Source organism: Salmo salar, chromosome 17, assembly GCF_965601325.2.
Source record: "Salmo salar chromosome 17, fSalSal1, whole genome shotgun sequence".
Lineage (NCBI taxonomy): Eukaryota > Metazoa > Chordata > Actinopteri > Salmoniformes > Salmonidae > Salmo > Salmo salar.
This window is the reverse complement of record NC_138307.1, coordinates 19,406,749-19,467,696: the sequence shown is the minus strand read 5'-3', so window position 1 is coordinate 19,467,696 and position 60,948 is coordinate 19,406,749. Positions and strand designations below refer to the sequence as shown.

The following is a 60,948-nucleotide window of genomic DNA, read 5'->3' as shown; positions in this document are numbered from 1 at the left end:
AGCTCTATGTATTAGTATACTGTATATACCGTTAGGTGTAAATGTTTGAAAAGGACATACATTCATAGGAATCTTGTGTTGGATACAGGAGCATCTGGGGTTGTGTATTGAGAAGTAAGGAATGTGTGCGTTGGGGGCCGGGTGGAAAAGGAACATACCGAAGAGGATAGTTGTAGACATGTAGTTCATCACATGATCTTCATTCATAATGGCCAATCATTTCTTCATTTAAGATGGCCAATAAGGCATCATTTCATATACACATCCGCAGTCCACCCATTTCTCAAATGGATAATGTGAATACTCCCTTTATCTCTGTTGTGGCACCTGACTCTGACAGCAACTCACTGCTTACAGGCACTGCTCCCACTTCCCCTCTCTGAGTGTACTTCCCCTTTAAGACCCAGCATCTGTTAGGAAGCCCCTGCACTCAGCTCCTCTCTGCCTCACCACAAGGTCTTTCTGAGGGGCAGCAGGACAGTTCTCTGTAGCGTTGGCTAGATTCACCACAGGGAGTGTGTGTAGTGTGGCAAGTCATTTAGAGAGTGTGGAAGGTCACAGAGGAGAAAGGTTGTTATTTGGGATCTGAAGGCTGTTGATATAAGCTGTCTGTGGCATACACCTGTTCTCTGATCAAATGATAAGGCGTTTCTCCTTCACAGGGAACCGACGACTGAATCTCTTGTCCTACAAAGGTGAGCTTTGTCTTCAACACCCTTTTCTTGTAATGGACATATGAATCAAGACATATGAATCATATGAGCATTTAGGGTTCTTCAACCTCTGAGGAGTTGGAGCTCAGTTAAAAGTAGACTTGACTAAACCTTAATTATAATTATCAAATTACTGTAAAATGAAAATTTACATTTGGCTTTTACTGTAAAATGATCAAAAGTAAATGAGTATTTTGTTATAGGAGGATTTTCTAATAGGAGAAACACAGTTACATCCTGCTGTAACCCAGTGTTTCGTAATCCTGGTCCTGTTTTAGCACTACACACCTGATTCAAACGATCAACTCATCATGGTGATTTTAATCAGGTGTGTTAGTGCTAAGGCATAAACTAAAATGTGCACTCCTTTGGATCCCCAGGACCAGGATTAAGAAACACTCCTCTCTAACCTTCCATTTCTCTGAGCAATGCATCTTATTCAGGGATGGGCAACTCCAGTCCTCGGAGGTCGGATTAGTGTCACACTTTATCCACATCCCTAGCAAACACAGCTGATTTAAACTAATTCCATTCTAAACTGAAGATTATGATTAGGTGATTATTGGAGTCAGGTGTGTTAGCTGGGGCTGGGGAGAAAGTGTGACACCAATCAGGCCCCCGAGGACTGGAGTTGCCCATCCCTGATCTAAATGAACACTCCATTTTGAAAGAATGGAAGCCATTCATTTAACCCCTTTGTAAAGGGGTGACAGGATGTAACGTGTTGACAAGAGAGCACAGGTTATGCGTTAGTCCATGGGAGAATTCTGTATGTTACAGTTCAGCCATAAAAGGACATTAACCCACCTGTGTCTCTAACAAGGACATCTGTTACCATGCCACTGTCAAACTGCAAGGAGTCTTTTCTCTGTCTGTGTTATAAAGCAGTTTTTTACTGGTTCCTTTAAGACAAGGAGTCAAAAGGTTGGCTTTGTACAAATCAAATCAAATTGTATTGGTCACATACACATGGTTAGCAGATGTTATTGCGAGTGTAGCGAAATGCTTCTACATCCAACAGTGCAGCAGTATCTAACAGGTAATATCTATCATTTCCACAACAAAACCTAATACACACAATCTAGTGAAGGAATGGGATGACAACATAGAAGTATAAAATATATGGATGAGCAGTGACAGAGCGGCTAAGATGTAATAGATAGTAAAGAATAGATAGTGAAGGATACAGTATATACATATGAGATGAGTAATGCGAGATAAGTAAACATTCTTAAAGGGGCATTATTAAAGTGACTAGTAGTAATGATAATAGTATATGACATTTAAGCAGATGCTTTTATCCAAAGCGACTTAGAGTCATGCATGTATACATATTACTCACGGGTGGTCCCGAGAATCAACATGTATTCTGGCATGTTGGTTTATTACCTTTAGGCACATTACAACACATCATTAAGAACAGCTTCAACTTATAAAATAGGGCTACAGATGTAGGATCTTAATCTGACACAATTTTCTACAGCAGGAGGATAATCCTGCAGCAACAGGAAATGTGAATTATGTGGACTATAATTTAATGAAAAAATAAAATAATTGTAGAGGTTAGTACGTTTTTTGTTAGTATTTTATTAGGGTCCATGTTAAAGCTGCAGCTGCTCTTTCTGGGGTCCACACAAAACATAAAACATAACATAATACAGAACACCAACAGACAATTACAGCTGAAGGACAGAGCTACATAAAATGACAATACATAGCATTAATAGACAGGTACAGAGCTACATGTTTAAAATAAGAATACACACTCATATTATTATGCCTTAGCAATCCATGTACACACAATAGCGGCTACGCGGCAGTCATCCATTTTGTTACAGTTGCTTAATGTTACAACTGCAGCTCCTGATCCTAATCTCTCAGAACCAGTTGTTCTGTAAACACTAGCGAGAATCTCACAACATTAGAAACCATCCGTGTATAATATGATTCATAGATGCTACTGAATGCAAGTGCAACGAAAAAACAACAATGGAAAAGCAACGGTTCTCCCAGCTAAGGCTTCAACCACTGTTTTCACCATAGCAGCCGGGCCATTCAGCTCATAAATGAGCTACAAATTAAGTTTTCTCCCCGCTAAAGTTTCAATTTAGTCCTTCACTTTAGCTACATATGTGGTCTTTTTAGAGAGGCATCTGTTCAAATCTGTTCAAATCAAGTCTGGCATTGTCATTTCCACTTAAAATACTTTAGAAGCTGTTATAAACCTTGAATACACTACAGATTTGCATTTCCTGCTTTTCAAGAAAATTCTCAGCAAACAAAGCGTGATCAAATTAAGATTCTACATCTGTGCATGAGGGTGTTACTGTATGTGAGATAATGTATCTCACATAGAAATGTGTCTCGGAACGCTTAGCTTTTTCCAGTGTGGTGTCACTTTCTACAACCCTGCATTAGTTGTGCTAGTCTAGATACTGAACCCTCAGCCAGCTGGGTCCACAAATTACAGAAGCATAAAAGAAGGTGTATAGTAACTAACTACAGAGTCTGACCTGATGGGGTCTGTTCAGTACACTCTTGGAAAAAAGGGTTCCAAAAGGGTTCTTTGGTTGTCCTCATAGGAGAACCCTTTTTGGTTCCACGTAGAACCCTTTTGGGTTCCACGTAGAACCCTCTGTGGAAAGGGTACTACATGGAACTCAAAAGCGAACCAAAAAAGGTTCTTCAAAGGGTTCTCCTATGGGGACAGTCCAATAACCCTTTTAGGTTCTAGATGGCACATTTCTTTCTAAGAGTGAAGTGCCCAAGCTTACAAAACAAATACATTTAGATAGATTATATGCAATTGCTTGTCATATAGAATATATCCATTATATTTCTATCAAAACAATCCGATAGAAATGTATAGCATATACAGTAATATAGGGCTTTCATTGTGTCAACTCCACCCCCCCCCCCCCCCCCCCCCCAAATATGATTGCCTGTCATATACAGTAACATAGGGCTTTCATTTTGTCAACTCTACCCCCCCCCAAATATGATTGCCTGTCATATACAGTAATATAGGGCTTTCATTTTGTCAACTCTACCCCCCCCCCCCCCAAATATGATTGCCTGTCATATACAGTAATATAGGGCTTTCATTTTGTCAACTCTACCCCACCCCAAATATGATTGCCTGTCATATACAGTAATATAGGGCTTTCATTTTGTCAACTCTACCCCCCCAAATATGATTGCCTGTCATATACAGTAATATAGGGCTTTCATTTTGTCAACTCTTCCCCCCAGTCGTTGTCCTTCTCTCTTCCTGCCAATTCAGACCAATGGCTTGATATTACATTTCCTTTGGGATCAATCTACGTGAACCGCAGCAGTCTGCAGGAAGAAAACAAAGACACTCGTCTTTTAAACATTCCTCTCTCTTACGCTGGGGCAATGGAGAGGAAACAGCAATCCTGCTGCCATGATGACTGTTGTAATTGTGTTTAAAGAGATAACATCTACGTGCATCTATCTACAAGTGGAGAGACAGAACACGAAGACACTGTGTTTTACCTAAATAGGCCATTTAACCAATAAACTAGGGTTATTCAGTTACAGACCCTCAAGCCCTGATGTACTGCTGGGAATCTTTTCTGCCTGATTTGTTGATCAATTAATACCATTGATACGTGATGCTAGAGATAAAGGCTATTTCAGGGATCCAATCCTGTCTTGCTTGACACACTGGGTTTACAGCATCATATGGTCTCTAGACTAGAGAGTAGTTTGCGTATACATTTACATGTCGGTCATTTAGCCAACATTCTTATCCAGAGCGACTAACAGGCAGTTTGTTTTTGAGCTCTGAATATATCATGCTCCATGACCTCTGGTCTCACTGTATTCTGTCTGTCTGTCTTCACCCAGGCTTCCTGCAGTTTAATGGGAGCTGTGGAAGTCTCCGTAGCAGTGGGGGCGCAGGTCTGGCACACTAAGGACAACTGTGGAGGAACACAACCACCGCAGCCATGGATGACCTGGCCAATGACTCTGCTGTGCGGCCGCTGCTGTCGGAGGCACGTCTCATCTACGCCATCACCGTGCCCCTGTCCACCGCCATCATCCTGGCCAACCTGGTCATCATCCTGAGCATCTCCTGTAACCGTCAGCTCTACAACACCCCAAACTACTTCTTCCTGAGCCTGCTAGTGGCTGACCTGTGTACGGGCGTGGCCCTGCCGTTCATCCCCTGGATGGGACTCAACCGCCCGCTGAGTTTTAGCTCCTGTCTCCTGGTTCATATTTTTCCGAATTTCTTGTTTCTGGCGTTCCTGTTTAACCTGGTGATAGTTCATTATGAGAGGTACATGTTCATCGTGAGTCCGTTACATTATAGTAGCTTCTGGGTTCACCGCCGCTTCCCGCTGGCGCTGCTCGCCGTGTGGGCGCCGCCACTGCTCTACGCCTCCCTGCCCGCCTTCGGCTGGAACAACCGGGCCGGCCCAGGGTGGAACGGCTGCTGCTCGTTTAACGACACGGGCGCGCCGGGTGCGCCGGTGAACTGTTCGACCGTGGTGACAGCGGGAGCGGCGCCGGTCGGCTCAGAGTGCTGCTCTTACAGACGGGTTTTCCCCAACGCCTTCATCTACCTCGAGGTGTACGGGCTGCTGGCGCCTGCCATCCTGTCCATCGCGGGCATGACGGGACGTGTGCTGTGGATCACCCGGGGCCAGATGAAGGACATCTGCCGGCTGCACCGCTCCGTGGCGACCAGGGGTGGTGGTCAGACCTCGGAACGGGAGCAGAGGCTCAACCTCCGCTACACGCGCTGCGTTGCTGCTGTGTCGCTGACCTTCCTGGCCTGCTGGGTGCCCTACATCATCTACACACACGTCTGTGTGACGTTTCTGCTCAGCAAGGAGACGCGCGGGAACTCCACCACACACATCGTGCTGTCGTGCACGGGGATCGGGAGCATGGCAGTGATGCCGCTGGTCCTGGGGTTGGCCAACAGGCAGTATACGGACCCGGTGAGGAAACTTCTCCATAAACTCCGAGACAGATGGAGGAGGAGACAGGACTCTGAGGATATGGCTCTCTGAGTAGCCAGGACAGGACTGCTCTCACTTTGGGGATGGACGTGTGGGATTATAAATGGGGATTATAGCATATGGATGATGAAGCATCCTCTACTCCTCGATGATGTTTGATTGCAGTGGCGCCCCGAGTCTGTGGACCCTGGCTGTAAGGGAGAAGTTGCAGAAAGACCCCATTCGATGTGCAGGACTGGTAGGGTTGCCCCACCTCTCCCATGTCTGTCAATTTATAGTCACAGCATTGAAAGCATGTGTGACTCTTGCCATTGGGGCCATTGAACGCGTTATGTTTAAAGCCATCAGTATACACGTGTACACTATTTGGGTAGTCATAATAAATTCAAAACAATCACTGTAAAAGTCACCAATCTTTTTATTTTGATTCAATCCATTAGAGATAAACATAATGTTATGATTTATCAACAGAGACCTCTATTATGATGACCTGGGCTCATTTCTATATGAAAGAGCAGATGGGCCGAATTAAGATGGATCTAATTGACTACTCCATCAATCACTACAGCATCTCATCTCCTCCCCCTCCCCCTCTCTCTCTTTCTCTCTCTCTCTCTCTCTTTCTCTCTCTTTCTCTCTCTCTCTCTTTCTCTCTCTCTCTCTCTCTTTCTCTCCCTCTTCCTATCTTTCTCTCTCTCTCTCTCTCTCTCTCTCTCTCTCTCTCTCTCTCTCTCTCTCCCATCTCTGTCTCCTTTCTCTCTTTCCCATCTCTGTCTCCTTTCTCTCTCTCTCTCACACACACTTTCTCTCCCTCCCTAGCCTTTATCTGGTGCTGGTATGTGCTCTGAACAGGGGAGAGAGGGCTGTGCTCTGTGCTCCTCCGCAGTCCAAAATACATCTGGAACACAGGGGAGTGATTAGAACTCTGAGATTCTAACATTTAGATCACATTTGAAAAGAGCCAGACAGGAACTGAAGTTCTTTAGGTTACACCATATCCGGGAAGATAATCATCTTTCCAAAATGTAAATTATCTTTCCAAAATTGAAGTGAAAACAAGAATGGTTCTTTCATTGTCTGCCTATTTGTAAGTCTGTATCAGTGTGCTAAGAATCCTTGAAGCAAGACTGTTTTATCTACTGATTTCTAATCGCCCTCAAACAGGGTTGGTCATATTCACAGTTTAATGTGCAAAGTTTATAACGTTACTTTATTGCCTACTCGGCAAATCAAGTATACATTTTCTATGTCTTTGTTGAAACTATAACTCGTGCATATGGGGAAAACAAGAGAACTTTAGTGTGACTATTCACACTAACTATTTGACATGTAAACATATTCTCAAATAGACTAGAGAGAGAGAGTTAAGTCCGGGTAAGAGCCAGCCATGTGTAACTATAAAAGGTCTGAATTTTTACATGACGTTAAGAGAGACAGATTATTAACATGGGGTCAGAATTTTTTATGTCCTATACTGTGTGTGTAAGCCTTTTTGTTAGTGTGTGTGTTGCCTTTGTCTGAGTGTGTGTGCGAGAGAGAGAGAGGGAGGAGTGTCTCTCTGTGTCTGTCTCTCTGTGTCTGTCTCTCTGTGTCAACATTACCGTTGTCAAATTAGACAGTTGTGTTTAACATTACTGTTGTCAAATTAGACAGTTGTGTTTAACATTACCGTTGTCAAATTAGACAGGTATGTTTAACATTACCGTTGTCAAATCAGACAGTTGTGTTTAACATTACCGTTGTCAAATCAGACAGTTGTGTTTAACATTACCGTTGTCAAATTAGACAGTTGTGTTTAACATTACCGTTGTCAAATTAGACAGTTGTGTTTAACATTACCGTTGTCAAATCAGACAGGTATGTTTAACATTACCGTTGTCAAATCAGACAGTTGTGTTTAACATTACCGTTGTCAAATCAGACAGTTGTGTTTAACATTACCGTTGTCAAATCAGACAGTTGTGTTTAACATTACCGTTGTCAAATCAGACAGTTGTGTTTAACATTACCGTTGTCAAATTAGACAGTTGTGTTTAACATTACCGTTGTCAAATAAGACAGTTGTGTTTAACATTACCGTTGTCAAATTAGACAGTTGTGTTTAACATTACCGTTGTCAAATTAGACAGTTGTGTTTAACATTACCGTTGTCAAATTAGACAGTTGTTTTCATCAAAAGGAGATACTGAATGTAAGTAGTTATATGACGACACTGGTGGCCCCGGGTTCTAGGAAGTATATCTCTGTCTGTGTGGTGACAATAGGCCCATGTATACCTTGAGTTCAGGGCTGAGTTGTATAGGGTGACAGACATACTCCTTAAACAAACCATACACATATTTGGTACCTTAATACTTTCTCTTTTTATTTTGGACCTGGTTCAGTGACATTCAAGCTTTGGAGGACATGGTCTTCCCAGTCACACGAGAACACGGATAAATTCTCCCACCACAAACGTAATGAAAAAGAGCACAGGACACATTTTGTAAGAGCTCCTGTCACACATGGTCTTCCAAACTGCAGGTGAAAACAAAGTTTAACACCTTCGCTTATTAAACAATGACCTTAACATAAAACAAAAGACTCCGCAATGTTTTCAGATGGAAAAGAGAGAGAAAGAGGTACAACACAGTGTTACTATAGCGACAGCAGAGTGACGGTGGGCTTGGTTAATTGTCGGAGTAGTGTAAGCTCTTGGACATGACCCTGCCCGCCTCCACCTCAATTCTGATCAGCAGACGCTTCCTGGGGCTGGTTGGGGGGGCAACGGCATCTAATGAGGGGCTTCAGAGTCAGGAGGGGCTTCCTGGGGCTGGTTGGGGGGGCAACGGCATCTAATGAGGGGCTTCAGAGTCAGGAGGGGCTTCCTGGGGCTGGTTGGGGGGCAACGGCATCTAATGAGGGGCTTCAGAGTCAGGAGGGGCTTCCTGGGGCTGGTTGGGGGGCAACGGCATCTAATGGGAGGGACTTCAGAGTCAGGAGGGGCTTCGACGGCAAATCAATGTCTGCGTGCAAGCAAGGACTGGGATTGGTTGGTTTGTTTTAGTAATCTGAGCAAAAGAGAGATGATTTGATTTTAGTAGGACACACAGATCATGACACAACACAGGTCACAGTTCCTTCCTATCGGATCTTTCTCTTCTTACTCACCTTCTACACATTTACTGAGGATGGGAAAGAACTACTCGGCAGTGGTGTAAAGTACTTAAGTAAAAATACTTTTAAGTACAACTTAAGTAGTTGTTTGGGGGTATCTGTACTTTACTATTTATATTTTTTTACAACTTTTACATTTACCTATCTACATTCCTAAAGAAAATAATGTATTTTTTACTCCTTACATTTTCCCTGACAGCCAAAAGTACTTGTTACGTGTTTAATGCTTAGCAGGACAGGAACATTGTCTAATTCACACACTTATCAAGAGAACATCCCTGGGCATCCCTACTGCCTCTGATCTGGTAGACTCACTAAACAGAGAACATCCCTGGGCATCCCTACTGCCTCTGATCTGGTAGACTCACTAAACAGAGAACATCCCTGGTCATCCCTACTGCCTCTGATCTGGTGGACTCACTAAACAGAGAACATCCCTGGTCATCCCTACTGCCTCTGATATGGCAGACTCACTAAACAGAGAACATCTCTGGTCATCCCTACTGTCTCTGATCTGGTGGACTCACTAAACAGAGAACATCCCTGGTCATCCCTACTGCCTCTGATCTGGAGGACTCACTAAACAGAGAACATCCCTGGCCATCCCTACTGTCTCTGATATGGCAGACTCACTAAACAGAGAACATCCCTGGGCATCCCTACTGCCTCTGATCTGGTGGACTCACTAAACAGAGAACATCCCTGGTCATCCCTACTGCCTCTGATATGGCAGACTCACTAAACAGAGAACATCCCTGGTCATCCCTACTGCCTCTGATCTGGTGGACTCACTAAACAGAGAACATCCCTGGTCATCCCTACTGCCTCTGATATGGCAGACTCACTAAACAGAGAACATCTCTGGTCATCCCTACTGTCTCTGATCTGGTGGACTCACTAAACAGAGAACATCCCTGGTCATCCCTACTGCCTCTGATCTGGAGGACTCACTAAACAGAGAACATCCCTGGCCATCCCTACTGTCTCTGATATGGCAGACTCACTAAACAGAGAACATCCCTGGTCATCCCTACTGCCTCTGATCTAGTGGACTCACTAAACAGAGAACATCCCTGGTCATCCCTACTGCCTCTGATCTGGTGGACTCACTAAACAGAAAACATCCCTGGTCATCCCTACTGCCTCTGATCTGGTAGACTCACTAAACAGAGAACATCCCTGGTCATCCCTACTGACTCTGATCTGGTAGACTCACTAAACAGAGAACATCCCTGGTCATCCCTACTGCCTCTGATCTGGTGGACTCACTAAACAGAGAACATCCCTGGTCATCCCTACTGCCTCTGATCTGGTAGACTCACTAAACAGAGAACATCCCTGGTCATCCTTACTGCCTCTGATCTGGTAGACTCACTAAACAGAGAACATCCCTGGTCATCCCTACTGTCTCTGATCTGGTGGACTCACTAAACAGAGAACATCCCTGGTCATCCCTACTGCCTCTGATCTGGTGGACTCACTAAACAGAGAACATCCCTGGTCATCCCTACTGCCTCTGATCTGGTAGACTCACTAAACAGAGAACATCCCTGGTCATCCCTACTGCCTCTGATCTGGTGGACTCACTAAACAGAGAACATCCCTGGTCATCCCTACTGCCTCTGATCTGGTGGACTCACTAAACACAAATGTTTTGTTTGTAAATGATGTCTGAGTGTTGGAGTGTGTGTCTGGCTATCTGTACATTTTAAAAACAAGAAAATCGTGTTGTCTGGTTTGCTTAATATAAGGAATTTGAAATGATTTATACTTTTACTATTGATACTTAAGTACATTTAAAACCAAATACTTTTAGACTTTTACTCAAGTAGTATTTTACTGGGTGTCTTTTACTTTAGTTATCTTCTTTTAAGGTATCTTTACTTTTACTCAAATATGAAAATTGGGTACTTTTTCCTCCACTGCTACTCTGAAGTGGAAAGTATCATGTAGATGCCACCTAGAGGTTCTAAGGTTAAATAAACTAATGAAGAAGAGAGTGAATCACTGGAGGGAATAAGAAGAGCTCTTACCTTGCTGACGTATATGGTCATTCATTCTGAAATGACAGAGAGAATACGGGCTAAGTATAGGCAGAATACTACAGTATTTCTCCATTTCAATCTCTCTCTCTCCCTCTCTCTCACGCAGACACAAACACAATCCTGACCCCACCCATTCACACATAACCCTCCTACATCCCCCGTCACCACACACACTTCTCTCCCCCGGTCCCCCCCACTCCACTGTGCCACTCACCTCATCTCCTCTCCCTCCAGTAGCTTCCTGTAGGTGGCGATCTCGATGTCCAGGGCCAGTTTGAGGTTCATCAGTTCCTGGTACTCCCTGACCTGACGGGCCATGTCCTGCTTGGCCCTGCGGAGAGCATCTTCCAGCGCAACAATGTTATCCTTGGCCTGCTCCAACGCATTCTGCCCGTCCACCTCCACATCCTCAATGTCCTTCTCAAGAACTATTTTCTGAACTCGGGAAGAAAGGGAGGGAGGGTCGGAGGGAGAGGGAGAGAGGGTCAGAGAGAGAGGGGGAGAGGGGGAGAGAGAGAGGTAAAGGGAGGTGGGGAAGAGGGTCAAAGGGAGAGTGTCAGAGGGGGAGGGAGAGTGTCAGAGGGAGAGAGGGGGGAGGGAGAGGGTCAGAGGGAGGGGAGAGGGAGAGAGGGTCAGAGAGAGAGGGGGAGGGATAGGGTCAGAGGGAGAGAGGGGGGAGGGAGTGGGTCAGAGAAAAGGGGGAGGGAGAGGGTCAAAGGGAGGGAGGAGGTAGAGGGTCAAAAGGAGGCAGGGAGAGGGTCAGAGGGAGAGAGGGTCAGAGGGATAACGGAAGTGGAGAAGGATATAGAAATATAGGAAACAGTGTGTGTGCGTGCAAGAGCGTTTCACCTGCTTCTTGAGGGTCTCCAGCTCTGCCTTCAGTCTCTGTGTTAGACGGAGCATGTCAGCAATCTCCTTCTTCACATCACGTACATCCTGCTCATACTGTCCTGCTGTCAGCACTATGTCATCCATCTGAGAGAGGGAGGGAGGGAGGGAGAAAAAGAGAGGGGGAGAAAGGATAGAGGGGAATCAGTGAATATATTTAGGATAGTCATCACTCTTGTTGCATCGTCAACATCATTTACTGTGATACATAATGTTGGTGTGTGTGGCTCTGATGTGTAACTGTGATTAAGTTGCTAAACAAAAGTTATTCTTGACGGACAATAGATACCACTCACCCTCACCACCACTCACCACCACCACTCACCCAACCACCACCACTCACCACCACCACTCACCCCAACAACACCACTCACCCCAACCACCACTCACCACTCACCCCAACCACCACTCACCACCACTCACCACCACCACTCACCCCACCACCACCACTCACCCCAACAACACCACTCACCCCAACCACCACTCACCACTCACTCCAACCACCACTCACCACTCACCACTCACCCCAACCACCACCACTCACCCCAACCACCACTCACCACTCACCCCAACCACCACCACTCACCCCAATCACCACTCACCACTCACCACTTACCCCAAACACCACCACTCACCCCCGCCACCACTCACCACCACTCACCCCAACACCACCACTCAACACTCACTCCAACCACCACTCACCACTCACCCCAACCACCACCACCACCACCACTCACCCCAACCACCACTCACCACTCACCCCAACCACCACCACCACCCCACCACCACTCACCACTCACCACTCACCCCCACCACCACCACCACACCACTCATCTCCACTCATCCCCACCACCCCTCACCCCTCACCACTCACCACCACCCCCACCACTCACACCCACTCACCCCCACCACTCCTCACCACTCACCACCCACTCCTCACCACCACACCACTCATCCCCACCACCACTCCCACCACCACCCACTCCTCACCACCACACCACTCATCCCCACCACCACTCACCACTCACCACTCCCACCCCTCACCACCACCTCCCCTCACCCCCACCACTCCTCACCACCACCGCTCACCCCACCACCACCACCCCTCACCACTTACCACTCCCACCACCACAACCACTAGTCACCCCACCACTCCTCACCACCACTCACCACTCCCACCACCACTCACCCCCACCACCACTCACCACCCCCATCACCCCTCACCACTCACCCCCACCACCCCTCACCACTACCACCACAGCGGTTGAGAGCATTAGGCCAGTTACCGAAAGGTCACTGGTTCAAATCCCAGAGCCGACCAGGTGAAAAATCTGTCAATGTGCCCTTGAGCAAGGCATTTAACCTTAATTGCTCCTGTAAGTCTCTCTGAATTAGAGTGTCTGCTAAATTACCTAAAAAAAAAAATCCTCACCTTTTTCTGGTTCCACAGCTCTACCTCCGCTCTGGCACGGGAGGCCATGTCCGCGTACTGTTTCTTGACGCTGTCGATGATCTCGTCCATGTCTAGAGATCTCTTGTTGCTCTCCTTCACGACCACCGTCTCATTCTGGATATGAGACTCCAGCTCCTTCAGCTCCTGTCACGCCACAGCCAGGACAACAATACTACATTAGAGAAGGAGATCTGGGCCTCCCGAGTGGCGCACTGGTCTAAGGCACTGCATTGCTAGCTGTGGCTCTAGAGATCCTGGCTCGAGTCCAGGCTCTGTCGCAGCCGGCCGGGATCGGTAGAGCCATGGGGTGGCGCACAATTAGGGGAGGGTTTGGCTGGCAGGGATGTTCTTGTCCCATCGCGCACTAGCAAGTCTTGTGGCGGGCTGGGCACAATGCACGCTGACACTGTCGCCAGGTGTACGGTGTTTCCTCTGACACATTGGTGTGGCTGGCTTCCGGGTTAAGTGGGCATTGTGTCAAGAAGCAGTGCGGCTTGGCAGGGTCGTATTCGGAGGACGCACGGCTCTCGACCGTCGCCTCTCCCGAGTCCGTACGGGAGTTGCAGCGATGGGACAAGACTGTAACTACCAATTGGAAACCACGAAATTGGGGAGAAAAAGGGGTAAAGAGAAGGAGATCTGGGCTGTGTCTCATTCCAGATAACTGCCTCCTTCGCTCTGCCCTAGTTGGCAGATTTGAGGTGGTTTGTGCACTGGGTAGGTGTAGGTTGCAATAGTTCCACTCAGCGCCATGCAGTAAAGAGAGTTTGGCAAACTTTTACACTGGACGCCATGTTAGCTATATATGGTTCTGGTTCCACCTAGCCTCTGATTGGCCGATGGGTGTGTCAGTCAGCCTACCTCATCATAGCCCCGCCTCAGGAAGTCCAGTTCTCCCATCAGGTCCTCCAGTTCCAGAGCCAGATCCACGGCTGCCAGGTGGCCCTCATCCACATCCTTCTTGTTGATCACAAAGTCATTCTCCAGATCTGACTTCTTCTGGATCTCATCCTGGTACCTGGAGGACCACAGAGTGGATAATGAAGAGGACGTTGTTGTTTTGATATTTTACATTTTAGTCATTTAGCAGACGCTCTTATCCAGAGCGACTTACAGGAGAAATTAGGGTTAAGTGCCTTGCTCAATGGCACAGACAGATTCTTCACCTAATTGGCTTGGAGATTCAAACCAGCAACCTTTTGGTTACAGGACCAATGCTCCTAACCTCTAGGCTACCTGCCGCCCAGGTATGATATGACTGAGATGGGAGCTCAGGTAAGCGCACACACCTGCAAGCACGACACACCACACCACGACACGACACGACACACCACACCACGACACACCACGACACACCACACACCACAGCACGACACACCACAGCATGACACACCACGACACATCCCAAACCCCTTTCAATTTATCATCCTACTGTCAGACCATCTGCAGCTTTGTTCCCCTCTCACCCCCCCCAAGTCAGACAGACACTCTAGCATAGCGTGCCTGTGTTGAGCTGATCCAGACTGGGTAAGAGCCCAGGATGGATGGGATGAATGGGCCCAGGTCCCTAAGGGTTCCACATTTTCTCCACTCTCAGAGCCATGTCTGTGGGTACTGTGCAACACAGAGGTCCATGGTTAGGGGGTAGAGTGGAGTAGAGGGGCTGGGGAGTCTACACTGACCTCTCCCCACAGACATAGTGCAGGGCACACCAGAGCCTCCCTGTACATACTTAACTCAACCCAGTGGACAGAGGCTTATGTAAGGATAAAGAATTAGCACCTCCGACTCTTGAGGCCTGGGGACCCAGGTGGAAAAATGCTCCGTAGCTTAGCGTGAGAAAACGCTGTTTGTCACTTTACACTGATGAGGTTCCTGTTGTGGACTGTGGCATTTCCTGGAAGCCTGGTGACTTGTACAATATCTAAACTATGATTTATATTATACCATTGACTGTCCTAGTTTTGTCCCTAGGCCTGCTTCACAGGAATCAGGTGTTGGGTGGTTTGTTAGGGCTTTCTGAAATGGTAAATACATTCATAATTTAGATCTATCTTCTGCAGTCCATGTTGTCCAATTCAATGCCATTCTATTGTATTGCACTGTATTATTTTGTATTGTATTCTATTCTGTTCTATTCGATTCTATTAACTGTTAACTAGAAAAGGCTCTGTGAAGGCTCTGTGAAGTCACTGACTTGTTGCGTGTCTGGTCCACTTCGTCCTGGCAGTGGGCCAGCTCCTGCTTCAGTTTCTGTTTGTCCCGGGCCAGCTTCTCGATCTGCCGCTGCAACTCGTTGGCCTGCTGTTGGACCACAGCGTCCACGTTGCCTTTGTAGTCCTCGTGCTCCTTCAGGATCTTCAGACGCGTGTCCAGGACCTTGTTCTGCTGCTCCAGGTTTTGTACCTAAAGGGAGAAGGAGAGGGAGAGAGAGAGAAACTCAATCACGGTTGTTGCATCTGAAACCAGTCAGAGTAAACAACAATGAGTTAAAGAAGGAAAAAACTCCTATCCATTTTTATTCATGTCACTGGGGGATTGCGGGTTAATATTTGTAAGCCTCCACTTCTCTGCTAGCAGGAATTGAACAGATATTGAAAAAGTGACTCTACAACCTGTTAGTCTTGTGGGATGCCATTGTGTGTGTGTTGGTGCGTGTGTGTGCACACATGTGGAGTCTCAGTGAGGAAGGGTCTCATTACACTAACTGGGCAACACCAGATCTGCCCACGGCTATAATTCCACTGTGTGGGTGTGTGTGTGTGTGGCAAGCACACTGTCTGGCTGTTTGGTGGCAGCAACATGCATTAGGTTTACACCCAGACTCTCATGGCCGTTAAATATAGAACTAATGTGTGATTCACTACAACATACTCACATTATGGTCTGTTAACAACAAATAGGCCCCCACACTCACAAATGTAACCCAACAAAAATATTATATAATACTGACTAAATCCAAGTCCAAAAATCTATATAAGAAAATAGATTTGGAAAATTTGCAAGAGATTAAAAATAATTCCATTTTTAAATGGTATTCTGTTATTGGCCACAAGGTGGCACCTTAGCAGTTGAAAACGCCCTATGATCGACAGAGAGAGAGAGAATGAAAGTGAGAGAGAATGAAAGAGAGAGAGAATGAAAGAGAGAGAGAGAGGCTCAGAATGCGGAGCAGAGAGCAGGAGACTATGTCTGACAGGTTTTCTTTACAGGTGTGAGTGATGGTGATGAGACTGGTAGAACACCTCTCTCTGGGTAGAATGTTTTGGCTACATGAACCCCGCTGCTGGGATGATTACAGAGCCTCTTATTTTAGTGAAGGTAGACTTCTAATTATGTAAAGGTGGTCATGAAGTATAATGACAGTTAAGTAGAATGTATAAAAACATAGGCCTATAGATAATTAGAAATATACATTTGTTTTATCTCAAGATGTGTTTTGGGTCTATCTAATGGAATTATTACACAATGAATTGGAAGAAAATGGATAAATGAAGTGTCACGCCCTGACCTTAGATTGCCGTTTATTTTCTTTATTTTGGTTAGGTCAGGATGTGATTTGGGTGGGCATTCTAGATTTTGTATTTCTATGTTCATTTCTATTTTTTCTATTTCTTTGTGTTGAGCCGAGTATGGTTCCTAATCAGAGGCAGCTGTTTATCTTTGTCTCTGATTAGGAATCATACTTAGGCAGCCCTTTTTTTTCTTCACTTTCAGTTGTGGGATCTTGTTTTTGCACAGCTCTGTAAAGCCTGCAGAAAGTGACGTTCATTTTCCGTTTGTTATTTTGCTTTAGTGTTCTGAGTTTAAATAAATATTTATCATGAGCACTCAACACGCTGCACCTTGGTCTACTCCTTACGACGAGCGTCACATTAAGCATTAAATCAAATATCATATGGCTGAAATAATTATGTAGGAGTGCCATACAGGTGTTTCTCTATTACCAGCAGACTTCAGACAGACCTATTGCATCAATGTATTGATTGTGTAAAATTATCAATCCAATCAATAATAATAATAGAATAATAAAATAACACACCTTGTCAATGAACGCTATAAACTTGTCGTTGAGTCCAACCATTTGGTCCTTCTCCTGGCTCTTGGCTGACTGGTCCTTCGGGTCCACCTTCGGGTTGTTGGGCTCTAGAAGGTCCTTGTTAGTGGCGACGTTCGGGTAGCTTTTGGGCTTGTTACCGGAGGGAGTGTCGGACTGGCTGCTGAATCCGCCTGGTTTGGACATCTTGTCTTTGTGTTCTTGTCAGAATGACAGAGAGAGAAGGGTTCTCAAGTATCAGAGTTTAGGGAAAGGCACATCTTCTCAGGTTATCACCCGATTTTAAGGTGGGCAAGGACCAACCCTCACCACTCAGGTGTCCGCCTCTGTCCAATCAGCTGAGGTGGCACTCTAAATTTCATAGTAAAAACAACAAAGTCACAAAGGAAAACTTGAATGTTTACTCTCAACCTGTTTGCCCGGGGGTGTGCTGGATGTACTACAGCCAATCGTATCTTTGGGGCCGGTTTCAGGTGTTGAGCAGCGGTATAAAAATAGTCCCTCGCATCTCTCAATCACTACCTGTACAGGTGACTATCGGTTCTACACTGCCTCTCTATTTTCTTTCTCAACTCACCCATTCAACCAACTACTGCCATGTCTAGGAACAGAGCCTTTAGCATGTTCGGTGGGGCCGGGGAAGAGGCTCCAGGGTGTCCGTGGCTAGTCTGGAGGGGCTACGGAACGCGATGCGTTCTGACCCGGAGAATTCAAAGGAGGTCTCCCCTGCCCCCGGGCCCGCCCCGGATGATAAGAAGACCATGAAGGGTCTCAACGACCGTCTGTCTGGCTACCTGGGCAGGGTGAGGAACCTGGAGGAAGCCAACAAAGATCTGGACGACTAGATCAGGACATCTTGAACAAGAGAGGAGACCCCAACGGCCGCGACTGGGATGTGGTTGAGAAACCGTTGAATGACCTCAGGAAGAAGGTGATTTTTCACTCAGTTAATTATTTAATATGATTAATTAGACTGATTTATTCTGCATTTTTGCCCTTTAAATGATCAATGTACAGTACTGTATGTCTATGTCAGCTGAGCTTATTCACCTGATAGTCACTTGATCTCTGTCTGTGAATCATTTGGTGTGTTTATTGAATTCTCAGTAACTGGCCCATGTTCTCTCGGTTTCAGCTCCATAATATGACCATGGATAATGCACGTTTGTTACTGCAAATTGATAACACCAAACTGGCCAATGATGACTTAAAAAAAACAAGTGAGACATGACATGCTATCAATTTATTATAGAAGAAAACCTGGAGATTTATTTAACGTACTTAGTAGTACCCTCAATTAATACAAAAAATTGTTCAAAAATACACAAAATAAAATAAATATTATTGGATTATTATTATTATTATGTGATTATAATAACAATTTTTATGAAAATGGTGCTCATTTACATATAGCAGTCTTTGCTAAAACCCAATGGGGCTTTTTACATTGTATGGGGCTAAGAGAGACTGATACATGCTCCTGTCCTCTCCTCTGCAGGCTGGACAACGAGAAGCAGGCCAGGAAGACTGTGGAGCGGGACTTGATTGGTCTGAAGAAGATGATTGACGACACCAACCTGAACCGCATGTAGCTGGAGAGCCAGATCGAGTCTGTGAAGGAAGAGCTCGCCTTCCTCAAGAAGGACCATAAGGATGTAAGGGCACACACTCATTCACCCGCTGTTCCCGGAACAGTTTTGAGATTTACCTCATAATGGTTAGGTTTATAGCTGGGAATGGGAGAGATGATCCTAGCGCAGCTTTTACTTGAAATAGCCCATAATAACTACTGTATTCTCCCCTGCTGCATGCAGGATGTTGATGAGCTGCGTAAGAAGATCAAGGACTCCAACGTCCTCGTGGAGTTTGACTCCCAGGACAATAACCTGAGTGATACACTCAACAAGATCCGCTCCCAGTATGAGAAACTGGCCAAGAAGAACCTCAAGGATACCGACGACTGGTACCAGAGCAAGGTATGAAGATTTACTTCCTTATCAATGAACCACACTATATTACTTTGTTTGTTCATTAATTATCTAATTCCTTTGCTTCTTTGTTTGTTCATTCCTTAATGAATTAATCTCGCTTGCTCTCTCTCTCTCTCTCTGTCTCTCTCTCAATTTAATTCAATTTCCTTTATTGGCATGATGTAACAATGTACATATTGCCAAAGATTTACAATATTAACATAATTCAAATAATAATAATCAATACTGTCAATGGGACAGCAGTAACTACAATAATCAAGGGTCAAAATAATCATACATTGAACAATTACAATAACAATAAGCATAGAGGTTATGTGCAGGGCGGTTGGTATGTCAGAAACTGACTCATCTTATGTCAGGCAGCAATGTACCGTAGTGCGCTGCCAACCCATAGTTCTCTGCGTCTTCCCCCAACAGGATGGGTAGCCTATTCTCAGCAGAGAGGTCTTTGAAACCTTGAATAAGGGTTTCAAATTTTGGGAAATAACACTCTCTAATTGTTTTATATTTTTTGACATTTTGTCAGGAAACGCAGCTCTGTCTCAGGTTCTGCTGTGGTGCAGTGGTTGCACAGCCTTTACTCTACAGGGAGCCAGGTTTTCCTGGGTCTACCCTTCTCAATAGCAAGGCTGTGCTCACTGAGCCTGTACTTTGTCAAGGTTTTTCTAAGGTTTTGATCAGTAACCATGGTCAAATAGTTTGCCATGGTCTACTGTAGATTTAGGGCCCAGTAGCACTGCATTTTGCTTTGTGCTTGTGTTGTGTTTCCCCAATAAGTAATGTAGTTTTGTGTTGACTGTGTTGTAATTTGGTTTATTCTGATTGATTGGATGTTTTGGTCCTGAGGCTTCAGTGTGTTAGTAGAACAGGTTTGTGAACTCAGCCCCAGGACTAGCTGGATGAGGGGACTCTTTTCTTTGCTCAGCTCTTGGCATTACAGGACCTGGTAATGATATGAGACGGGGTCACTGTATTTTAGATAATTCCAAAACTGAATTTCTCTTTTTTGAGTTTTTATTATTAGTGGATATTGGTCTAATTCTGCCCTGCATGCATTGTTTGTAGTTTTCCTCTAGACATGTAGGAGAATTTTACAGAACTCTGCATGCAGTGTTTCAATGGGGTGTTTGTCCCATTGGGTGAAATCTTGTTTTGCAAGTGGACCCCACACCTCACTGCCATAAAGTGCAATTGGTTCAATGACACAATCAATTAGTTTTAGCCTAATTTTATATTTGGTATTTGAATTTGTTTTTTAATGGCGTAGAATGCCCTGCGTGCTTTCTCTCTCAGTTCATTCACTGCCTTATTAAGGTCTCCAGTTTAGTTTATTTTAAAACCTAAGTAATTGTAGTGTGTGCAGTACTCTATACATTTTGCACCAATTGAGAACGTTGGTCTAATTCCCTGAGATCTGGATCTTCCCTGGAAAATCATTATTTTTGTATTTTTGGGGTTTACTGCCAGGGCCCAGGTCTGTGCCTGCTGTTGGTGACAGCAGGCACAGGTAATCTGCGAAGAGCAGGCATTTAACCTCTGAATTGTGGAGACTAACACCAGGGGCTGAGGATTTTTATAGAATAGTGGCCAATTCCTCTATTTAAATATTGAAGAGCGCAGGGCTCGGATTGCAACCCTGGTGAAGGCCCCACCCCTGTTTAAAGAATTAAGTTATTTTCTTGCCAATTTTGAATCTCAATGTATTGCCAGTATACATTGAACTAATTATGTAATATGTTTAACCCATTACACCACTTTCAATAACTTCATAGAACAGTCCTGTATGCCAAATAGAATCAAATGCTTTTTGGAAGTCGATAAAGCAAGCGTACATTTTGGAATTATTTTGGTAGACATGTTCATCTATCAGGGTGTGTAGGGTGTAAATATGATCGGTCGTGCGATGTTTTGGTATAAATCCAATTTGGCTTCTACTCAAGACATTGTGCTTCTTAAGGAAGTTTAGAACTCTTACATTTATAATACTACAGAAAACCTTCCCCAGGTTACTGTTACACACAAATGCCTCTGTAATTGTTAGGGTCAAATGTCTTAAAGATTGGGGTCATGAGTCCTTGATTCCAAATGTCAGGGAAATAACCTATACTCAGGATCAAATTAAACAGTTTTAATATAGCCAGTTGACATTTTGCACTAGTGAGTTTGAGCATCTCATTTCGGATGCCATCAGGTCCGCATGCTTTTTACATTTGAGGGCCTGAAGTTTCTTATACAGCTCCTGGTCAGTAATTGGGGAGTCCAATGGATTTTGATTGTCCTTTATAGCTTTTTCTAATCCATTCAACTTCTCTTGAATTTGGTGTTGTTCTGCATTTGCATGAATTTGAACGATGTAGTAGAGTGTTTTAAAATGGGTTGTCCATATGTCACCATTTTGTTTAGCTAATTCCTGTCTTTTTTGTTGTTGTTGGGTTTTTCAATTTTGCCAGAAGTTGTTTGTGTTTATGGACTCCTCAAATAGTGTCAGCATCTTGCTGTTGTACTGTGCTTTTTTGGTTCTGAGTTTGGTTCTCTCTCTCTCTCTCTCTAACAGTTTGACAGCATCAAGGTAGAGGTGGTTCAGAATACTGAGGCTCTGCATTCAGGCAAGAATGAGCTCAAAGACCTGCACAGACAGAGACACCTCCTGGAGATAGACATACAGTCTATAATGAGCATGGTAATACTTACCTACCTGCAACATCTCTCACTCACTCACTCACTCACTCACTCACTCACTCACTCACTCACTCACTCACTCACTCACTCACTCACTCACTCACTCACTCACTCACTCACTCACTCACTCACTCACTCACTCACTCACTCACTCACTCACGAATTCCCAGCTGAAAAGACTCCATTCTGTCCCCCTGTGTTGGTTTTGGTATGTCATCATATTGTAGCCCATGTAAATGATGTTATAGTACCAGTGACATCACACACACCGGACCATACCCAACATAGGTAACCCCCATAGACCACCTGTACTGTCCTACACGCGTAGAAAAAGAGTTCAGCTATCCCCATAGGAGAACCATTATTGGTTCCAGGTAGAACCATTTTGTGATCAATGTAGAACCCTCTTTAGAAAGGGTTCTACATGGAACCAAAAGGGTTCTACCTGCAACCGAAAAGGTTCATCAAAGGGTTCACCTATGGGGACCGCCGAATAACCCTAAATAGCACCTTTTTATCTAAGAGTGTAGGTCAACTGTAAACTGGGTCAAGGTAAAGCTGACCATGCTAAACAGGGGTCAACTATGCACACACATATCCCCTGACCTACAGAGAATGCAACACCTCTATATAGACCAGCCGACCTGGTTATTACATTGAACTCTGTCATTAAGAACCAGACTGAACTTCATGACCTGTCATCAACATGGTCGCCACCTGGAACATATGTGAACTTGATTTATCAACAACTAATACAACAGTCCAACATCCGATAGCATTTCACAATGCCTTGCTGGCTGTCTTTATAGTCAAGAAATACAAATAAAAATAGTGAGTTCAAATGGATTTGATTGGTCCCTGTGCCTGTCCGTCACATCTGCTCACAAATTGATTGGTCTCTTTCCTTGTCCGTCACAGGTCTACTCCCACGAGGAATCTCTGAAGGACACGGATGGGCGGTACAACTGTGAGATGACCTGCCTCAATAAGATCCTGCTGCAGTTGGAGGGAGAGCTGGTGCAGGTGAGGACGCAGGTGGAGAGGCATGTGGATGACTACCAGGAGCTGCTCCACGTCAAGATGAAGCTGGAGGCCGAGATCGAGAACTTCCGCAGCCTAATGCACGACATCGCCCCCGACGACAGGTGAGCTAACGATGCATAAACCCAGAGGGAATGGGGGCTCAGTAATCATGACTTGATGAGGGTTGTTATAGCCGGTATTCCCAGGTAGCTCATGGCTTATAATGAGGTACCTATACATAGGATCAAACAACATTCAGTTTCTATAGGATCTGTAGCTGCAACACATTTGCAGTAAACCTGGTATTACATTTCAAGTTGCCGGTTAAGTGGTGTAATTTATCCTCTTCCCCAACAGCGTGGACTTTTCTTTGGAGCAGGCAGTGAATTGTGGTAAGTACTGGACATCGGCTCTACTGAACCATCTGATCTGATGTATGGGGAGAAGACACCAGGGAATCCAACATACCATTATATCACTGTCCATCTAAGATGTCTCTGTCTCACGTACCAATCAATCACAGTGCTCTCTAACACCACTCCAGATTGCTGTTCATTCTCAGTTATGGCTAATATCTCTCTGTCTGCACTACCTACCTATGTCACTGTATAACTGCATGATGTCAAAGACAATGTTATTAACATGTTGTAGACAGATCCAGTGGTGTTGTGAGTTGTTCCTTGTACGATTGTAAGACATTGATTCATTTGATCCCAATGTTATGTGGATGTGTTGCAGAGGGGGTGTCTATTCCCATTCAATTCATGCAAACATCTGATTCAAGTAGAATGTGCAATTTGATTTGAACATGGCCAATATACTATACATTTCCAATTCAAATTGTATGTCTTCTTCTATTATAGTCTGGTGGAACCATCCTGATCATGCAATAGCTCACATTCAGATTTAAACAGAAACAGAATGGGGAGCGTAGCAATCAGGATGGTTCGACAAGGTTACTTCAATTCCTCAACTGAAAAACATCCTACAAAACCTTCAGACTGAGATCTTCTTCCTCTATCCTGACTCCACATCAGAGCCGCCCCAGCCACCTAAGAAAGCCTTGATGAAGGATGAAGTTGATGGAAAGGAGGTCCCCAAAAAGACAGAAGCCCCGGCAACTCAGAAATGTCCCCCTCGAATCCAAGAGGCCCCCACAAAGAAGACAGAAGCCCCTGCAACTCAAGAGAGCCTCCCTACAAAGACAGAGGCCCCTACAAAGGCAGCTAAGGCTGAGACACCAACAACCGAAGCAGTTACCAGCTGAGGAGGATAAACCAAAGATTCCTCCTCTTGTTTCTTCTTCCTCCTCCGATGCAGACAATAATGACCATAAAGAGAAACCCATAAAGAAGTCTGCCACCCTGAAACCCCCTCCTCACCTCAACCCCCATCCCTCTAGTCTTTTCTCTTCGTGTTTTGAAGCCCAGCATCATAACTAATGATGTTGTGTACGGTTTGAAGTAGATTTGGTGTTGTTATTCCACTGCATTCCTTCTCAGGGATGTTTCTCTACAAAATAAATATGTTCAAGACATTGCTCTTGACTCTGTATCATCAATGCCTTCCAGTTCTCTTTTTCAAGACATTGAATATTGTTTTTATTACCAATGAGTTGTGCAATATTCCCCGGGTAGTAAGTGTAGTGTTGTAGTGGTGGGCCTAAAACTGTTGGACTGAAAACAGTGGCTGTGTGTTTACTGTTCACCCACAGAAAAATTGACACTGATCTGAGGAAGTGAGGACTGGAGTTCTGAGGAATTGGATCTAAATCAAACAGAGCTGTTTTCACAGAGAAGCTAAAGTGAAACCAAAGACAATGCAACAGTAAACATGTCGTCTCCCATGAATGACAACTATGGTTGATGACATGTAAGATTAGATTCTGTGAAACAAGGACTGGAGTTGTAAGGAAATGTGACTATGGCATGAGGAGAAGGTATCAGCAAAAAGCCTAGTCAAGCCAGACGTGTATAGCCATAACAGACATGTTGGTGACCTTATTCAGTGGTGTAAAGTACTTAAGTAAAAAATACTTTTAAGTACTACTTAAGTCGTTTTTTTGGCTATCTATACTTTACTATTTCAATTTTTGACAACTTTTACTTTACTACATTCCTAAAGAAAATAAGGTAATTTTTACTCAAAACATTTTCCCTCACACCCAAAATGACTCGTTACATTTTGAATGCTTAGCAGGACAGGAAAATGGTCCAACTTATGCATTTATCAAGAAAACATCCCTGGTCTTCCCAAATGCTTCTGGCGGACTCACTTAACACAAATGCTTTGTTTGTTAATTATGTCTGAGTGTTAGAAAACATGAAAATAGTGCCATCTGGTTTGCTTAATCTAAGCCATTTGAAATGATTTATACTTTTACTTTTGATACTTAAGTATATTTAAAACCAAATACTTTTTTACTTTTACTCAAGTAGTATTTTACTGGGTGACTTTTACTTGAGTCATTTTCTATTACAGTTTTTGCCGATTGCTTCCACACTGAAAGTGAATACTTAGACAAAAACATCAAAACCTTCACTTTTGTAACCATGCCGTAAACAAAGGCACCAAAAGTACAAACCCATTTTCTGCTTTGCACTTTCTTTGAAATTCTGCAACACACTTTGCACTTTCAAAACACTACAGACTGTTTCTTACATTAGACACTTCGTTCAAGAATGAAATCTCTTGCAATCATTAGGAAAACACTTCTATTGAAAATGCAAAACATACCTGTAATTGGCAACTCCCACACACACATGAAAACACTTCTACAGTAATTGAACACCAATTAGTTTGAGCCTTAGCACTACAAATAGACCTGAGGTAAGCTCACCTCTTTTGTGAGAACTTTACAAACATGTAGGCAGTGAGAGCGAGAGAACAAAGAAGGGGACCAGGCACTAGACGGAGACATACTTCCGAGGACATTAGGGCCACTTTGGCGGACCACGTCATAAATCATGGCCTGACGATGAGGGAGGCTGGGCAGAAAGTCCAGCCCAACCTGAGTTGCTACACAGTAGCATCCATAATATAGACATTTAGACTGGCGAACAGGTATGTCTTCAACTTTCTACACTAGACTGTACCTGTAATTGTTGCACATCATTCTGCATCACAATAGAATACAATGTAGTCCTACAATATTAGGTCTATGCTCAGTGAACAAAAACAAATAGGTATAGTGCTGTGAAGTACATGTAATACAGTTTTGATGTTACTGTGTACAGGATGTAAAAAAGAACCTAACCAATGACATCACATTCTTGGATTTTCTACAGAACTACCAGATGACTGTCACATCTACTCCTGCTCCTCCCCTCTGATGCGTGACGTCGCCAGAATACTAACCACCGGTCCTGGAAATCAGCTTCTCGCACACCTGGCACCCGTCATTATGGGCACATGTTAATCATTATGATTCACACCTGGACTCCATTACCTTCATTTCATTTCCTCCCCAATCTCCCATGTTCACTCACCAGTTGGTGTTGTGTATCGGCGTTCTGCCTTGTTAGTGTCATGTTCTTGGTTTTGTTTTATTTAAATGTTTCACCTGCTTCCGACTCACCGCCCCATCACAACGACTTGAAGGTGGAAGGCAATGTCTGTTCACCCATGAACAGGAACTGGCCATTGTCAATCTAGTGTTGGCCAACACCATCCGCCTACATTAGTGTTTCCCAATTGTTTACACAAATTGGAACTTGAAACTCAATCCCTCAAACTCATGTACCAAATCCCTAAACCAAGTCTGCAAAATTGCAAGAACAATTCCTGCTTTACACTCAGTTTTCAATTCTATATCACAATTTTTGCAAAACACTACACGCAGTTCTCTACATTAGGCATAACACTCAAAATTAAAATTTCTTTAGTCCCTTTGGAAAGAAATGGCAACGCCCAGTCCTCACAGGTGTAAACACTAGTTGCTGAATTTTTCACTTAGAAATTAGAGCTTTAGCACTGTAAAAGGCCGCAGGTGAGCTCTCCTGTTTGGGAAGTCAATGGTGGAGCTAGAGTGGGAGGAAGAGGAAAGACAGTTATCGCAGACGAGATCAGGGCCACATTGGTTGACCATGTGCTCAACCATGGTTTGAGTATGAGGGAGGCTGGACAGAGTTCAGCCCAACCTGAGCCGCTACACGGTTGCATCTCTCATCCGTACATTCAGAAATGACAACCGGTAAGTTACCTACCATCTACACTATGCTCTTTATGTATGTATATTGTAGTATAATGCAGTCCGACATATCAGTAGGCCTATGTTACTCAGTGATTGTTGGTCAATGTTACTGTAACGTCATTTCATATTGAAAGATTATTTTAGCTTACTGTAACCAATCATATATTTGTGAATCTTCTGCAGAACAGAGCTGGACAGGCCATGGTGGAAGACGACAGCTGTTCACACTAGAACTGTCACGCACGTGATGAGACGGACCAAGACGCAGCGTGATTAGAGTTCTACATCTTTTAATAAACAGTGAAACTTCTACAAAACAATAAACCAACAAGGAAATGTGAAAGTAGTGGTGCTACATGCACATACACAAAACAATATCCCACAAAGCAGGTGGGAACAATGAACAACTTAAGTATGATCCCCAATTAGAGCCAATGATAAACAGCTGCCTCTAATTGGGAACCATACTAATACACAAACATAGAAAATACAGACTAGAACGCCCCCCTAGTCACGCCCTGACCTACAACACCATAGAGAACCAAGGGCTCTCTATGGTCAGGGCGTGACAGTACCCCCCCCCCCCCCAAAGGTGCAGGACGCAAAACCTGAAACCAAATGGGGGGGGGGGGGTGACTAGTGTCGGTGGCGGCTCAGGTGCAGGTGCAGGTCGTCGCCCCCGCCCAGACCCAGGATCCGGCCATGGCGCCGGGCTGAACGCCGTGCCTGGACTGGGCATCGGTGCAGAGGAAGGCTCCGGCCATGGAGCGGGACTGGACACCATGCCTGGACTGGGCACCGGCGCAGAGGAAGGCTCCGGCCTTGGAGCGGGACTGGATGCCATGCCTGGACTGGGCATCGGCGCAGGTTGCACCGGACTGATGACACGCTCCTCAGGTCGACTGCGTGGAGCGGGCACAGGACGCTCCGGGCTGGAGCGGCACACTAGAGGCCTAGTGCGTGGAGCCGGTACAGGTGGCACTGGACTGTTGACACGCACTTCAGGGCGAGGAGCTGGCACAGGACGTACCGGACTGGGGAGGCGCACTAGAGACCAGATGCGTGGAGCCGGCACAGGTGGCACCGGATTGGTGACACGCACTTCAGGGCGAGTGCAGGGAGCTGGCACAGGACGTACCAGACTGGGGAGGCGCACTGGAGGCCTGGTGCGTGGAGTCGGCACAGGTGGCACCGGACTGGTGACACGCACTTCAGGGCGAGTGCAAGGAGCCGGCACAGGACGTACCAGACTGGGGAGGCGCACTGGAGGCCTGGTGCGTGGAGTCGGCACAGGTGGCACCGGACTGGTGACACGCACTTCAGGGCGAGTGCGGGGAGCTGGCACAGGACGTACAAAACTGGGAAGTCGCACTGGAGGCCAGATGCGTGAAACCGGCACAGACTTCACCAGACTGCTGACAGGCTCTTCAGGTTGAATGTTGAGCAGAACACACTTGACCAACATCTCTCTCCTCTCTCTCTCCCCCCCAACTTCTCCATCGCCTCCCTGACGGTCTCTGGCTTTTCAGGGCGAGTGCGGGGAGCTGGCACAAGATGGCCCCGGGCTGGTGTCTTCAGCACGCCTGCGCTGTAGCATACTCCTCGCCAAAGTCATTCTCCGATATCCCTCGTCACACTGCTCCATCGACTCCCAGGCGGGCTTTGGCTTTCTCCTTGGCTCGGCCGACCACCCCTCGTGCCCCCCCCAAAAACATCTTGGGGTTTCTGTGGCCGCAGCCCCCGGCGTCGTCGCTGTCCTTCCTGATTTCCTGGCAACTCCCGCCAAGGAAGGGTCTCGCATCCTCCCATGATCTCTTCCCAGGTCCAACTCACTTTTCCCTCCATTGCACACTGCTTGGTCCTTGTTTGGTGGGATATTCTGTCATGCACATGATGAGAGACGTTCCACATCTTTTAATAAACAGTGAAACTTCTACAAAACAATAAACCAACAAGGAAATGTGAAAGTAGTGGTGCTACATGCACATACACAAAACAATATCCCACAAAGCAGGTGGGAACAATGAACAACTTAAGTATGATCCCCAATTAGAGACAACGATAAACAGCTACCTCTAATTGGGAACCATACTAATACACCAACATAGAAAATACAGACTAGAACACCCCCCTAGTCACGCCCTGACCTACAACACCATAGAGAACTAAGGGCTCTCTATGGTGAGGGCGTGACAGGAACAGTAGACCGCTATTGTGAACATGATGGTGGCAAACAACAACATTACACTACAGGAAATCCAGAACCACATAATTGCAGACAACACAATATTCAATAACATTCACCAGGTGGGCTTGTCTACATTGGACTGTGTATTACAGCGAAACCGAATCCGGATGAAACAGGTCTACGGGGTGCCATTTGAGTGAAACTCAGAGAGGGTTAAAGAACAGCGTTATGAATATGTGCAAGTAAGTACTATACTGTGAATTTACTACCATATCAGCACTGTATAGACACATTACAGTACTGTAATCCAATGTATTGTGCCTCACCATATTGACTGCTCTAGGTCTATGTCACATATTGTCTTGTCTGTTTCAGAGAGTCTTGTAGCTGGATGCCGCTGCAATTCAGTATGTTTATATTTACATTGATGAGGCTGGCTTCAACCTAGCCAAAAGAAGGGGATGGAACATTATTGGTCACCGGCCACTGTGAATGTCCCTGGACAGCGTGGAGGGAATATTACCATGTGCGTAGCTGTTAGCCAGCAAGGCGTCCTCCATCACCATGCCAACCTTGGTCCCTACAACACCGCCCTTCTCATCACATTCCTGGACACACTACATGGCTTCCTCATTCCAGCCGGGCAGAGGTTGGACCAGAGCAGCCCAGGTATGTTGTCATCTGGGACAACGTGAGTTTCCACCGGCTGCTCTGGTCCACAACTGGTTCATTGACCACCCACAATTTAGTGTTCTATACCTCCCACCATATTCCCCATTCCTAAACCCAATTGAATAGTTTTTTTTCGGCATGGCGGTGGAAGGTGTATGATCGCCATCCCCTCTTCTCCATGCAATGAAGGATGCATGTGGTAAAGTTGATGTAGGGGCTTTCGAGTGACTGGATCCCTCACTCCAGAAGATTCTTTCCCCGCTGTTTAGCCAGGGAGAACATCGCTTGTGATGTAGATGAGGTGCTGTGGCCAGACCAAAATAGGAGGCAGGATGCAGTCTAATGTCTTTTTTCTTACATTTTGCGTGTGTTTTTGTCTTTTTGTGTTTAGAGTTTTGAAAGAATGAGCCTCTTTCATTTTTTGTACAGAAAACCCTTTATCTCACTGAATGTTTGTCCGGGTTTTCTCCTGTTGGCTATGGAAAGAGTTACATACAAACACAAGTGTTCAAAATACTGCATTTTGGAAATAAATGACATCGTTACTGTATTGCATTTGTGTGTGTTTATGTATATTTGAGAAGTTATACATTACTGTAATAATCTTTTACAACCAGCTACAGTGTAACACTGAAAATGCAAAAGGCATAAACCCACTGATGGGATATTCATAGTAGTGTTTTGTGTTGAGCACATCAGTGTGTTGTTGGTTGGTAGTCAGATCTATTCATATGACGTGTGTCATTTTGATGCAAAAAAAACATTTAGGAAAGAAAACAGTTTTGAATGCAGTGTTTGCTTTTGCTAGAGATTTGTAGAGTTTAGCATTTTGTGTCTGTGGTTTTGTGTTCAGAGTTTGGGGAAAATGGGCCAAAGATTCAGCAAATGTGTATAAACAATTGTGGAAATCTGTAACTATGAGAGCAAATCATTGCAGATCACACAGCATTCCATAATATCAATCGTGTCAGTATGTCAACACTGCCGCATCTTGCATCAACACCAACTTACAATGAAGCAGCTGTACAGGGTTCCATTTGATATGAACAGCGTTAGAGTCAAAGACCTTCACTATGACTACGTGCAAGTAAGTGTCACTGCACTATACTGTAATGTAGTACAGTAATGGCAGTAGATTGTGTCCTATTGGCACTGTATAGATACATTCAGACAAAGCAGTATGTGACCTAGGCAGGTGCCCCCATTCTGGGTGTGGGGGGGGGGGGGGGGGGGGTCTGTGGGGCCACCTGCCTTGCTTGTAGTTTTGACTGAATGTGTCTGACCCAACCCACCCCATCCTTGTGTGAAAATGTAGACATTGTAGTCCTGTGTTTTGAGTTACACCATATTCACAGTACAGTGTATGCATGTTCTGTTACAGAGAGTCCTGGACTTTGATGCAGCTGCACAGCCTCATGAGTTCTTTTTCATTGATGAAGCTGGATTCAATCTATCTAAAACCAGGCGTCGGGGCCGAAATGTTACAGGACAAAGAGCCGTTGTGAATGTCCCTGGGCAGCGAGGGGGAAATATCACCTTGTGTGCCGCCATTAGTCTGCAAGGAGTTCTCCATCACCATGCCACCCTAGGTCCCTACAATACTGCACACATAATGATATTTCTGGATGCACTACATAATGCAGTTGTACAGGACGGATCAGAGCAGCCCAGGTTAGTTGTCATCTGGGATAATGTTAGTTTCCACAGGGCTGCTCTGGTCAGTGACTGGTTCACCAACCACAATAACTTCACAGTTGTATACTTGCCCCCTTACTCCCCATTTCTCAATCCGATTGAGGAATTCTTTTTGGCTTGGCGTTGGAAAGTGTATGGCCACTAACCACATGCCCGCCTGCCTCTTCTGCAAGCAATGGAAGAAGCATTTGGAGACATTGAGGTGGGGTCAGTCCATGGTTGGATACGGCACGCAAGGTGATTATTTTCCCTGTTGCCTAGCCAGGGATGACATTGCTTGTGATGTGGATGAGGTGATGTGGCCAGACCCTAACAGAAGGTGGGATCCATAAACCATCCACCCTAACAATCCTTTACAATACTATTTTTTGTTTACCATTGCACTGTAATTTTACTGTAATCATTTTTTGTTTCCGTGAGTTTACAGTAACATATTGTATTAATTACTGTACTGTAATTCTACTTTGTGTTTTTTGTTGTTGTTGTAAAAACCTGCAATGGCAAAAAATAAGCTGTATATATATTTTTCTGAAGCCTTTATATTTTTGTGTTCATTGAAATGTGAGTAGATGTACTGTACTGGAACAATCTTTCACAGAAGCCTGTAGGAGAAAATGAAAAAGGTACACAAAGTACTAAAGACAGCAGTGTTTTGTATAAAGTACATCAATGTGTTGTTGCTAGAGTAATTCAAAATGGTGCATGTGCGTACCATTTTGTTGCAAATGCCAGTTTGAAAAAGGAATGTTAGGTTTTGATTGCAGTTTCATTTTACATTTACATTTACATTTACGTCATTTAGCAGACGCTCTTATCCAGAGCTACTTACAAATTGGTACATTCACCTTATGATATCCAGTGGAACAACCACTTTACAATAGTACATCTATATCTTTTTGGGGGGGAGGGTGGGGGGGGATTACTTAATCCTATCCCAGGTATTCCTTAAAGAGGTGGGGTTTCAGGTGTCTCCGGAAGGTGGTGATTGACTCCGCTGTCCTGGCGTCGTGAGGGAGCTTGTTCCACCATTGGGGTGCCAGAGCAGCGAATAGTTTTGACTGGGCTGAGTGGGAACTGTGCTTCCGCAGAGGTAGGGAGGTGAGCAGGCCAGAGGTGGATGAACGCAGTGCCCTTGTTTGGGTGTAGGGCCTGATCAGAGCCTGAAGGTACGGAGGTGCCGTTCCCCTCACAGCTCCGTAGGCAAGCACCATGGTCTTGTAGCAGATGCGAGCTACAACTGGAAGCCAGTGGAGTGTGCGGAGGAGCGGGGTGACGTGAGAGAACTTGGGAAGGTTGAACACCAGACGAGCTGCAGTGTTCTGGATGAGTTGTAGGGGTTTAATGGCACAGGCAGGGAGCCCCGCCAACAGGGAGTTGCAGTAATCCAGACGGGAGATGACAAGTGCCTGGATTAGGACCTGCGCCGCTTCCTGTGTGAGGCAGGGTCGTACTCTGCGAATGTTGTAGAGCATGAACCTACAGGATCGGGTCACCGCCTTGATGTTAGCGAAGAATGACAGGGTGTTGTCCAGGGTCACGCCAAGGCTCTTAGCACTCTGGGAGGAGGACACAATGGAGTTGTCAACCGTGATGGGGAGGTCATGGAACGGGCAGTCCTTCCCCGGGAGGAAAAGCAGCTCCGTCTTGCCGAGGTTCAGCTTGAGGTGGTGATCCGTCATCCACACTGATATGTCTGCCAGACATGCAGAGATGCGATTCGCCACCTGGTTATCAGAAGGGGGAAAGGAGAAGATTAATTGTGTGTCGTCTGCGTAGCAATGATAGGAGAGACCATGTGAGGATATGACAGAGCCAAGTGACTTGGTGTATAGCGAGAATAGGAGAGGGCCTAAAACTGAGCCCTGGGGGACACCAGTGGTGAGAGCACGTGGTGCGGAGACGGATTCTCGCCATGCCACCTGGTAGGAGCGACCTGTCAGGTAGGACGCAATCCAAGAGTGAGCCGCGCCGGAGATGCCCAACTCGGAGAGGGTGGAGAGGAGGATCTGATGGTTCACAGTATCAAAGGCAGCAGATAGGTCTAGAAGGATGAGAGCAGAGGAGAGAGAGTTAGCTTTAGCAGTGCGGAGAGCCTCCGTGACACAGAGAAGAGCAGTCTCAGTTGAATGACCAGTAGAAGTGAGATGTTTATCTCCAAGTGTTGTGTCTTATTTGGCTTGTGTGTAGAGTTTTGACACAAAGAGCCAAATTCTGCAACAAGTATGTAAGCAATCGCAAAAAACTGTAAGGCACCTTTACTTTTACTCAAGTATGACAATACAGTACTTTTTCCACCATGACCTTATTTGACCTTTTCTGCTGCTTTTGAGACACGGTTCGATCCCTCCTTGGGGCTCTACTTATGTACTAAATAAAACTCTAAACAATCACAACACAGTCACTATTGGTCACTCTATTACGGACCTAGATACTTGGCCGGACCTAGCTGTCTCTCTGGCCGGCAGGCAGGACCTAGCTGTCTCTCTGGCCGGCAGGCAGGACCTAGCTGTCTCTCTGGCCGGCAGGCAGGACCTAGCTGTCTCTCTGGCCGGCAGGCAGGACCTAGCAATATGGCTGGCTGGCCAGACAAAGCTGTCATGTTTTCTATTCATCATAACTAATGATGTTGTGTACGGTTTGAAGTAGATTTGGTGTTGTTATTCCACTGCATTCCTTCTCAGAGATGTTTCTCTACAAAATAAATATGTTCAAGACATTGTTCTTGACTCTGTATCATCAATGCCTTCCAGTTCTCTTTTTCAAGACATTGAATATTGTTTTTATTACCAATGAGTTGTGCAATATTCTCCAGGTAGTAAGTGTAGTGTTGTAGTGGTGGGCCTAAAACTGTTGGACTGAAAACAGTGGCTGTGTGTTTACTGTTCACCCACAGAAACATTGTCACTGATCTGAGGAAGTCAGGACTGGAGTTCTGAGGAATTGGATCTAAATCAAACAGAGCTGTTTTCACAGAGAAGCTAAAGTGAAGCCAAAGACAATGCAACAGTAAACATGTCGTCTCCCATGAATGACAACTATGGTTGATGACATGTAAGATTAGATTCTGTGAAACAAGGACTGGAGTTGTAAGGAATTGTGACTATAGCATGAGGCCAGGTATCAGCAGGTAGCCTAGTCAAGCCAGACGTGTATAGACATAACAGACATGTTGGTGACCTTTTCTGCTGCTTTTGAGACACGGTTGGGTCCCACCCTGAAGCACTACTTGTGTACTAAATAAAACTCTAAACAATCCCTATTGGTCACTCTATTATGGATTATTATTCTAATATGTATTCATTATAGAATGTTGTTAGTTATTAAAGAGTATATTTGTTAACTGCACTGAAGAGAGTTGTAGAACTAGATTTCTCCAATCCTAAAAGCATACATAAAATAAACAATTACAATTTATTTATATACATGTTTACATAGTGTGTGTGTGAGAGAGATAGGAGAGTATGTGTGCATTTTGTGTTTAATGTTTCCTTGTCAGCCACCCATCTCTGCTTTTCTGCCTTATAAAAAGCTGAGGTCTGGAACTCCCTCCAGGTCACCTCTCTCTCTCCATTCCTTGGCCTTGGGTGCCTGACGACTCACCCTGAATGTAATTCCTCTGCTCTATCGATCACTACATAAATTAATTGTGGAGAAGAAATGTCAGTTTGGCCAGGAACAATGTTGATGGGTAGCCAGGGAATGGCCTTGGTACATATAAAATATTTCTGCAAGACAATAAACATATCAGCCTGCCACTCCTGGAAACCCTGTTCATACACTTGAAGTCAGAAGTTTACATACACTTAGGTTGGAGTCATTAAAACTCATTTTTCAACCACTCCTCAAATTTCTTGTTAACAAACTATATTTTTGGCAAGTCGGTTAGGACATCTACTTTGTGTATGACACAAGTAATATTTCCAACAATTGTTTACAGACAGATTATTTCACTTATAACTCACTGTATCACAATTCCACTGGGTCAGAAGTTTACATACACTAAGTTGACTGTGCCTTTAAACAGCTTTGGAAAACTCCAGAAAATGATGTCATGGCTTTAGAAGCTTCTGATAGGCTAATTTACATAATTTGAGTCAATTGGAGGTGTACCTGTGGATGTATTTCAAGGCCTACCTTCAAACTCAGTGCCTCTTTCCTTGACATCATGGGAAAATCAAAAGAAATCAGCCAAGACTTAAGAAAAAAAATGGTAGACCTCCACAAGTCTGGTTCATCCTGGGGAGCAATTTCCAAACACCTGAAGGTACCACGTTCATCTGTACAAACAATAGTACGCAAGTATAAACCCCATGGGACCACACAGCCGCCATACCGCTCAGGAAGGAGACACGTTCTGTCTCCTAGAGATGAACGTGCTTTGGTGCGAAACGTGCAAATCAATCCCAGAACAACAGCAAAGGACCTTGTGAAGATGCTGGAGGAAACAGGTACACAAGTATCTATATCCACAGTAAAACGAGTCCTATTTCGACATAACCTGAAAGGCCGCTCAGCAAGGAAGAAGCCACTGCTCCAAAACCTCTATAAAAAATCCAGACTACGGTTTGCAACTGCACATGGGGACAAAGATCTTATTTTTTGGAGGAATGTCCTCTGGTCTGATGAAACAAAAATGGAACTGTTTGGCCATGATGACCATTGTTATGTTTGGTGGAAAAAAGGGGAAGCACGGGGGTGGCAGCATCATGTTGTGGGGGTGCTTTGCTGCAGGAGGGACTGGTGCACTTCACAAAATAGATGGCATCATGAGGACGGAAAATTATGTGGATATATCGAAGCAACATCTCAAGACCATCAGTCAGGAAGTTAAAGCTTGGTCGCAAACATTTTACCACAACTTCCAAAGTTGTGGCAAAATGGCTTAAGGACAACAAAGTCAAGGTATTGGAGTGGCCAACACAAAGCCCTGACCTCAATCCCATAGACAATTTGTGGACATGAAAAAGTGTGTGCGAGCAAGGAGGCCTACAAACCTGACTGAGTTACACCAGCTCTGTCAGGAGGAATGGGCCAAAACTTATTGTGGGAAGCTTGTGGAAGGCTACCTAAAACATTTGACCCAAGTTAAACAATTTAAAGGCAATGCTGCCAAATACTAATTGAGTGTATGTAAACTTCTGACCCAGACATTCCAGTGTTCCTCTTTAAATCTGGGTATTCCTCCAAAGCTCCATTGTCCTGAGTCTACACAACTCTGCCAGGACCTAGGATCAAGGGAGATACTAAAGTGTTTTAGTACTATATCTCTTGACACAATGATGAAAATAATCATGGCCTCCAAACCCTCAAGCTGCATACTGGACCCTATTCCAACTAAACTACTGAAAGAGCTGCTTCCTGTGCTTGGCCCTCCTATGTTGAACATAATAAACGTCTCTCTATCCACCGGATGTGTACCAAGCTCACTAAAAGTGGCAGTAATAAAGCCACTCTTGAAAAAGCCGAATCTTGATCCAGAAATTATAAAAAACTATCGGCCTATATCGAATCTTCCATTCCTCTCAAAAAAATTTGAAAAAGCTGTTGCACAGCAACTCACTGCCTTCCTGAAGACAAACAATGTATACGAAACGCTTCAGTCTGGTTTTAGACCCCATCATAGCACTGAGACTGCACTTGTGAAGGTGGTAAATGACCTTTTAATGACGTCAGACCGAGGCTCTGCATCTGTCCTCGTGCTCCTAGATCTTAGTGCCGCTTTTGATACCATCGATCACCACATTCTTTTGGAGAGATTGGAAACCCAAATTGGTCTACATGGACAAGTTCTGGCCTGGTTTAGATCTTATCTGTCGGAAAGATATCAGTTTGTCGCTGTGAATGGTTTGTCCTCTGACAAATCAATTGTAAATTTCGGTGTTCCTCAAGGTTCCGTTTTAGGACCACTATTGTTTTCACTATATATTTTACCTCTTGGGGATGTCATTCGAAAACATAATGTTAAATTTCACTGCTATGCGGACGACACACAGCTGTACATTTCAATGAAACATGGTGAAGCCCCAACATTTCCCTCGCTAGAAGCCTGTGTTTCAGACATAAAGAAGTGGATGGCTGCAAACTTTCTACTTTTAAACTCGGACAAAACAGAGATGCTTGTTCTAGGTCCCAAGAAACAAAGAGATCTTCTGTTGAATCTGACAATTAATCTGGATGGTTGTACAGTCGTCTCAAATAAAACTGTGAAGGACCTCGGCGTTACTCTGGACCCTGATCTCTCTTTTGAAGAACATATCAAGACTGTTTCAAGGACAGCTTTTTTCCATCTACGTAACATTGCAAAAATCAGAAACTTTCTGTCCAAAAATGACGCAGAAAAATTAATCCATGCTTTTGTTACTTCTAGGCTGGACTACTGTAATGCTCTACTTTCCGGCTACCCAGATAAAGCACTAAATAAACTTCAGTTAGTGCTAAATACGGCTGCTAGAATCCTGACTAGAACCAAAAAATTTGATCATATTACTCCAGTGCTAGCCTCCCTACACTGGCTTCCTGTTAAGGCAAGGGCTGATTTCAAGGTTTTACTGCTAACCTACAAAGCATTACATGGGCTTGCTCCTACCTATCTTTCCGATTTGGTCCTGCCGTACATACCTACACGTACGCTACGGTCACAAGACGCAGGCCTCCTAATTGTCCCTGGAATTTCTATGCAAACGGCTGGAGGTAGGGCTTTCTCCTATAGAGCTCCATTTTTATGGAATGGTCTGCCTACCAATGTGAGAGACGCAGACTCAGTCTCAACCTTTAAGTCTTTACTGAAGACTTATCTCTTCAGTAGGTCCTATGATTAAGTATAGTCTGGCCCAGGAGTGTGAAGGTGAACGGAAAGGCTGGAGCAACGAACCGCCCTTGCTGTCTCTGCCTTGCCGGTTCCCCTCTTTCCACTGGGATTCTCTGCCTCTAACCCTTTTACAGGGGCTGAGTCACTGGCTTACTGGTGTTCTTCCATGCCGTCCATGGGAGGGGTGCGTCACTTGAGTGGGTTGAGTCACTGACGTGGTCTTCCTGTCTGGGTTGGCGCCCCCCCTTGGGTTGTGCCATGGCGGAGATCGTTGTGGGCTATACTCGGCCTTGTCTTAGGACGGTAAGTTGGTGGTTGGAGACATCCCTCTAGTGGTGTGGGGGCTGTGCTTTGGCAAAGTGGGTGGGGTTATATCCTGCCTGTTTGGCCCTGTCCGGGGGTATCATCGGATGGGGCCACAGTGTCTTCTGATCCCTCCTGTCTCAGCCTCCAGTATTTATGCTGCAGTAGTTTATGTGTCGGGGGGCTAGGGTCAGTCTGTTACATCTGGAATATTTCTCTTTCTCTCTTGTCCTGTGTGAATTTAAATATGCTCTCTCTAATTCTCTCTTTCTCTCTTTCTGTCTTTCTCTCGGAGGACCTGAGCCCTAGGACCATGCCTCAGGACTACCTGGTATGATGACTCCTTGCTGTCCCCAGTCCACCTGGCCGTGCTGCTGCTCCAGTTTCAACTGTTCTGCCTGCGGCTATGGAACCCTGACCTGTTCACCGGACGTGCTTGTTGCACCCTCGACAACTACTATGATTATTATTATTTGACCATGCTGGTCATTTATGAACATTTTAACATTTTAACATCTTGACCATGTTCTGTTATAATATCCACCCTGCACAGCCAGAAGAGGACTGGCCACCCCTCATAGCCTGGTTCCTCTCTAGGTTTCTTCCTAGGTTTTTGGCCTTTCTAGGGAGTTTTTCCTAGCCACCGTGCTTCTTTCACATGCTTTGCTTGCTGTTTGGGGTTTTAGGCTGGGTTTCTGTACAGCACTTTGAGATATCAGCTGATGTACGAAGGGCTATATAAATAAATTTGATTTGATTTGATGAAAAATAAAAGCTGAAATAAATCATTGTCTCTACTATTATTCTGACATTTCACATTCTTAAAATAAAGTGGTGATCCTAACTGACCTAAGACAGGGAATTTTTACTAGGATTAAATGTCAGGAATTGTGAAAAACTGAGTTTAAATGTATTTGGCTGAGGTATGTAAACTTCCGACTTCAACTGTATGCGAGGGCTGTTGGGGCCCTGTTACAGCTCCAGATGACAAAACCTGCACACACTCCCAGAGGGTTGCAGGTCTGCCGACTTCCTTTTGGTCACACATTTCAATCAGAGAAATATCCAATAAACCAAAGACATTGCTTTATCTGTGAATGTACTTTATTGCACAAAATCTTCAAATAAAATGGAGCAAACATAAAATAATAAGTAGTTATATTTGATTTACATTGACAGATAAAGAGAGCGAGTGAGAGAGAGCGAGACAGTGTGTGAAGGTTGTGTTTTATTTTTTCATGTCAGCCACCCATCTCTACTTTGTCAGTCTGCATGCACTTCCGGGTGAGGCTGTGAGAGGCAGTGGAGTGCAAGGCCGATCTGAAAGAGAGACGCACAAAGTTACAGTATGTATACAGCTCAACAACATGTTTGTGTGTACATCTGTTGGTGTGAGTGAGTGAGCGTATGTGTATGTAATATAATTCTGAATGACCTGTATCCATCTGGGAATCTTCCAAGGTGTCTCCCGTCACGTCCAGTGTAGCGGGAACTGGTGCAGCCGGTAAATGAAAGACCACAGCAGAGGACTGCTGGCACAGTGGGTGGCAGATCTAAAAGAAAGAGGCACAATTTTATTAACTGACAATGATAATATAACTAAACAGAGTGAATGAGTGTAAGATTCAATCAGATCAAGTCTTAACGGGTAATATTCGACACCTGCATAGCTGATGTTTTGGTGGAGTCGGAGGTGTAACTGCGTTGCAGCCATCAAACAGGTAAGTAACTACTCTTGTGATCATTGTCACGAAGCCACACCGTCCCACTCGCGTTAGATGTTCAGAAGGAGAAAGTATAAGCTCAAATTGAAAACCATTAAACGAAATGAGGATTTCTATCATTTTAATGGAGGTGTAAATCCCATCTCACATTCCAGTGTTCTGACTTAGAAACAAGGCTGCATGGGATTCCTGTTAATGCCACTCTGTATAGCAGGTGCAGGGCAGACGACTGCAGCTGTGAGGGCTGTAGTTGAGCGAATAGGGGTGTAAGATCTAAAAGAGAGGGGCAATAATTATTCAACAAAACAGAAAGAGTGATTGAGTGAGTGTGTGTGTGTGTGATATTTACCTGGACCACATCACACTGCTTCAGGTCCACAAGCCTCTGGAAGTCCCATTGTGGCTCTCCAGGCCTGGAACAGCTCAGTGGAGACAGTTAACTGTCACACGTCTAGCCTGCTTTGCAGATCTGAAAAATAGGCATTATTTTAATGACAAAGCCTTATCTACACACTAACCTAAATGAAGTGTTTTTGTTCATATCGGGCAAGCCCTTAGTAGACTTCATTTCCCCAACTGCTCATTTGTACTTGCCCTGGCAATCTGTGGTGTGTTGTTTGTGTCTCTGTGTTATTGTGACTCAGAAGTGCGTCAACCTGACCACATCCTTGTAGTAGGACATTGAGTGGTTACCTTTGGAAACAATTACTATCAACAGTGAACAGTAAAAAGGATATCAAACATTCAGATTTGGTTTGACAAATAGGCTAAATCATGACAAACGTCTTCCTAGGTTCCTGCCTTTCTATTGAGTTTTTGCTAGCCACTGTGCTTCCACATATGCATTGCTTGCTCTTTGGGGTTTTAGGCTGGGTATATGTATAAGCACTTTGTGTTAAGCAAAACACTTTTTCCTGGTATTTCCTGCTGGGGACAGGGGGCTTCAGGTTTGGGAATGGAGGACCTAGAGAACTGTAATATTTACAATAATGAGCGCCTACATTTATGAATGAAATGAGCTGTGTATCTAACCTGATTGAGAAATGCTGATATGTGTATTTTCTTTGGAAAATCTGCCACTGAACCACACAATTCTATCTAGTGCGAATGCACACAACCTTTAGCTAATTTTACCAGGTTAACAATAACATACTTTTTTCAAGGGAGACCTGGCATAGAGGGCAGAGCTCTCAAGTAAAAGGCATATCCAAAGCAGCTGCTATGGTATGGATACTTTCAGATCTGTGTGTATTGTTGGTAATTGTTAGATATTACTGCACGGCTGGAGCTAGGAACACAAGCATTTTGCTACACCCGCAATAACATCTGCTAAATATGTGTATGCGGCCAATACAATTTGATTTGATTTCCCTTGACTTATTCCACATTTTGTTGTGTTACAGCCTGACTTTTCTCACCCATCTACACACAATACCCCATAATGTCAAAGTGAAAACATGTTGTTAGACATTTTTGAAAATGTATTGAAAATTAAATACAGATCTACATAAGTATTCACACCCCTGAGTCAATACATGTTAGAATCACCTTTGGCAGTGATTAGAGTTGTACATCTTTCTGGGTAAGTCTCCAAGAGCTTTCCATACCTGGATTGTGCAACGTTTGTCAATGATTGTTTTCAAAATTCTTCAAGCTCTGTCAAACTGGTTGTTAATCATTGCGAGACAATAATTTCCAAGTCTTGCCATAGATTTTCAAGTAGATTTACAGTACCAGTCAAAAGTTTGGACACACCTACTCATTCAAGGGTTTTCTTTAATTTGACTATTTCCTACATTGTAGAATAATAGTGAAGACATCAAAACTATGAAATAACACATATGGAATCATGTAGTAACCAAAAAAAGAGCTTTGCACACTCTTGGAATTCTATGAACCAGGAACTAGTTGTCTGGTTGTCTACAGTGCCTTCGGAAAGCATTCAGAACCCTGGACTTCCACATTTTGTTAGGTTACAGTCTTCTTCTGAAATGTATTAAATTGTTTTATTCCTCATCAATCTACACACAATACCCCATAATGAGAAAAGCAGAAGCAGGTGTTTAGGAATTTCTGCTAATTTATATATTTTTTAAACGGAAGGATCACATTTACTTAAATATTCAGACCCTTTACTCAGTACATTGTTGAAGCACCTTTGGCAGTGACTACAGCATCGAGTCTTCTTGGGCATGGCACTACAAGCTTGGCACACCTGTATTTCGGTAGTTTCTCCCATTCTTCTCTGCAGATCCTCTCAAGCTCTGTCAGGTTAGATGGGGAGAATGGCTGCACAGCAATTTTCAGGTCTCTCCGGAGATGTTTGATCAGGTTCAAGTCCAGGCTCTGGCTGGGCCACTCAAAGACAGATTTGTCCCGAAGCCACTCCTGAGTTGTCTTGGCTGTGTGCTGTTCGTTGTCCTGTTGGAAGGTTGAACTTTCACCCCAGTCTGAGGTCCTGAGCAGGTTATCATCAAGGATCTCTCTGTACTTTGCTCCATTCATCTTTGCCTCAATGCTGACTAGTCTCCAGTCCCTGCCGCTGAAAAACATTCCCACAGCATGATGCTGCCACCACCATGCTTCACCGTAAGGATGGTGCCAGGTTTCCTCCAGACGTGACGCTTAGCATTCAGGCCAAATAGTTCAATCTTGGTTTCATCAGACCAGAGAATCTTGTTTCTCATGGTCAGAGACTTTAGGTGCCTTTTGGCAAATGCCAAGCAGGCTGTCATGTGCCTTTTACTGAGGATTGGCCACTCTACCGTAAAGGCCTGATTGGTGGAGTGCTGCAGAGATAGTTGTCCTTCTGGAAGGTTCTCCCATCTCCACAGAGGAACTCTTGAGCTCTGTCAGAGTGACCATCGGGTTCTTGGTCACCTCCCTGACCAAGGCCCTTCCCCCAATTGCTCAGTTTGGCTGGGCGGCCAACTCTAGGAAGAGTCTTGGTGGTTCTAAACTTCTTCCATTTAAGAATGATGGAGGCCAGTGTGTTCATGGGGACCTTCAATGATGCAGAAATGTCTTGGTACCCTTCCCCAGATCTGTGCCTCGACACAATCCTGTCTCGACACTCCACGGACAATTCCTTCGACCTCATGGCTTGGTATTTGCTCTGACATGCACTGTCAACTGTGGGACCTTATATAGACAGGTGTGTGCCTTTCCAAATCATGTCCAATCAATTGAATTTACCACAGGTAGACTCCAATGAAGTTGTATACACATCTCAAGGATGATCAATGGAAACAGGATGCACCTGAGCTCAATTTCGAGTCTCATAGCAAAGGGTCTGAATACTTATGTAAATAAGGTAATTATGTTTTTATACACATTTTCAAAAATGTAAAAAAAAACTTTTGCTCTTTCATTATGTGGTATTGTGTGTAGATTTAATCCATTTTGGATAAGGCTGTAACGTAAAAAAAAATGTGGAAAAAGTCAAGGGGTCTGAATACTTTCCGAAGGCACTGTAGCTTTCTGGCTGGCAGGCAGGACCTAGCTGTCATGTTTTTTATTCATCGTAACTAATGATGTTGTGTACAGTGTGAAGTAGATTTGGTGTTGTTATTCCACTGCATTCCTTCTCAGAGATGTTTCTCTACAAAATAAATATGTTCAAGACATTGTTCTTGACTCTGTATCATCAATGCCTTCCAGTTGTCTTGTTCAAGACATTGAAAATAGCTTTTATTACCAATAAGTTGTGCAATATTCCCCGGGTAGTAAGTGTAGTGTTGTAGTGGTGGGCCTAAAACTGTTGGACTGAAAATAGTGGCTGTGTGTTTACTGTTCACCCACAGAAACATTGACACTGATCTGAGGAAGTGAGGACTGGAGTTCTGAGGAATTGGATCTAAGGGTGTTTCTGCAACTTCGGGCACTTTGACCGTGCAAACTTTCAGAAATTAAAACTTATTCAAACACCCTTTTACCAGTATTGTACTTGTCTTTGATTTGTCTAGAAACTATACCTGATAATGGCTGCGATCATACTATTCAGGAATTTATATATTTTTATCATTTTTCCCAGACAGCCATAGACACGTCATTTCCATCACGTCATTAAACATCCATTTTAGTTGAAAATGAAATATCATACAATTGATTTATAATGGACTTCTTATACATTTGTACATGAACTTGTATTGAATATTATTTTAAGTGATTAAGGTTATCTTAATATTAATAATTCAATACGACACCTGAATGTATAAACTTGCCTTGCCTATTTGTCATGAAAAATAAGATATTTCCATCCAACCTTTTTGTGAGATTATGATAACCATGACTTCCATATCTAAAACAAATAAATATGTAAATTATACATAATATACTCATTTACCTGAAAAATATGGGTTGTGATGGAAATGACAAGGTGTGGTGGAAATGACATCTATGTAAAAAAAAAATAACATGAAAACTATTTTATTGCAAACATTTTGAACAACCATTGGTTAACATTTCATTAATATAAGACAAAGTAAGATTCCAAAACACGGGAACTAACACCTTTTCAACATGAGAACAATGTGTTGTCCTTGACTACACTTAGATGCTACAAATAGAAATTCTAGCACATATACAGTTGAAGTTGGAAGTTTACATGCACCTTAGCCAAATACATTTAAACTCAGTTTTTCACAATTCCTGACATTTAATCATAGTAAATATTCCCCGTCTTAGGTCAGTTAGGATCACCACTTTATTTTAAGAATGTGAAACGTCAGAATAATAATAAAAGCTGAAATAAATCAATCTATTTCTTTATTCACATTCCCAATGGGTCAGAAGTTTACATACACTCAATTAGTATTTGGTAGCATTGCCTTTAAATTGTTTAACTTGGGTCAAGCATTTGGTGTAGCCTTCCACAAGCTTCCCACAATAAGTTGGGTGAATTTTGGCCCATTCCACCTCACAGAGCTGGTGTAACTCAGTCAGGTTTGTAGGCCTCTTTGCTCGCACACGCTTTTTCAGTTCTGCTCACAAATTTTCTATGGGATTGAGGTCAAGGCTTTGTGATGGCCACTCCAATACCTTGACTTTGTCATCCTTAAGCCATTTTGCCACCACTTTGGAAGTATGCTTGGGGTCATTGTCCATTTGGAAGACCCACTTGTGACCAAGCTTTAACTTCCTGACTGATGTCTTGAGATGTTGCTTCAATATTTCCACATAATTTTCCATCCTTATGATGCCATCTATTTTGTGAAGTGCACCAGTCCCTCCTGCAGCAAAGCATCCCCCACAACACGATGCCGCCACCCCCGTGCTTCACGGTTAGAATGGTGTTCTTCGGCCTGCAAACATCCCCCTTTTTCCACCAAACATAACGATGGTCATTATGCCAAACAGTTCCATTTTTGTTTCATCAGACCAGAGGACATTTCTCCAAAACGTACGATCTTTGTCCCCATGTGCAGTTGCAAACCGTAGTCTGACTTTTTTATGGAGGTTTTGGAGCAGTGGCTTCTTCCTTGCTGAGCGGCCTTTCAGGTTATGTCGATATAGGATTCCATTTATTGTGGATATAGATACTTTTGTACCCGTTTCCTCCAGCATCTTCACAGGGTCCTTTGCTGTTGTTCTGGGATTGATTTGCACTTTTCGCACCAAAGTACATTCATCTCTAGGAGACAGAACGTGTCTCCTTCCTTCCTTATGACAGCTGCGTGGTCCCATGGTGTTTATACTTGCATACTATTGTTTGTACAGATGAATGTGGTACCTTCATGCGTTTGAAAATTGCTCCCAAGGATGAACCAGACTTGTGGAGGTCTACAATGTTTTTCTGAGATCTTGGCTGATTTCCTTTGATTTTCCCATGTCAAGCAAAAAGGCACTGAGTTTGAAGGTAGGCTTTGAAATAACCCACAGGTACACCTCCAATTGACTCAAATGATGTCAATTAGCCTTTCAGAAGTTTCTAAAGCCATGACATCATTTTCTGGACTTTTCCAAGCTGTTTAAAGGCACAGTCAACTTAGTGTATGTAAACTTCTGACCCACTAGAATTGTGATACAGTGAATTATAAGTGAAATAATCTGTCTGTAAACAATTGTTGGAAAAATTACTTGTCATGCACAAAGTAGCCTAACTGACTTGCCAAAACTATAGTTTAACAAATTTCTTGGCTGAAAAACAAGTTTTAATGACTCCAATCCAAGTGTATGTAAACTTCCGACTTCAACTGTATAGAGGGAAGAGTTAATTGAGAGCTACACGTTTTATTTAAATGTATGATTTTATGCCCTGCTTTGTATGTACTGTATAGTGAGTTTCCAAGTGTATCTAAGACTTAGTTCTCTTTCTAAGTTCCTCCCAGACCAAGGCATCCAGCTCCATGTGCCTTTTGGTCACTGGATGGGGCTCAGGGACAAGTCCAAGCACATGCTGTGGTCTGTACCATATGATATCGTCTCATTGGCCAAAAACAATGGTTGGGGCCAACGCGACACATGGTTTTCACAAACGCACCACTCTCCGCGTCAACGTTTCGCACGATACCAGGGTAAACATCCTGATCATACTCCACCACACACCACTGGATTAACAGAGCTGTTTTCAGAGAAGCTAAAGTGAAATCAAAGATGATGCAACAGTAAAACATGTCTCCCATGAATGACAACTACAGTTGCTGAAGTGTAAGATTAGGTTCTTTGTAAGACGTGTGGCATTACAGAGTTGGCAAGAGCACGAGCAAACAGATCTACCGGTTCTGCTGTACTGTACCTATGGTAAAATAAAGTAGGCAGGCCTCCTCATACTCTCCTCGGTATTACTCCACACCAGTTTGAATGCTATACATAACATTCCTGAGAAAGGATGTTGACAATGTGTCCATCATCCCCCAATCACTCAGTGGTGCCAACTTGTAATGAGTGGTACTTTACCCTTGACTGAACTCTCTCAAATCTCCACCATTGTCATGTTCCCTAGCAACAGGTCAAATTTCATGTTTTTGTTATCGCAAGATAATGTGTTGTCAAAGGAGACGCAGCTATCCCTGGAAAAGAAACTCATGGCTGACAATGATCTAAGGAAACGTGGCCTGGAGTTCACTGGAACGGTATCTAGATGAAACAGCAAAAAATAAACAAGAAAACAACTTTGGTTGATGTGAGATGAAGTTCTGTCAAACAAGGACTGAAGTTGTAAAGAATTGTGACTAGGACATGATGGCAGGTATCGACAGGTAGCCTAGTGGTTAGAGAAGCCAGCAACTGGAGGGTTGCCAGGTCGAATCCCGAGTCTTAAGGGAAAAATCATGCATGAAGTTAGCTGGTATCAAATCCTAGATGCCGTCGCTCCCTTGAACAAGGCACTTAACCCCCACAATTGCGCCGTAGTATGGCAGCCCCCTTGTGTACCTTTTAGTCTTTTGGAGGAGTTGGGATAAAGTGCAAGTCACATTTCCGTTGGACCTTGTACCTGTACAATTGGACAAATAAAGTAATGTTAATGTGAGATTAAGGTCTGTGAAACCACAACACAGAAAATAATGATTTTTATAAGACTGGTTTATTTTTCCAATGACAATGGTACAGACAACATGGAAGCAGAGAGGAAGAAAGAAAGAGAGGGGTTCTGAAGTTATGGACGCCACCAGGGAGGTAGGAGGGGTTCTGAAGTTATGGACACCACCAGGGAGGTAGGAGGGGTTCTGAAGTTATGGACACCACCAGGGAGGGAGAGGGAGAGAGGAGGGGTTCTGAAGTTATGGACACCACCAGGGAGGGAGGAAGGGAGGGAGCAAGGTAAGAGTACCAAATGGAGTAAAAGATATCGTATCAAAACATTTCATATTTTTTATATATATATTTATATAGGACTAATAATTATCTTTTAACTATGCAAAGCAAGGAATGCCCTTTTTATTTGTTTAAGCCTCGATTTCTACTAAGAAACAACTTTATTCAAAGAGGAGACAACTTTATTTAAAAAAGACAGGATGGACATGCGCTGGGCGGGGCTTTAGGGGCCTGTGATCCTGTCCAATGTGGAGTCGAGTCTCAGTGTGGCACGATTGGGCATGTCCAGGGGTCAGAGTGCGCGTGTGGACCAGCCTCAGCGGGAGAACGTCTTGCCCCTGAAAACAGACATAAAAAAACAGTTAGCCAGAAATCAATGAAAAAGTCTTGCCACAGACACTTTGTTGGCAGCTCGCCCTAAAGCCTATTCTACAGAGGGCTTGGCATTACTGCTTCTAGGTGTTATTCCGTCAATGTTTTAAAGGAAAACCCTCTCGCCACGAGGTCCAAGGTAGGCTCCTCGCTGGTGCTGACTAGGTGACAAACTTGTTGAAATGTTGCAGTTGAAAGATATAGTTGACAGCTGAAGGCAGATAGTGCCTTTAGAAAGTATTTATACCCCTCGACATATTCCACATTTGTTGTGTTACATGCTGAATTCCAAATATAATTCCCCCCCCCACTCATCCATCTACACACAATACCCCATAATGTCAAAGTGAAAACATGCTAATTTTACAAATGTTTGCAAATTTATTGAAAATGAAATACATGGGGCCTCCCGAGTGGCGCAGTGTTTGAAGCGTCACTACAGACCCGGGTTCGATCCCAGGCTGTGTTACAACCGGCCATGACTCGGAGTCCCAAAGGGCGGTGCACAATTGGCCCAGTGTTGGCCAGGTTAGGGGAGTGTTTGGCCGGGGGAGCTTTACTTGGCTCATTGCGCTCTAGCGACTCTTTGTGGCGGCCCGGGCACCTGCAGGCTGACTGATTGTCAGTTAAACAGTACTTCCTCCAACACATTGGTGCAGCTGCTTTCCAGGTTAAGCGGGTGGGTGTTAATAATTAAGAAGCGCAGTTTGGCGGGTCATGTTTCGGAGGACGCATGACTCGACCTTCGCCTCTCTCTCGAGCCCGTTGGTGAGAAAAGGGGGGTAAAATAAAAAAAAAGCATATATACACAGTACCAGTCAAAAGTTTAGACACCTATTCATTCCAGGTAAAAAATTTTTAATAAAAAGTACTATTTTCTACATTGTAGAATAATAGTGAAGACATCAAAACTATGAAATAAGTGTTAAATAAATATATTTTAAACAAATATATTTTATATTTGAGATTCTTCAAAGTAGCCACCATTTGCCTTGATGACAGCTTTGCACACTCTCAACCAGTTTCATGAGGTACTCACCTGGAATGATTTTCAATTAACAGGTGTGCCTTGTCAAAAGTTAATTTGTAGAATTTCTTTCCTTCTTAACCCTCCTGCTGTGTTCCTGCTCGAATTGGACCGATTTACAAGTTCTCTCTGAAAAATGTAGTTCACTTAACCTGATTCTCATAAGGTTCCATGACTTTTTCCACAAGGCATCTGAACACACAAAATAAATGATGATTTTCATAGCATTTTGGGTGTTTAATTTAACTTTTGTACACCTATAGTGTTTCCCGGTCAAAAATGACTGGTCATTAGAAATGAAATGGGTGAGACTACAATTAGTGTATAAAACTGAGTTTAGACACATGCCCATTCATCAGATGGACACACTTCCTCTCCCAGACCTCCACATGCATGTGTGTTTGAGCACACACACACACACTCCCCTTCTTGGCTTCCATGGCAACCCCCACGGGAACCTTTCCCCAACAGATATCTTTCCCCCATGGGAACCACACTTGTTGGCATTCTCACAAACAATCACAACATTGTTTCAATAATATATAGAACTTCTCACAGCTCTGGTATATAAAGCTTTTTTGAGGCCTTGCTCACAATCCATTCTGTGGCAGCACAATGACCAAACGATATACTGTATGTGAGGCTCTTGATCATATCTTTGATCATGACACTGGTGAGGAGGAGAGAGTCCTTGTTAAACTTTGACACGAAGTAGTCTGTGATAAATAGCACAATATGTTTCATCTGAGTATTTGTTATAGTCAAAATAATCCATACATTATGCTTTTTTTTTTACTCAAAAATAAGTTGTAGGCCTCATTGACCTGAGCTCATACAGGCCATGAATAGCAAATAGAAATTCAAAACTTGTAATGTTCACAAGAACTTAAGTTGATAAAAAGATCTAACACAACATTAGGTGATAATAAATGTATTATGGATTCATAATCCACTATAAATGGGGACGGTCATTTTGGACCGGGAACACAGAATTCATTAACATGAAACGAACACAACAGGAGGGTTAATGCGCTTGAGCCAATCAGTTGTGTTGTGACAAGGTAGGGGGATATACAGAAGATAGGTCTATTATGGCAAGAACAGCTCAAATAAGCAAAGAGAAACGACAGTCCATCATTACTTTAAGACATGAAGGTCAGTCAATGTGGAACATTACAAGAACTTTGAACATTTCTTCAAGCGCAGTCGAAAAAACCATCAAGTGTTATGTTGAAACTGGCTCCCATGAGGACCGCCACAGGAAAGGAAGACCCAGAGTTAACTCTGCTGCAGAGGATAAGTTCATTAGAGTTACCAGCCTCAGATTGCAGCCCAAATAAATGCTTCAGAGTTCAAGTAACAGACGCATCTCAACATCAACTGTTCTGAGGAGACTGCGTGAACATGGTTGAATTGTTGCAAAGAAACCACTACTAAAGGACACCAATAAGAAGAGACTTGCTTGGGCCAAGAAACACAAGCAACGGACATTAGACAGGTGGAAATCTGTCCTTTGGCCTGATGAGTCCAACTGTGAGTTTCTTGTTTCCAACCGCCATGTCTTTATGAGACAGAGTAGGTGAATGGATGATCTCCGCAATGACTGACCTTCGTGTCTTAAAATAATGATGAACTGTCATTTCTCTTTGCTTATTTGAGCTGTTGTATTGCCCCAAACATAACACTTTGTATTCAGGACAAAAATGTAATTGCTTTGCCACATTTTTTGAAGCATTACTTTAGTGCCTTGTTGCAAACAGGATGCATGTTATAGAATATTTTTATTCTGTACAGGCTTCCTTCTTTTCACTCTGTCAATTAGGTTAGTATTGTGGAGTAACTACAATGTTGTCAATAAATCCTCACTTTGCTCCCATCACAGCCATTAAACTCTGTTTTAAAGTCACCATTGGATTCACTGTAAAATCCCAAAGGCAGTTTCCTTCCTCTCTGGCAACTGAGTTAGGAAGAACATCTGTATCTTTGTAGTGACGGTGTATTGACGCCCCATCCAAAGTGTAATTAATAACTTCACCATGGTCAAAGGGATATTCAATGTCTGCTTTTTACATTTTTAGCCATCTACCAATAGGCGCCCTTCTTTGCAAGGCATTAGAAAACCTCCGTGGTCTTTGTGATTGAACCCGTGTTTGAAATTCACTGCACGACTGAGGGACCTTACAGATAATTAATTGCATGTGGGATGTACAGAGATGAGGTAGTTATTTAAAAAAATCATGTTAAACATTATAGCACACAGAGTCCATGCAACCTATTCTGGGACTTGCTAAGCACATTTTTACTCCTGAACTTTTAGGCTTGCCATAACAAAGAGGTTGAATCCTTATTGACTCACCACATTACAGCTTTTTTTAAATTTTTATTCAGTTGTAAAAAATAATTAGAAACATAATTCCACTGACATTATGGGGTATTGTGTGTAGGCCAGTGACAAATTTTGTGTTGTTGTGCAACTTAATCCATTTTAAATTCAGGCTGTAACAGAAGGTGGAAAAGGAGTGTGAATACTTTCAGAAGGCACTGTAGATTAGGGCTGACAATATAGTCGACTAGTCAATTGTTTGGTTGATAGGCTGTTAGTCGACCTAGATTTCTTTAGTCGAGCAGCAGCAAAACATTATTTTAAATCATGATGTACAAAACACGTCGTCTGATTGGTGCCTGTCTGAGTGGACTGATCCATTGTGGAGGCCTTGGGGATGGCACAGTCCAAGACGTGCTACTGGAATTGTATATGGTTACATTATGTAAGAACAATGGTGCAATAGAAATAAAAATATCATTTTATAACAAATGCGCTTTCTCCCGTGTTGGATAGTGGTTGCGGTTGTGAAACATCAGTGCGCTGTATCTACAGAAATAAGACAGATCCTACTTCTGTTGCCTGTTTGAGTGTTAACAACCTACTGACACTGAGCACCAAGCCTCACATAACAATCACAAATTCAGACGTTTTTAATCTTTGCTATGCTGAAATATAAAGGCTATACACTTTTTTCCGTTAGACCAGCCTCTAGTATTATTTAGTGTCATTTACACTGTTACAAATTGCCTGAAATTATATTTACAATAACCCTCCTTTTCCATTATTGTTATTAATATAATAATAATTTATGTCTATCATTAGTAGGCTTAGTATAGCAGCCTTATATAACCACCATCAGGCTGTAGGCCTAAGAGCCCACCCTGTTTAGTCTTAATACCGTAACTTATTTAGGCCTATATTTCAAGACTTGTATAGGCTACTGTATCAATAATTAATTTGTTCATGTCATCACACAGCATACGAGTCATTCATGATGTGAAATGCAATCAAGCATTTTAGTTTAAAAATAAAATAAAACCATTGAATAATTAGCATAAACAATAAATAGGCCTAAACCATTCCATTTCGGAAATTGCATTCACGAATGTGACTGTTTAGTCCTTGCTGCAATAAAGGCTTTACAAAAAAACGTGGCACACATAGATCTAATATGGACTCAGCGCTTCCTGACTACCATCCTATAGGTTCACTTCAACCCTGTTCCCGGAGAACTACCATCCTATAGGTTCTCTCTCCAACCCTGTTCCCGGAGAACTACCATCCTATAGGTTCTCTCTCCAACCCTGTTCCCGGAGAACTACCATCCTATAGGTTCTCTCTCCAACCCTGTTCCCGGAGAACTACCATCCTATAGGTTCTCTCTCCAACCCTGTTCCCGGAGAACTACCATCCTATAGGTCCTCTCTTTAACCCTGTTCCTGGAGAACTACCATCCTATAGGTTCACTCTCCAACCCTGTTCCTGGAGAACTACCATCCTATAGGTTCACTCTCCAACCCTGTTCCTGAGAGCTACCATCCTGGAGAGCTACCATACCATCCAGCTACCAATTATTTAATCAAACAGTTCGCTTAAAGCATCAGACAAGCTCAGTATATATAGTTGATTTGATTAAAAGACATTCGATGTGTCTATAGGGAAAAATACACGTTTAAAAATGTTGACCAATTGATTGGTCGAAAGAACAAAACGACTCTTGGTCAACACACAAAAGGTCAGCACATATGGCCTTCATGCAGGAGTAAAATAAATACAGATACCACACCTTCCAACTAAATGTAGACCCAACTATGTCAACTACCGCTGACTAAATCCCAGATTGTGAAACAAGAGTCCACCCCTGCTTCCTTCCACCCAGAGCAGAGCTCCCTGAGGAACAGTGGCATAGAATTCCCCGGAGTCACCGTTAAATATTCATATTTAGACAAGGTCTCTTCTGTTTCAGACAGAGAGGGGGAGTGCTGGTCAGATCCACAGATCCCACAGAGCAATAGGGACCAAACTGAGTGTGAGTGGGGGGAGCTTGTAAAAATTCCACCGGAACCCACTTCAAACTGCGCTGCTAGTGTCAGAGCAGTTCTAGTAGGACACACACAATGAACGAACAAACACAACTGTTGAAACAAGACCGCCCTCACAAACACAGTAGCCTACAGACACAAGACCATTACAGGAGGGTTCTAAGGAATCTGTAGAATCTATTCTTTTAATCAGCTTCTAAGGAATCTCTGCAATCCATTCATTTATCAGCTGTGGTTCGGGCGAAGGCTACAACTTGGTACCAGAGATGTAGAGAGAGTACACACTTCCACCCTGGCTGTCTCTCTCCGTCTGACTGCTGTTCACCACACAGGCGCCGATGAGTGTGCGTTCGGTGTTGGTATTTCCTTAATTAATGTCGAGGTGGGCGAGGGACGTGGAAACATTTCACACACAAAATAAAAAAAAGCATTATCAGGGACAATAAGATCTGGGGACATGGTGAAAGTAGCCAGTGTGCTTCAATAAATGATAACAGATTAACTGATCTCTTTGAGAACAGGCTGCACTCAGAGGCACACAGTTCCAGCAAGGTGAATTTCCCATATGACTTGTTTTTAAGGACAGAAGTGTCCTACAGGCAGTGCTGCTAGCTAGAGTCAACGTTAGGTCACCCACATCCCAGTGAACCCAATGGCTGGCAGTGGAATAAGCCAGACCTGGGTTCTAATAGTATGTTTATTTTTTCAAATACTTTGAGCGTTTTGTTCAAGCATTGGCTGGAGTGCCGGGTGGGTGGGGCTTGCACTTTTGGGACTATTTAATTAGTTCCAGGCAAGCTCAATCAAGCACAGTCCAGGTATGGGACCATATTCTAAAAGCATCTGAGAGTAGGTGTGCTGATCTAGGATCCCCCTCCCACATAAACATGTAATACTCAGGAACTTACGACATGGTCTTCATCTCCTTCTTCTCAGCGTCGGGTCGAGCCCTGTTCAACACCTTGAGGAAGTCAGAAGTCTTAGCCCTCATACGTGTGTGGATGTAGGCCTGGAGGGGGGGGCAAGGACATACCTTAATACACACCTACTGAACCAACAGCTCACTGACACACACACACTAACTGACCCAACTGACCTCAACTCATACCAGGCAGGAATCTGAAAAACACATATTTACACGCAAGTCACTTTTTACGATGGAAAGCCGATCAGATACCTTTATAATCACAGACTGCAGCGTTTTACCATGCTAGTGCTGGTAAAGTAGGGCAGGTAAAGTTATTCCCTCAACCCTTGCTTAATCTATGTCCAGAAAACTGTTCCTTTACATGGTAGTGCAGGTACGGTAGGGCCCTAGTAAGGCCAATAGTTAGTGCTCATCTTGGAGCACTATATTGGGTAGTGCAGGTATAGTAGTGTCCTAGTTAGGGCAGTGCAGAAGTTGGGACTAATAGGGTCCTAGTTAGTATACTAGTTAGGGAAGTCACCTTGGAGCACTTTATGTGGTAGTGCAGGTAGTCCCTGAAGGTGTGGATGAGGTTGATGGTGTTGTCTCTGGCGTTGGCATTGGTGTGACGTGGGAACAGGACTGAGAGGACAGGAGGAATAACACACATTACCACAAAGACATTGGAATTAGGCTGATGACTGACCTGATATTCAAGCTAATGTTTGTTTATGATCATCCACTGACTACTTTTTATCATGTTGCTAGCGCTGGAAAACGGACTAATTAATTGCATGTCTAGTTTAAGTAAAAAAAGATATATATATTTAAATGGTCACACAATTCAGCTCTAGGCACCATCTTGTACAGTACACCCATGTAATTCCCAGGAAGGCCCAAAATCCCATTTGGAAGAGTCCAGGAATCAGAAGGGAATAAGCAGGAAATCCAGAATCCTCCAGCCAGGATTTGTGGAAAACCTGGGAAAGGTTGGTACAGACCGAAGGTGATGTAGCCGATGTTGTCTCCAACGGCGGCGTCGGTGTCCTTCAGCTCCAGCGGCGGCTCCCGGTGGCTGAACAGAACCTGGGGGGCAGTGTGACTGGCTCGCCGACCCTCCTTAAACTCCTACACACAGAGACAGAGAGAGCAACACAGACAGACAGTGAGACACAGAGAGCGACACACACTAAGGTTGTCCATGACAAATACCTAATAGTGTAGAGAGCAAATAAGATATTTCATCAATCATTTACACAGACATGGAGAGGTGATGGGGTTTCATCATTACTGTAGTGAACTACCTTTAGGCAACAGCGCAAAGATACTTTGGCACCCTTTCTCCTTTTCACAACCATATGGACAACTACATACTATATTGTAATTACATCATTTTGTACCGTACGTAGTGCTGCCAAGCTCATTTTAATCATGTGAGAGGCGGTTCCTGTTAAGGGTAATGAAAACTTGAGAGTAGGGATGCACAATATATCAGTGAACATATCGGAATCGGCCGATATTAGCTAAAAATGCCAACGCCGACCCGATATTTCTAGTTTAACGCCGATGTGCAATACCGATGTCAAAGCTGACGCGCATACCTGTAATGTAGGTACATGATGTAATGACGCCACGTAAAATTTTGCACTACACAGCATTCCTAACCTAGCCCACAATGTCTGCTGTGTGGCTCGATCAGTCAATAAGTCGAACAGTCATTTGAAAGAGTAACCACATTTCAGCGAGGCAACTCAAAGGCCAAATCCATTAATGCCATGATAATGGAATTCGTTGTCCTTGACAACCGTTCTCTGGCGTGGGTGATGTTGGCTTTCGCCGACTGGTCGAGCACCGGTACACACTACCAAGTGTGCCATTTTTCAGATGTTGCCCTACCGGAGTTACACAGTAATAGCATCACTGCTATTAGCTTGACGACTAACATTTGGACTAGCGATATCAGCTCCATGACTATGCGGAGTCTGACAGCACAGTGGGTCGTCGAACCGTATTTCATGCTCATGAATGTGCTGGTTGTCATACTGCTGCTGCCATTTCAATGGCATTTGAGAACATGTTTGAAACAAACACACTAGCCATCTCCATTCGAACAACTGACTGGAGAAATAAGCTCATCAACAGCATACATGATACCCTCTGTCATGGCATTACATTTACATTTCAGTCATTTGCAGACGCTCTTATCCAGAGCGACTTACAGTAGTGAATGAATGCAGACATTTCATTAAAAAAAAATTGTACTGGCCCCCCGTGGGAATCGAACCCAGAACCCTGGCGTTGCACACACCATGCTGGCGTTGCACACACCATGCTCTACCAACTGAGCCACAGGGATCCGCATTGAAACGCCTGCTCAACAAAACTGGCAACACAGGCTGTGAACAAGCGTGTCGGTGGCATTCTCTCTTTACTGTGTCGCCACCATGCTCGATGCTATGTACAAGGACCACTACCTCGATGCAGACAAGAAACAGGGTTTAAGTGATATGTTACATACACAGCTGGACAAGATGGAAACGGACACAGTGACAGTGCGCACCAAGGAAGAGAGGCAACGGACAGACAGAGCTGAAACTTCACTGCTTGACATGGTATGATGAAATCCTGGTTGAGAATGAAACGACTGAACAAATGAACAACCAAACAGCACAGTAAGTAAGTGAAAGAAATAGGTTTTACTGGTAATGGAGACATACGTACATGACAGCAAAATAACTTTTTCGTCAGTGTGGTAACCTTTAACTAGGCAAGTCCGTTAAGAACAAATTGTTATTTACAATGACGGCCAAACCCGGACGACACTGGGCCAATTGTGCGCCGCCCTATGGGACTCCCAATCACGACCAGATGTGAAACAGCCTGGATTCGAACCAACGACTGTGGTGACGCCTACTGCACTGAGATGCAGTGCCTTTGACTGCTGCAGCCATGTGTGAACTATTTAACTATACATTTACATTTTAGTCATTTAGCAGACGCTCTTATCCAGAGCGACTTTCATACATTTTTTTCTCCATACTTGTCCCCCGTGGGAATCGAACCCACAACCCTGGCGTTGCAAACACCATGCTCTACCAACTGAGCCACACGGGACTATACTAGAATGCTTAAAAGGCCGCTAAAATGTTAAATATCGGTATCGTTTTTTTTTTTGGCAAAGAAAATATTGGATATCAGTATCAGCGCATCACTACTTGAGAGAAATATTGTTTACCTGCATGAACACTTTCCCAAGGATGACATCATCGTCGTCTTTGAACACAGTGCTGAACACCACTGTCACTCTGTCCTTCTTGGCCTCCAGATACCTGAGGACAAACACAGAAACATGTCAACAACCAGTAGTCACCTCAGTGACAGGGAATACTGGCAGTAAAAAAAAAAAAAAAAGGAAGGTTTCTTGGATTTAAAAATATATACAGTGCCAATCAAAGGTTTAGACACCTACTCATTCAATTTTTTTTTTAAATTTGTACTATTTTCTATATTTTAGAATAGTGAAGACATCAAAAATATGAAATAACACATATGGAATCATGTAGCAACTAAAAAAAAAAGTGTTAAATCAAAATATAGTCTAGATTGGAGATTCTTCAAAGTAGCCACCCTTTGCCTTGATGACAGCTTTGCACACTCTTGGCATTCTCTCAACCAGCTTCATGAGGTAGTCACCTGGAATGCATTTCAATTAACAGGTGTGCTTTGTTAAAAGTTAATTTGTGGAATTTCTTTCCTTCTTAGTGCTTTTGAGACAATCTGTTATGTTGTGACAAGGTAGGGGTGGTATACAGAAGATAGCCCTATTTGGTAAAAGACCAAGTCCATATTATGGCAAGAACAGCTCAAATAAGCAAAGAGAAATGACAGTCCATCATTACTTTAAGACATGAAGGTCAGTCAATACGGACATTTAAAAAAAACTCTGAAAGTTTCTTCAAGCGCAGTCGCAAAAACTATCAAGCGCTATGATAAAACTGTCTCTCATGAAGACCGCCACAGGAAAGGAAGACCCAGAGTTACCTCTGCTGCAGAGGATAAATTCATTAGTTACCAGCCAAAATAAGTGCTAAGTAACAGGCACATTTCCACGCCAACTGTTCAGAGGAGACTACGTAAATCAGGCCTTCATGGTTGAATTGCTGCAAAGAAACCACTACTAAAGGACACCAATAAGAAGAGACTTGCTTGGGCCAAGAAAAACGAGCAATTGACTGACATTCATGTCTTAAAGTAATGATGGACTGTCATTTCTCTTTGCTTATTTGAGCTGTTCTTACCATAATATGGACTTGGTCTTTTACCAAATATGGCTATCTTCTGTATACCACTCCTACCTTGTCACAACACAACTGATTGGCTCAAATGCATTACAGAATGAAATTCCACTAATTAACTTTTAAGAAGGTACACCTGTTAATTGAAATCCATTCCAGGTGACTACCTCATGAACCTGGTTCACAGAATGCCAAGAGTGTGCAAAGCTGTCATCAAGGCAAATGGTAGCCATTTGAAGAATCTCAAATATTTAAATTTGTGTAACACTTTTTTGGTTACTACACGATTCCATAGGTGCCTTTTCATTGTTTTGATATCTTCACTATTATTCTACAATGTAGAAAATAGTACAAATAAAGAAAAACCCTTGAGTAGGTGTTCTAAAACTTTTGACCGGTAGTGTGTGAGACTGAGAGACATACTTCAAAACCGTATGATTTATTTTTGACTGTTTTGCCATTTATGAATGTGTTATTCAATGTGTTTCTATGGGCTATAGCAGTAAAGGCAAAATTCTATATTTTAACAAGTAATTGTTTTGATACCTACAGAGGTCCTAAAATTCCAAATCAAATAGCTAAACGATCCATGTCATGACCACCTTAAAACAATTCCAAATGTTTTAGTAGAACCCCCCCACCCAAAGCCTCAGACTTTGTGGTCAACAACAAATAGCATCCTTGTTTTTGTCTATGGTTACTTCTATACATTTTCATCCAGGCAGTGCAGTGGCCACCTACATGGACTCGTCGTCTCTGTAGTGGACCACGGCCCTCTTCTCTCCCTCCTTGCCCTCCTCCTGGAACTTGAAGTACTTCTCGAATACCGAGGCAAAGCAGTTCCTCTTCAGCATGCCCGCCTGGTGGATCACTTCCTCCTTGTTGGCCGGGACCGCATCCAGGTCAAAGAGAAGGGACACGTTGTAGCCTAGGAGAAGGCCAATCACAGACAAGATCAGCTATTGTTCGATATAATTATTCAATCGCTAGAAAACTTATTTGTAAGAGGTTTACTAACTATGACATGGTGTCAATTGTGTGTCAATCTCTGATGGGAATGGGGGTCAAAACCAGCCTATAGCAAATGACAAATGCTAATAAAACCCAAATTCTGCGTCGACTTGCCAGCAAAGTAAACTATTAAGCAAAAAAAAAAAAACGAATAACGTGTTGGCCTAAATGCAAAGCGTTAGACCTGGTGCCAACCAAAGACAGCGTATCACCCAGTAAACACTATCCATAGTTTCAATCACGGAGGAGGACGTGGGTGATTGGTGTTATTTTAATTGAATGTGTCTACAGTTCAGGCTGTGGAAAAAACTAAAGCAGGAAAACAAGAACCAGTTGTTTCTTTTTTACATTTGAGTCATTTATAGTGATTTACAGTCACAGCTAGGTGGTGGGACAACCACATACAGTATCTCAGTCACAGCTAGGTGGTGGGACAACCACATACTGTATCTCAGTCACAGCTAGGTGGCGGGACAACCACATACAGTATCTCAGTCACAGCTAGGTGGCGGGACAACCACATACAGTATCTCAGTCACAGCTAGGTGGCGGGACAACCACATACAGTATCTCAGTCACAGCTAGGTGGCGGGACAACCACATACAGTATCTCAGTCACAGCTAGGTGG

General features: G+C 43.8%; 3 protein-coding genes, 1 non-coding gene and 1 pseudogene across 4 annotated transcripts in view; 2 read left to right on the top strand and 3 right to left on the bottom strand.

The window, feature by feature from the left end:
- The first annotated feature begins 458 nt into the window (after positions 1–458).
- On the top strand, positions 459–7,441 carry LOC106575634 (G-protein coupled bile acid receptor 1-like). The gene is made up of 2 exons (XM_014152243.3): positions 459–695; positions 4,587–7,441. The coding sequence occupies exon 2, from the start codon at positions 4,688–4,690 to the stop codon at positions 5,759–5,761; it is 1,074 nt and encodes a 357-aa protein (XP_014007718.1). The 5' UTR covers positions 459–695; positions 4,587–4,687; the 3' UTR covers positions 5,762–7,441.
- A 608-nt stretch (positions 7,442–8,049) lies between these two features.
- On the bottom strand, positions 8,050–17,613 carry LOC106575629 (intermediate filament protein ON3). Its single transcript, XM_082963567.1, has 8 exons — positions 17,295–17,613; positions 15,450–15,658; positions 14,114–14,270; positions 13,232–13,396; positions 11,761–11,886; positions 11,126–11,346; positions 10,900–10,925; positions 8,050–8,760 (listed from the first exon to the last, which is right to left on the bottom strand). The coding sequence occupies exons 1-8, from the start codon at positions 17,493–17,495 to the stop codon at positions 8,753–8,755; spliced, it is 1,113 nt and encodes a 370-aa protein (XP_082819693.1). The 5' UTR covers positions 17,496–17,613; the 3' UTR covers positions 8,050–8,752.
- A 385-nt stretch (positions 17,614–17,998) lies between these two features.
- On the top strand, positions 17,999–24,269 carry LOC106575633 (keratin, type I cytoskeletal 18-A-like; annotated as a pseudogene).
- Positions 24,270–48,090: 23,821 nt separating this feature from the next.
- Positions 48,091–60,948, bottom strand: part of LOC106575630 (actin-related protein 2/3 complex subunit 2-A) — a 17,590-nt gene continuing 4,732 nt past the window's right edge. The window contains exons 5-10 of the mRNA XM_014152240.3: positions 60,050–60,236; positions 58,249–58,342; positions 56,015–56,141; positions 55,555–55,655; positions 55,015–55,115; positions 48,091–48,677 (exon numbers count right to left, since the gene is read on the bottom strand). Of these exons, the coding sequence (XP_014007715.1) occupies positions 48,656–48,677; positions 55,015–55,115; positions 55,555–55,655; positions 56,015–56,141; positions 58,249–58,342; positions 60,050–60,236 (632 nt within the window). The 3' untranslated portion in view covers positions 48,091–48,655. The remainder of the gene's footprint in view (positions 48,678–55,014; positions 55,116–55,554; positions 55,656–56,014; positions 56,142–58,248; positions 58,343–60,049; positions 60,237–60,948) is intronic.
- Positions 58,055–58,128, bottom strand: trnaa-ugc (transfer RNA alanine (anticodon UGC)). The gene has a single exon. It is a non-coding gene; the product is annotated as a tRNA-Ala (tRNA).

Coding starts and splice junctions, on each gene's coding strand:
- LOC106575634 (XM_014152243.3), top strand. CDS start 4,688: ATGGATGACCTGGCCAATGACTCTGCTGTGCGGCCGCTGCTGTCGGAG.
- LOC106575629 (XM_082963567.1), bottom strand. CDS start 17,495: ATGTCCAAACCAGGCGGATTCAGCAGCCAGTCCGACACTCCCTCCGGT. Junction 13,397..14,113: donor TGAGGCGGGGCTATGATGAG/GTAGGCTGACTG, acceptor GTGGCGTGACAG/GAGCTGAAGGAGCTGGAGTC. Junction 11,887..13,231: donor AGCTGTGGAACCAGAAAAAG/GTGAGGATTTTT, acceptor TCCCTCTCTCAG/ATGGATGACATAGTGCTGAC.